Source organism: Carlito syrichta, unplaced genomic scaffold (assembly GCF_000164805.1).
Source record: "Carlito syrichta isolate Samal-C Ts95f unplaced genomic scaffold, Tarsius_syrichta-2.0.1 Scaffold214639, whole genome shotgun sequence".
Taxonomy (NCBI): Eukaryota; Metazoa; Chordata; class Mammalia; order Primates; family Tarsiidae; genus Carlito; species Carlito syrichta.
The window spans coordinates 317,774-389,862 of NW_007158735.1; the positions used below are offsets into that span (position 1 = coordinate 317,774).

Genomic DNA, 72,089 nt, shown 5'->3' on the forward strand with positions numbered 1-72,089 from the left:
TAGATAAGAATGATAAGAATAGTATTTTAAGTACTTGGTGAATATTGAACTATTCAATCTATAGACATTTTATAGACAATAATATTAAGACACAGAGAAACACCTCGCCCCAAATCACACAGATAGTAATAGATAAATCTGGAATTGGACCCCAAGAAGTTGATGTTCAAAGTACAGGCACCTCATCACTATGCGGCACAACTGCCCACAAAGATGGGCGACAAGGATAAAGTAACTACCATTTTGTTGCATGCTTAAACTATAGGCTAACCAATGTGTTAAGCTTCTAGCATGTCATATAATTTAATACTTAGAACTACCCAGGCAGGTAGTCAGGATTCTTGGTTATAAGTATTATACTTAAGTAAGAATAGGAATTTAACACAAGTAGCTTATAAAAGCAAAGGAAATAGGATGGATTCTGGGACCACAGTGCCACAGTGACTAGAATAAAAAAACATAAACATTGTCCTCTCTGTCTCTCTCTCTCTCTCTCTCTCTCTCTCTCTCTCTCTCTCTCGTGCGCGCGCGCGCGCGCGCGCACACACACACACACACACACACACACACACACACCACACACACACACATCCTTTCTCCTTTAGTTTCTATCTTTCATTTCTTCTTTCTCTCCTCTCTCTCTCCCTCTCTCGTCTCCACCTCCACACCAGCTTTACTGCCTCACCATTTTCTACTATATACCAGCTTTTTTCACATGGGAGAGACAAAGAAGTCTTACACCTTCTGACTCATATACTCACATCTTTTCCTTCGGGGTAAGAGGTTTTTTCCCTAGTTATAAGAAATGTCTTAGTAAAGACACCGGCTTCCTAGTCTTCTATCAAGTACCTATCCTAAAACTAAACACTATGAACAGCAAAGGAAGGTTATAAGAAGATTGCTATTCCTACTGAGACCACATGTTGGACTGGGAAATGTGAGAGGTGAGTGTTTTCCCAAAATAAGTGAGGAGAGAGCAGATGGCCACTGAGAGAATCATTAATAACTTAACAAACAGTCTAAGATATGCATGTTAAGTGTAGATTTGTTGATATCCTTTTTTACAGATGAGAAATTGAGATTGAGAGAGGTTAAACAACTTGCTCAAAGCATCATCATCAAATTGCTGAACTTTAAAAGAGATCTAAACATGGCAGAATATATATAAGCAGGTTCTATGTGATGTGGCTTAAGCTCTAAGCCATACTGGCATGTCGTCAGGGGTTGAACTATTTACTAATTTTCAAGGAGGATAGTGCTCACACTGCTTATTGAAAAAACAAAGTGGAATTGGGGAGAGTCAGAGAAGAAATTATTCCAGAAAAAGCCAACAGGAAGCTGAAGAGAGTTAGGCTGACATGAAAAAGACTGAGGGGGAGGCCAGTCTCAATGGAATAGAGTGTTTTATTCCTGTGTCAGAATAACGGGGCTGCTGGTTGAGTCCCTTCACAGAGACTCATGTGGGACAATGCATTCTTTATACCCAATGTGCAAATGTGGCCTTATGGTTGGCACCAAGGAGATTTGCAGAGATTTGTCTGTGAAGCTCATGCTTGTGGCTGAATGCTCAAAAGAGCAGCATTTATCTTGAGACTAGGCCACCATCACCCCACTGGGGAATTAGGGTTACTCTTATTGTTATCTAAACCTGGAGATCAGAGCCTCAACTCACACTTTCTGCCATGTCTGAGGTTTTCATAGTTTGGAAATGAGAAAAGCCAGCATGCCCAGGTGAACCATGCCTCACAGAGTCTAAGACAAAGGCCTGTATCTGCAATTAGGCACAAGGCTGCTTTGAAACTGAAACCTCCCCAAAACCCTGGGTTAGTGGTTTTCTTTTCCGGAATCTATGATCATATCTGCTTCACATCATTCTTTCTAGGCCCTGCCTGAGTCACTTTCTCTCAAAAACTTTGCTTTAGTCACAGCTGACTTTTTCTTCTCTCCTTTTCTAGACTTCTGACAGTCTTTATTAAGTGGTGCTTCTGATTTTTTTTGTTTTCATTCATTTCATTCTATCTTCCTTCTCATATTCAGAACCTTTTATTTCTTTTTTCTGTCCTCTGAAGTCATGTCTCCATTCAGGCTTCCTAGCTTTTGCTCCTTCTTTTTGGGAGCCATCTCATCCTTTATTGCCAGAAGACATCTTCCAGTTCTTTGTCCAACAGGGCGGGAGTTTTAGGAATGTTCCCAGTTTCTTTTTAAAATTAAACCTTAATGGCAAAATCACTAAGACCTTTCAAAGAATGTCCAAAAATCAATCATGGGTCATTTTGCTGCCTCCACTCTAGAGCACAAGTACCATTTGCTTTTTGAGAAGTTCTGGATTTGTACCCCTGCTTTGCCTTCAGTCGAGGGCACCTCAGCATAATCATCACTACAGGGGACCTTTTAAATGATACCATAGAATCTGTTATATCCATACAATCTTGTTGTAGCAAAGAGAGGGGTTGTCCTCCAAGCATGAAAGAGATAAATCAGAAATCAAAACCTGGTACAAATCCAGAAGGATGCCAGTTCTGAAGCTTGCACCTTTATTTCCTATGCCCTCTCACCTCTAGAGCACAAACTGAATATATTTCCAGGCTCCACATGGGTCAGTCTCAGTGCTCTATTGTTTTCCAAGATCTTAAAACTATTTGGAACTTTCTAAAATTTTTATTCATACTTCAAAGGGGATAGTGCTTCTTAATAATCCCCTCTGTCTCATTGTCTTTTTTCCTGGTATTTATTATGCCCTCAACTTGACCCTTCTGATCTACTTCTTAAAAAGCTTTCTTTCTTTTTCTTTTTCTTTTTTTTTTTGCCTTTTCCCATTCACCAGATTTGTATAATCAAGTAAAGTAGATAACATATACTGACCCAGCAAGACAAATTATTCTCTATGGTGTGTGTGTTCATGTGTGTATCCGTGAAGGTATATGTATCAATGCTTTCTTGATTGCTTTCCCTGTTATAGAAGTTTACCTGGGTCTTTTTACAAAGTCATCAATTGAGTTGCTACAGAACTTTGACACCCAGGAGAAACTTACAGGTTGCAATCTGGTTTTGAGAGACTACTCTATGTTAGAAGTGTATTTGCACATTTTGACTCAACAGGCATACAATTCTTAAAGAAATTCCCAGCTTGATTTCCCAGCAAAATAGATTTTGGTGCTTCTGAGCTCTAGGGGTGGGGTGCCCTGGCTTTCATCTGAGTTTTTCAAGTCACTTGGAAAATATTTCACTAAAATCTCCTGCCAGGGAGAAAGACATTCCTCTAGTAATTCATAATTTTGTTGAAAGTTGCCTCTCTGTAGATCCTAAGTTATCCAGAGTAGGATAAATATAGCTGACAAAATTTTCTACCCTCAAGAAGCTTGGCCTTTAGGGGCAGTCTTTTTCTTACTCTCTATTGTGCATATATATATATGTATATATATGTATTCATACAATATCAAAACTTTTAAATCCACATGTAAGCAGCTAAAAAATATAATTCAAATTGAGGACTATATACATTTTAAAAAGTGTATTGGGAGATTTATTAAGATTTCCTGGATAAGAAGCTAAGTAAAAATATATTTTCATGTGTACATTTTACAGATATTTGTTTTCTCAACTTGAATTATTTATTTCTTGTATCATTATGGAATGTCAAATTATCAAAATCAAATATGTAAGTTTCCTCTCAAATTTGTAGTCCAGACAATCCTTTTTGATTCAGTCACATCTTAGATATTTATTAATCCCTGACTTTGTATCAGCTGAGAGCTCAGAGTAAAGAGATACGGAGCCATGACCCTTTTCCTCATGAGCCCTAACTTTATGGAAGCAACCACTATGGAAGCAGCATCTCACATGCATGAAGTAAGTCTAACAATGGAAGCTGCTCAGTGAATTACAGCATCCTAGAGTATGGACACACACATTGGGAAAGGGGATGACTGAAGAGGAGTTTTGAAGAGAGTGAAGCCTCAGATGCATCTACCAGGGCCTGTGGAAGTTAGCCAGGAAAAGGACAGGTAGAAAGGACATTGCAGTAGAAGTCACAGAGAAGCAAAGGCATAGGACTGAGACATGAACAGCTACGCCTGCGTTTGAGTTAGGGGTGAGGTGATTGGTCTCAAGTTGTTGAGTGCTCTTGAAGCATAAATTCCAAAGGCAGGCATGTTGATAGATGGGAGTGAACAGATAGGTAAAGGTCAGTCATGGAGGTGTTATGAGCCATGGGTAGGATCTTGGATTTTCCCTGTAGATATTGGGGATTGGGGTGGCTGTTGATTTTAGTCCGGGAGTAGTCTTCAGATATTTATTTGACATAACTCATTCTGCCAAGGTTGGATTTGGGAACAATTAGCAGACTGAGGATCAGTGAGAGATAAATTGCAGTAATCTGGGTGAGAAACAGTGGGTAGATAAATTAGGAAAGTAATACCAGGAATGAAAGAAAAGGAATCTAAAAATCCCTAAGAGATCAAATTAGCAGGGCTTGGTAAGTGATTTTTAATTGCAAACCATGTCAGCAAATGTCAACTCTGTTCATCCACTTGATCAGCCCAAAGACCCTCAGAATCACCCCTGTCTCATTTTCTCCCCAGTTCTTCAGCATATCCTTCATGATTCAGTCCTTCCACTGACTGGACTGTGGATCTCGCCACTAATGCTTCTCAAAGGGAATAACGCAGTGGCCTCCTAATGAGTCTCACTGCTTCTCCCTTCATCCCCCTTCAGTTTATCCTCCAGAAAGCAGAGAGATCCTATCAAAACATGCCTGGTCAAACTCTCCATAACTTTCCACTCACTCAGCAGAGGTCAAAGGCCTCAAAATGCCCTTCCAACACTGCATGATCTACAGCACTTCTCTTCCACAACCTTTTTGGCCAGACATGTTCCTGTGCCGGGTCTGGGTGCTTGCCATTTGCTGGTGCTGGGTGCTCCTCCCTTGCTGAGCATGTGGCTCACTTCCTGCAGGTCTGCCTTCAAATGTCAGCTCACCAAGGCCTTCCCAGGATACCCATGAAAGCACTACAATGTCCCTCACACATTCTCTCTTCCCACTTCAGGCCCATCCTTTGCCCGTCTCACAACCTAACATCTGACATGTTGGTTGTCTTTCTTATTGTCTCTCTGCACCAGCATTACCTGTTCTGCTCCCAGCTGTATCTCTAGTGCATAGAATATGCCATATAGTGAGTATTCAATAAACTTCTGTTATTGAATGAATGCTGACAGAAAAAAAATTATTTGATGGAGAGGTAATACAGGGGGAAGTGTGAATATCTGTGTGGACAAAGTATGACATAGGGCTAGGAGGGAAAAGGAGGGGTGATGATGAGGTCTGCAATATGATGTGCACTTTGGATATTTTTCAGCTAAAGTCAATGAATCACAGGAATGTCCATAGAGGATTCTATAGGACAATATGTTTATGAAAGCTAGAGTTAACTGACTAGTATAACAAATTGAGAAACAAATGCAGACATCCCCACCCTATGTTATATCAGGACTCAGTGCATCCCAGGAGCATGAGTGAGGGATTTCAGCAAGATTTTGGAAAAATGGACAGCCTTGCTTGTTTTCCCACCATGAAAAAAGAAAAGATGTTCAGTTCAGCTCAGATGACTGTTCTCAGAGCCCAGGTCCACTGTCTAGTAGGCACGACAAGCAGGGTGTCCCAACCCCATGACTTGCAGTGCTTCTGCTCACCTCCAGGACAGACTTACTCAGGCTCCTGGTACTTATCTGTGTGCAAACACCAAGCAGATGCTTATAGAGACAGTGTGTGATCTGTGGTTTTTAACGTGAGCTTATGCTATGCAAACAGCTTTATTGTCAGCAGCTTGCATGGAAAAGACCCACAACAAATAGATGCCCAGTCGCCTCTTGCTAGGGTCCCTGTGAGGCATTTGGAGCACCAGATATTAATGTTCCCACCCACAATAAGTGCATTTCATGCCTCATATTCACTTCCCAAACCCTACTTAATGTAACGCTGCACAGTGCAGAGACCCCCTTCTTAATTCTTTCCAGTCATTCTCCTGGCTGAGCGTTTGTGTGTGTGTGTGTGTGGGGGGGGGGGTGTGTGTGTTTAAGTATTGATAAGGCTAAGGACATACTACCCCACAGTATGGCACCTCAGCATTTGAGAAAGCTGGAAGATCACCTTATCCTTTTCACCTAAAGTTGGTCAGAAGACTCTCATTCCATAGGTACCCTCCCTACACTCAGAGTAAAGGAGCATCCTTATCTCTGAAGACACCTGGACAAAGAAGAATTTGAACAGGCCTTGTTAAGCCCCCCCCTGCAGTTTATTACCATTAGATCTTACCCTTTTGTCAAGTCTTATACTTCCCCACAACTCTCCACCTTTCATCAAACCGAAGCATAAAAATACACAGGTTGCCCCGTTTCTATGGGTCTTCATTTCTGAATGTTTCTATGTCACAAAAAATTTATGTTAAATACATTTGTGTGCTTTTCTCTTGTCAATTTGTCTTTCAATATAGTGTTCTCTGCCTTGAACCTACGATGACAAAAAATATTTCTTTCCCCTACATATATATGTATGTTTTTTTGTATAATATGTATGTGCATATATGTATATATACATACATATATGTATTACATAAATTTCCTGTGTCAACTCTCTAGTATCTGATATGTGTGTGTCTATATAAAATGTGTGTATCTAAAAGGCATATGTGTGTGTGTATATATATATATATATATATGTATACACACATTATCAGATACTAGATAGTTGACAAGAGAGGAAAGTTGTATAATATAATGATTAAGAGTATGTACTGCTGAGTCTTCAGATCTGGGTCAGTCCCCAGCTCTGCCATTTACTAACTTGATTTTAAGTAGAGTATGTAATGTCTGTAAGCCTTCCTGCTCACCTGTAAAATGAGAATAATAATAATATATGCTCTTCAGAGTTTGAAAAGCATTCATGAGATAAAGTAAGATAGTGTGAGGTTGAATGTTAGCTGTTATTATTAAAGGTATAATAATAGCACTGGACTCTTAGCAGAATAAAAGTGTTAAGAAACCCAAACAAAGCAGAGGAGGGGAATAAGATGTTTCAATATGGGGGAATGTTGGCATTTTGAACCTGGGAAAGCCTCGCTGAGAAAGTAATGCATGAGTTAAGACCTAAGGAAGAGAAGAAAAAAAAAACTGGAAAGAAAAAAAGATTTTGAAGGAGATATGCAAGTGGGTTTATTGTGTATTTATTTCTCTGACAAAACACTTGAGGGGTATCACCCAGGTCCTTGAGTCCTCCAGCAAGGGTATTCCTCTCAGCCTTTGTGTTGAGAACATTTGTGATGGTCCAGCCAACAGAGCATTGGCACTCAGCATTGGCACTCAGGCTCCACAGATCTGGAGAAGCGAATCCCATGACCATCTCCCAGATAGCGTCAGTCGGATATGTGGGGTCAGCAGAGTTCCAGAGTGGTCTTGTCCTCAGGGGTTCACATGTGATGGAACCATGTTCTAATAGACTCAATGGGGTTACCTCTTGTTTAAAAACATTTGCTTTCCACCCATCCTCTTGCCACCTCTTCACAAAGGATGCCAAGGATCGAAGGCAAGGCGAAAGGAGGCGCAGAGTTCAGGGAGCCTCTGCTCAGGTGCAGAGTCTGGTGGACCAGGAGGTAGAGAACAAGCAAGATCACCGGTCTCTACTTTCCTCAGAGTCTCTGGTGGAAAGTAAATGGATTCAGCTCTCAGGGACTCTTAAGCCATCCTCCCCGGAAACCAGTTCTACTAAAAAATGTTTAATTAACATGCTCCCACCTTCCTAAAAATAGGAAAGAAAAATCAATAAGCACTAAATGGTTACAATCCTTGGATCAAAGTGGTTTTAAATTAGGTTGTCTTAGCTTTAGCCCCTCTCTCACTCGACAACTGCAAGCAAAAGATGTGAAGTAGGTCCTCAGGAAGGGGGCAGTGTTGTGTCCTGAATGTGTCCTGCAAAGGGTGTGCAGGCAATAATGGACTCGCCTGTTCCTTGTGGAGATTGACAGTAGGATTTGGAATCAAGTAAGGACATTTCACAATCTACTTCCAAACCCTTGCTCCTTCATCCCTGGTGCCAGTGTGTTTGCTAAAAGTAACCATTTGAGATGAGGAGGAAGTGCAGATCCATTAGCACAATTAATTCCGACAGTCCAAGGCCTTGGGGTCTTCCCGTGACTTCCCTCGGCCTGATTCACGTCTGCAGTGCTCACCCCCTCAGTTCCTTAGGTCTTAACTCATACATTACTTTTTCAGTAAGGTTTTCCTGGTCCAAAATGCCGATGTTCCCCCATATTAAAACATCTTGTTCCCCTCCTCTGCTTTGTTTGGGTTTCTTAGTACTGACCACTTTTGAACCGGCAGACATTTTACTGATCGGACTTGTTTATTGTCTGTCTCTCAAGGATGTGAAGAAGAGATTGTTGTCTGCCTGGAGCTCAAATCTATTCCAGATCCTCAGAATAGTGCCCAGCATTTAGAGGGAACTCAGTCACTATTGGGTAGAGAAGAGCCAGTGGTTAACAACTGGCTTTACAGGAGTCCCTGAGGCTCAAATCCCAGCTCCTCCACTCAACAACTGTTCCCCTTGGGCAGTACTTTTCTTTGCCTCTCTCTACCTTGGTCTTTCATCTGTAAAATGGGAATGATAGTAATGATACCTACTTCACAGAGCTGCTGTAAAGATTAAGTGTGTCGATATATAAAACATTTAGAACAGAGCTTGATGTGCTTGGAAAGGGTTTTTATGACTGTTATTATTACCAATGACATTCAACCATTACTAAGTACTTACTATGTGCTAAGGAACATTTCATGAACATATAACATGCTTAGAATAGTAATTGGCACATATTAGGTACATAATAAATATTAGCTATCATTTTGTTTTATCTTTTAATTCACAAAAACCACACATTGCGGTAAATACTATTATTATTATTCTGATTATGCTTGGCTTAGTTACTTTATTGTTCAGATCCAGCCTGCTGGTAAGCCTCAAATCCACAGAGCTACTCCTAAATGCCCTACAACAATGTGTTTGGTTTGGAACTACTGACCTGCCTCAGTTCTATTTCCAAGGTGCGGTTGTTGTTCGCTTACAGGCTGGTCTTTTTGGTCAAGTTGTTGGTTTCGATGACTGCAAGAGGAAATAAACTCTGAGGCTCCTTAGATCATCCCTCCCCCCTACCCCACAAAGCTCAAATTCAATCTGAGTCTATTCTCTCCTTTATAGGATACGTTATATACAATTTATCATATGGCTTCTGTTGATTGAAATTGTTTAAATTGGCTCAGCACAGACACTATAAATCCAGAGCACAAATCTTCTGAACCGACCTGGTTTAGGAACTGAGGTTGTGGCTCTTCCCTCAGGGCTTTCTGTATATTTGCTGCCCTATAAAACCAAATTCCCTCCTGTTCCTTCCTGCAACGACTGCTACATGGCAGAGTCACAGTGTCTTCCCTCAGAGCTTTGGCTGACTGGATTGGTGAAGAAGCCTGCATGGCCATGACTGTAGTGGGAACAAGCAGAAGCAAATGCTCACACTTTATTACGATCTTAGAGTAAAGATGAGTTTTCAGAACTAAGAGAAGAGTGGGAAGCGTCAGCAGGAGAGCTGGAAAGGCACAGTTTTGAGCGGCAGCACTGCCCCTCTCGGGATATAAACAGCACACACTATAAGATTTAGGTTTGTTTCTGAATCATGGCCTAAAATCCCCTTTTGCCCTAGCAAGGGCAGGTGGGCACTGCCAAAGGGCCTTAATACCATTAAGGAAACAGTTTCCTGGACCTGTAACCCCCAGCTCCAGGAGGATATTTGGGAATGAGTTGCAGGAGAGCCTTTAGTGTGGAGGCAAGCTAATGATTAAGTGCTGCACTGCCTCAGCAACAAACAAAGCTGGGTAGGAGATGCTCAAATGGGGCACCTGGAGAAGTCACCAAATGTAGGATCAGGGAAGGGGAGATAGAAAGGAGAGAGTTCGTTCATATAGCACTGGAAGAAAAAGACCGGTATGTCACTCTACGGGCCTCTGTTAATAGAAGGAGTAAGAGACGAACACAGCCAAGCAACACAACCTGTGCAGGGGATGAGAGAAAGACAAGAGATGAAGGGAGAATGACCTGTGAGGGAAGATGAGACATCAAAGGAAAGGGGGAAGAAGGAAGAGGCCTGTTAGCCAATGAAAATGGGTACTATTGCACAGGAGGCTTTCCTTACCAGGAGCGCACATGTTGGCCACAGATAAAGCCTCAGCTCTTTTCATTGCTGCCCCATACATCAGAAGCAAGACTGAGAGCATGCCAGTGAGAGCACCCTGAGCAAAGGGGAGGCAAATGGCATGGACAACTTCAGGAGTCCTGGAAGGCCCTTTCTGCCCCCACATAAACTCCATAGTCCACTTGCCCTTTCTTTCTTTTATTTTTGACTTACATGTTCAAATTTGGTATCACTCTTCTGGGGTAAACAACAAACTGGTCTTTGGAAGGGATCCACTTGAATAGCAGATATTACAAAGCAAAAGTGATGAATCTAAGTACCTGTTCTTACAAGTGCATTAGAGCCCTGCATAACTGTCCCATTGGAGGATACATGAAAAGCCAAGCTTCTGGGGCAGGAGAGGCAGTTGGTGCCCCTCCTCCTGGGAAACAGTAGGTACGACCCAGAATCCTGGGAGATGGGAGCAGGCAGGGCATCCTAATGGTACCCCGGGAAAAATGAGCCTAGGGAGAGAGAGTGTGTGTGTGTGTTGGGCCGAGGGCGTGCTAGGGAGAGCTGGGAGAGAATGCTGCCACACCTTGGAAATGAAATATAGTGGCCCACAGCGGTCTCCAACTCTCACTCTGTTGTTGTTTCCCATCACAAATCAGGAACCCAGTCTTCTCATCCCCATTTCTCTCCCATCTCCATTTTCCTCTCTGCACAAGATGGAATCTCTGCACTCTCAAATAATTTTTTTTAAGTGAGGAAGCAGTTAGCTATATTGCCAAATTTCTTGGAGCACAATAATAAAATATTGGCAAAAAGTAGAACAGCCTCATATAGATTTTTCTCAGTTCATTTTGCTCCAAAATGTGTATTATAAAACTAAAAAAGTCAAAAATACTTTATTATGCAGTACACACCTGAGTTACGTGACACTGTTGTGACACTTCAACTCCTCAGCTTTCCCTTTATTCTTTCTTTTGTTTATTGGCGTGAGAAAGAAGAGAGCAAGGGTGGTGCATAGAGCAGGTGGCGAGAGGGGCAGAGGGACTAAAACAGGGCAAAGAGAGAAGAGGAAGACAGAAGAAAGAGGGAGGAGAGAAATGGTATTAGGTGGCAGTCAGTATTCAGGCAAAAACCTTCCATCAATTAAAATGTTGAAAATATAACTTCTGGTCAATATCTTTTGAAATGATTTTTTTTTCGATAGAGAGGAGAAATGCTGTGAAGGTGGCAAGGAATGGAGTTGAAGACAAATTGGGTTTTACTCATTAGATTAAGAAAGTTTTCTGTTTTTGGCTAATCAGATTCTGCTTTGAAAGTAGAGAGGATGGTGGAGTGGGAGGTTTTATGTATTCTTTAAACAGAATAGAAAGAGAATCCCAGAATTAGAAAATATGGAAGAATCAGATTCTGTTTAACGCCGTTCCTTGCATCCGAGGGATTACACCTAAGCCACTTAAGTTGAAGTCTCAAGGGCTGCAGTTGGTCCCATTTCTATTAAAATCTCACGTCACAGGAGGGCATGGGACTTTTTTTCAAGAGGAAAGAGAAAAAAGCTGATGATGATACTAGTCTAAATCTAAATGATACTAGTTCTTCTAATCACTCAACGATGCAGTATGTTTGCCATCTAATTTCATTCAAAACACCCTAAACTGAAAATAAAGTGCTGCTTAATAGGCATGCAAAGATGTCATTTCATTTTGCTGAATGTTCTTGTAGCAACTACTAATTATTTCAATGTATTTTTTTTCTGTAATTATTTGAAACAGACTATTCAGAGCTCCCCTATTAACTTCAGAAATATTTCGGTATCCTACAGAAATTCAGTAGTATACATTTAAATAGCTTTTCCCCTCTTTTCTTCAATGTGCTGGGAATACAGCTGGATGAGGTTGAGGGAGGAAACATGTCTTGTGCAAACAGAAACAATCAAAGAGTAAGAAAGAATGAAATCCCATCCCTAAGACCTCTCCTTACACTTTTGGCATCCTTTCTTGCCACATTCAATTTCCTTCTGGTTCTTGTGAGCAGGTTGAACTGATGTTGAACTGATCCTACAGACACCTCTAGGACTTGAGAGTTTAGGTTGCCAACAAAGGCATGGCAGACACTGGAAGCTAATGGATCCATGTTCTCTCTTCATCTCAAGTGGCTAAGCTTAGTAAGCACATCCTGGAACCAGGGATGACACAGGCTCAGTGCAGACACTACATTGCCGCAGAGAAGGATTCTATCACATTCCTTGGCAGTTTTCCAGTCAGGCTTCCCCACATCCAAACCCTGACTCCTACTGATATCATTTAGAACGACAAACATGTACCCAGACTTGCTGAGTTCGTCCCCAGCAGCCTGAGGAACTGGATTGCTAGGCTGGGATAATCCTGACAGGGGTTCCAATGTCCCTTTGAAAAGAGGGCAATGTCTTATCCCTTCCTCTTCAAATGGAGCTCTCTACTCTGATGGCCACCTCACAGCCACTTCAACACCACAGGAATATGAAGGACTGAGTTTCAGCATGTATTAATGGTACACCATGTATCACATCCAAGGAATGACAGGACTGAGAGAATCTCATGAATAGCCTTGCTTCTTCATTAGACCATCCTGTAGCATAAACCTTAAAAGCAAGAGGAAGAAATAATAACAGCAGGTAAGCTCACCCACTGGTGTTTGGGTTTCTGCTATGAGTGTATTCATTGTTCATGAGTCCACAGTTCTTTATTAAAACCTTGTCATACATAGCAAGCACTACCTAGAGAGCTTGTCACTTTATAATGCCCCTTCACCTATACTCACCCATGTGAGAATGATTAGCAGGGGTGAGAATAGAGAAGCCCAGTTCCCTGCTGGCGCAGCTCTGAGGAATAACTCACCTAGATCTTGCTACAGCTGGCCACTGAGGTCACCTCCTCACATGGCTTTCTCCTCTGGCCTGTCCTGTCTCTCCACCTTTGATGGGTCCAACTGGAAGTTTCTTCTTTAATGAATCACTTGCACATGATGGAAATAAAAATAAATATAACATGTTTCTATATATCATGCTGCCTAATATCTAGCTTTGTGGCAGAGATTAAGAAATGAGAGTGAAAAGAGTGGAAGAAGTTAAAACATAATCTATGTTTTCTATTACTGAAAAGTCCTCTCTTTCATGTGCACATATTCTATTTTCCCATTTTATCTTCTTAAGAATACCTATGAGGAAAACTCAGATAAACACAAATTACTCAAATAATGTTTTTTGAAAATGAAAAGCTGCCGAAGGAATGATCAGTTGATGAGGGAAGACCTCCAAGAAAAGGTAAGTTCTACCTGGACAGTATAGAAAGCCAAGAGTCCATGGTTGGGTAGCATTTTGATCCGTAGTACTTACAGAAGGACCAGGATACTGAGCAGCTATGGAGAGACTCCCATGCAGACTGTAGCATGGTTTCTGCCTACCCACATCTACGGAACTTCCAACCTTAAAATGCCATCATCCTTGGCTCACGTATCTCATTTTTACTGATTGAGAGAGTCGATAAGTAAAATGTGACACTCACTTATAAGTTAATGGTGTTCAAAATCCTTGAATGTCTATTAAACCTTTGATCTCAGTACTTACATGTATCTGTCACTTAATGAATGGGGAAGTGGGCTTAGAGATAGAATGCAATGTTCCCAAGCTCTCCTGAGCTCTCAGGGGGATAAATAGAGAGTTCTCTTGGTTTTGACTGCCTGACATCTCCTTCAATTTCTTGACAAATACCTTACCCTAGATATCCCACGTGTACATTATAAGTCTCATGTTTGTTGCCATTTCTATAAAATTGTTTATTCTTCTGAACGTATCCCTCCTCCTTGATTGCCTATAATTGGTAATGAAACTAAAAACATGGAAGTCAGCCTCGGGTTTTTCCTCTCCTTATTGCCCATGACCACCCAATCTTTAGTTCTCACTTTTACAATCATTTTTAGCTTTTCTCCATCTTACTAAACACATGTCTCCTACTTACATTCATGTCTGTCATGTTTGTCCCTTCAAATCTACCCTCCAGACAGAGCAATCTCTGTGGATTCAGCATCTGGATAGCTCCATTCCCACTTTAAACTGTTCATAGACTTCATCATAGTGTGTTTGGGAGTCTAGGATTCAAACCATGCACTCCATTGTCTCCTGACAGTCCCTGCCAGAGGGACAAGTCTACACAGCCTTGGGGCTCCAAAACACACCATCTGAAAGTCACAGACTTATAGAGTAAACTCTTGCCATGGCAGTGCAGGCCCTCCAAGATCAGGCCTCAACATCTTTCCAATTTTATTCTTTGTTACTTACTGTCTTCCAGTTCATATTATACACACACTAGAAAGAAAACCATTATTTTTCTATATTAATATTCCATATGAGACAAGCGAGTTATGGCATGATTATATAGCATGCTCAAGGAGACACAGTAAGCATGAGTATGAGACAACTTGAACCTGAAGTCCACATGGCTCTGTCAGACGCCTTTTTGGATGAATATTCCTGAGCAGAATCTAGGATGCATTCTGTTTAGAAAAAAAAGAAAGCAGAATATTTAATCTTGGCCCTCAGAGAATCCAAATAGGAACTCTTAAGTACACTTAAATGCACTCAAATAAAAAGTGCAATTAATACAGCTCTGAAAAGGATGGGTTACTGATCTATAAAATATTGACCTTACAAGGTTGTGAGGATTAAATACAATAATGTATATGGAAGACTTCTGCACTCTTGGAAGCAGAGAACAGCACAGGTAACATAAATTAGTTTAGCTATCCAGGTGGGGCCAGGTAAATATCAGTGAGTACCTGCTGGATTTAAAGAGGCAGCAGCTGCTCATCTCTAAAGACCTTTATCTAAGATTTGGAAAGTTCCTGACGTTGCTAACACTTTTGAATTTTCAAAATAATTATTCTTTTTTTTCTTTTTTTTTTGAGATAGGGTCTTGCTCTGTTGCTCTGGCTGGAGTGTAGTGGCACAATCAGCTCACTGCAGCCTCAAACTCCTGAGCTCAAGCACTCCTCCTGCCTCAGCCTCCCTAGTAGTTGAAACTACAGGCACATGCCACCACACCCAGCTAATTTTTGTGTTTTTTGTAGAGCCGATGTCTCAATATGCTGCTAGACTAGTCTCAAACTCGTAGTCTCAAATGATCCTCTGCCTCAGACTCCCAAAGTGTTAGGATCACAGGCATAAGCCACTACACCCAGCCTGAAATCTTCCTATTTTTAAATGCTGCCTTAAAAAAAAACTACTGTGTGGATAAAACAAAGCATTTGGAAGATCAGCAAAGGATTTGCCATGAGGCTGCCAGTCTGCAACCTCTACCTTGTAAAGAACTTCAGGGATGCTGGCGTGGCTGCTGGAGCTGTGTGAATCCTTGCAGAGCAAACCACCTAAAAGCAAAGGAATTTGGAGTCTGGCAAGGTGTCCTCCCAAGATGGTGCAATTTCAGTAGTGTTCAGAGGAAGGAGAATAATGATCCTCTGTAGACAGGAAGCAAACATGATGGGTGAGAATCATCAAGCAGGCAGAAAATTAGAAGAGTCTGAATCAATCTGCTCTTTACAGTCAAAGGACTCAATCAAGGTGGAAAACAATAAAGAGAAAACTAAAATCAATAAATTCCAAATGGTTTGTTTTGAACCCTGACTCCAAAAGGGAGTCACATAAAATGCTGCTAATACCTTCCCTGGGCACTTTAGTCTGTTCACTCCCCCTGCTCCCTCCCCCCCAAAAAACAGAGGAAAACAAAACAAAATGCTATTCCTCTGCATTGAGTTTTCTGAAGAATTAATAAATTGAATCCAGTTACTCTACTGCTTGGAATCTTTTATGACTTTCCATACTACATTCAAGGAGATAAAAGCTAGACTAAGCATTTCAGAAACTATAACAACTTTTCAAAAGGTTGAAATAGGAATCAAAACATTAAAAAATAACAAATCTTTCCTTCAAGACTTGTTTGTCCAGTTTTTTGGTGTTTTTTTTTTCATGGCAATTGATGGTTATTCTGTCTTGCTAGTCCCTCAGGCCAAAAAACCTGGAGTCGATGCTGATGCCTTTCTCTCTCTCTCTCTCTCTCTCTCTCTCTCTCTCTCTCTCTCTCTCTCTCTCTCTCTCATGTCAAAAAACCTGGAGTCAAAGCTGATGTCTCTCTCTCTTTCTCTCCCCTTCACCCCACATCCAGTTGGTGAGGAATCTCTCTTGGCTCTAACTCCAAAACATATCCACAATCTAACCACTTCTACCCTCTTCACTGCTCACATCCTTATTCAGCCAGCATCATCTCTCACTTAGAACTACTGCAGTGTCTCCCATTGGTTCTCCTGCTTCTCCCTTTACCCCTACATCAGTAGGAAGAGGCTATATTATGCTGCAGAAATAAATAACACCAACTTCTAGGTGACTCAGTCAACAGAGTTAGTGCTCACACTCTCACATTTGATATAGGTTGGTAGAGAGACTCTCATCTTAGTCTGCAGGGCCCAGATTGACAAAGCAGTCCTTGTTGCCAGCTACAGGGTAGAGGCAAAGTTGCCCACTGGTCATTATACCTTCCACCTGGAAACAAAACTTATCACTTCTGTCAACATTACATTGACTAAGTCAGACCTATGGCCATACCTAACTTCTAGTGGACAGGAAAGTACAGCCCATCCATGTCCCAGGAGAACCAGAAATAATTTGTGGATAGCACTAATGACTATCACACCTCCCTAGAATCTATTCTCAACTCAATAGATAAAGTCGTCTTTTAAGAATCATAAGTAAGATGGTGCCACTCTTCTGATCTCCTTTTCCCCCGGAGGCAAATTCTGAGCACCTGGGATTGCTACAAGGTGCTGATCTACTGCCCCGTTACCTTTCTGGTCCATGCACCCTACTTCCCTCCCCTTTGCTCTTTTTATTGCAGTGCTATTGGCCTCCTTCCTATTCCTCAAACAAGCCAGGTATACTCCCATCTTTGGACTGGCCATTCCCTCTGCCTAGAATACTCTTTCCCAAATTTATGCATGAATGTCTCCCTCACATTCTTCAAGGTTTTGCTCACATGTCATCTTATTTTAAATTGCATTCACACATCCCTGTGTTTGACTAGAGGATCCACAGCTTCTAAGCTGCATTCTATTGAGAAATTTGCTTAATCCCTTAAAACTTCAATATCCTCCCTTGTAAGATTAGAATGATAGTACTCACCTTGCTAGGTTATTATGAATATTGAATAAAAAAATAAACACATGGCACTATACTTCTAGCTGTCATTCAGCATAAGGCTGGCCCCTGCTGCCCATCCCCAAGTATAAAACACCACAATGGCCATTTTATGGCCTTTTACAGAATCCCATAATTTTGTGGGTTGGGAGTGATTTTTAAGATCGTCTAGTTTAGTTTTTCCAAAGCATCTTCCAATCTTGGCTGATACTAACCAAAAAAAGAAAAAAGAAAAGAAAACAAAGCAGTAAAAATAAAACAAAACCCACACAAAACTCCTAAATTCTATGGCCGGAGAGGTTTGGGGAAAAGTTTCTTCTATTTATAATCACCTCTTGGATATTCAGAACTGACATTAGCATGCTGAAAGCTCTGAGAATTCTTGCAGTAAAGAAACCTGTTCAACTTTGTTGAATTCAGTATCCCCCAAACTTAATTGACCACGGAACTCTTTTTTTTTTTCTCTTCACATTAATGCTTATTAACATCCTGTAGAACTAATGTTCTGTTACACAACCTAGGAAATGCTGAGCCAGCCTAAACTTCACATTTAATTGAAGACTAAATTGTAGATCAGAGAAGTTAAGTGCTCTGTTCATTGTGACCCAGAGGCAGGGTGAGATTGGAAACTGACTGACATAATTGTGTCAGGTTTTTTTTTTATTTCTCACCCCCTTTATGATAAAAAAAAGTCATCAAACATGACACAAAACAAAACATATTCTCTCTCCATTTACTGACATCATTAGACTCCCACTTCCTACCCTGGTTTGGGACTCAGAGCTTTCTTGGCTTGTTTTCGCCCTCCCCAACCCCTACCTTGTTCTTGCAGAAGGGATAGTTTTCCTTTCACCCCTAAGCTCCCCCATTCAGTTTTGATTTCAGGGCACAGAAAAAAAAGTAAAACTTTAAGAACAAATGTCTACCCAGAACTGTTAGGTATTATTTATCTGTGTTTAGGTGTCTTACTAGACTCTAGGTCTAAATGAGAGAGAAAATTGCTCTATAAATAACAGCAATAATCAACCCATGGCTTTACCATGCAGGAAAGCTCACAGACAGAGGGCTACAGACAAATGATCTGCCATTCTCTAGACCCCCTTCCTGCCCTTCAAGCCCCCTGCACCATGAGCGACCTACCACATGCTCATGCATTCTTTATCATGATCTTGTATTCTGTACAATGTGATGTGACAGGTGGACCTTTTCTGGGGATAAAAGTTTTCAGATGAGATGGATGGGCTGGAACCAGGGGTTAGACGTATACAATTGGAAAACACAGCTCCTGGCCTAGGCATATACTTTCTTCCCCTGTGTACCCAGAGTTAAACAACAATATATAGGAGTTATTCCAGGAGGGATATTTAGATCTACATTGTTATTTATATCAATGAAGATTATGTATTTCAATCGTGTATTTATTCACACTGTGATATTAGATGCCAAAAAATGCCTCTGACTGACATGTGGTTGTGTGTAACACATCCATTCTCTGATCATTATTTAATCTTGGGCCTTGTTAGCTTATTTATACCTCACAATTACTCTATGATATGGGCAGGGATGATATGAAAACCTTTTTTTGTATGTGAGGAAATTGAGGCACAGATCAGATTTTAGAAATTTGAAGATCCTGGACTTGAACATTTATTATTAGACTCTGAGTCCTGGACTGTCTTCAAAGTTATGACTTGCGACCTGGTAAAGCCTGCTTTAAATGCCCCTACTCTTTTGGCCTTGTTCCTGAATCGGATCCCTGCTTGGTGACTGGGAAATCACACATGGTGGAATGAATCTAAGGTAAAAAGTAACAGAGATGTCCATGCTTTCCAGTGAGAAGCACGTTGCCATCATGCAGTCCATAACTGAACAGACTGACTATTCTTGATCTGTCTCCTCACTCAGACTAATCTTAATAAGGAGAAGACGTTATATAATCACATTGCTAGTATTTTTTATTTTTTGTGTAATGCATCTCTATGCCTTAGTCAAAAAGAAATATGCTTAAGTATTAAGATGTATAATTTCTCCCCCAATAAAAATAGCTTTAATGTTTTTGCTTCCCTGTTTTAAAAAGCTACATGTTTATTGTAAACAATTCAGAAAACAGAGAAACATGTAAAGAATGCAAATATAGCCCTCTTTCCACTTCTGAAAGGCAACCAATGTGGATGTGTTGGTGGGTGCTGCTAGGCACAGTTCTTGCTCGGACCCCACTTGGCCTGCACTGGCCTCTCTAGCTCAGCTTTTCAGAGCTGGATCTTCAGCACCAACCATAAAACAAGCAAATTTAATCAGTCCTGGCAGGTAGCAATGGAAAAAGAAGAAAATCCTGTCTGGTGTGACCCTAAGGCCCCCATTCCTAACTTTTATGAGACCACAGACCTCTAAGACTTTGGTGAAAGACATAGATACTTTTCAGAGAAAAAAGCTTCTACCTACATACATAAAACACTTTACATACAACTTTAAGAAATGTATTGACTCCCATAAGCCCATCTAAAATTCCCTTGAGTGCTTGAGGTTAAAAAGACTCCTGTTGTAGGAGAAAATAGAAGTGTCCATAACACACAGCACAATATGTATTCATATATTTACTTGTTTACTTATTTAATAATTCGCTCCCCCAATAGATTGTGAGTTCCAAAATATCAGGTACAGTTTTTTATTAAAAAATGTATACCCAGTGACTTGTAAGCTAATCTATTTCTCAGTTATCAACAAAATAGGTTGACAAATAAATTGATGAGTGCTTATTGGTATTCCTTCTGTCATCAGAAGCAATTTATGCATTATGTCAACAGGTGGGCAGGGCTAGGAGGGTTAGGAAGGGAGGTGTTTTAATTTATCATTTTTATATGTGTATTAAAAATGTTAGGGTGGTAGCCATTTAGGGGAGAGATAATATTTATTGTTTGGTGAGAGTGGAGGTGAGTAAACCATACTTCATTCAGGCAGAGAGATAATACTTGTGGTCCTGGTCCTTGAAAATTCTGCCCAATGGCCTACCATGGGATGTCTTTTCTATCTACTTGGTACAAGTTGCCTGCCCCCGACCCAGGATGGCGAGGCATGACCCAGTCTTGCACTGCATTTTTCCAGGCCCTTCTTCCAAAATTCTTACTTTTTCCTGAATTCAAGAGCAGCATGCTCAGGATCCAGACACTCTCTCCCCCATTCTACGTGCCTGGGAGATCATATCATATTGTCCACATCCATTGAATTTCTTATCAGTTACATTTCAATGAAAAACAATGTTCTTCGCTCCACATCATTGGTGCTGCTTATTGCCAGGTCTGGGCTCTTTCTTCAGACCGTCTGTGGTTCCAGCTTGAATCCGTAATGCAGCCAGACTTCAGGAGCAGGAGAGAAGCACCTCATTCTCCTGAGGCGTTAAGCAATGCACAGAGACAGGGTGTCATCTCTTGGCCTTTGCTGCATGTCATTACCTTGTTCAGTGTACTCAGCACTAATCGCACAATAAACACAAATGTGCTTGGTGAGCTGAGCAATGCAAAGCAATAAACTGGATGGGAAGATTAGATCACAGGCATGCTACTGGGGTGAGAGGCACAGGCGGGGGTGGCCAGAACAAGTGAGGACGAGTGGAGTGGCACTGAGTTTGCCTCCTGGGAGGTGAGTGTTGCTCTTCAAGGCAGGACTACAGGAATGGGCTCATTCCCTGTCTCTTCATTCCCCTTGATCTCACTGGCCTGTGGGACTTTCTAGCTTTTAACCAAGACTTGTTAGAGTGATAATGTCAGCCATCTAGTAGGTAATCAATAAACACATGCTGATTGCAACTGAGAGAATGATTTGATTCAATTATTCAAATATTTATTGAATTTCTCTCTTCCAGGTATTGTGCTAGGTGCATGAGATGAGATGATGTTTCTCTCTAGTTCCAGTCTAGAGAGGAAAATTCATCTACAAACAAAAAAGTACAATGTTATAAGAGTAGACTAGTCTCATGACATTATTCTATGAAAGTACAAAGAAAGAAGCGACTCTCCCAGCTCATATCAGGAGAGCGCATAAGAACTGATCTGTGAGCATGCATTTACTCAAACCACATCTATTGAGCATGGGGAGTAAAATGATGCAGAATCATTTTGACTCTAAAGAAACTTAAATTTTAGTGGGAGAGACAGATGAATGATAAGGTATTTAAGTCTAAGTGTCTGGGGTAGATTGTAATAGTGTTTACAATCACTGGTTTTCTTCTCTGTAGGACTGCACATTCCCATGTTCACTCTGTTTCCCTAAGAGAGGAGTATGCTTTTCTACCTCATTGATGTTGGGTTTGGCCATGTAACTTGCTCTGGTCAATCGAATGTGATTATATACTACCCGCACATGCCCTGTCAGGAATATTACATTCCCTTGCATTGTTCAACTCAACCTCTTGTTCCTGTGTCATTTGCTGTGAGAAAGGCATATCTCAGAAGGGAGCCACATAAACTTGGATCTTAGGAGAGAGGATACATGGAGTAGTCCTGAACTTGACCCATATCCTGAAGTAAAGATGCACTAATCTGCAAACATGCAACATGAGGAACAAATAATACTATTTTTTGGTTTTGCCATAAACTACTGAGACTTTGGGGTTGTTGGATATGAAGTATAACCTGATGAAATTTTCCTAATACAGTGGCATGATAGAAGTAAGCAGAGAATATGGTGAGGAAACATTCAAGAAGTTCAAAAACCAGCCTTGAGCAATAGACAGCAAAGACTACCAGGAAGAAGAGATGCACGTAAGTTACATCCTCAGAAGAGAGAAGCCAGAAGAAGAGGAAATGGTCTAGGAAGTGGGAACACTCATGCAGAGGTTCAATATAATATAAACGCTAACATGGTATATTCAAGAGGACCTGAATAGTTGAAGCTCTCCATACAAGGGAGAGTGCGGAGGACAGGCTGGAGAATAGATTAATGAGAGACAAGAAGAAAAACCACTTTATGAAAGACTTCCAGTGCTAGGTCAACATTATAAACTTTGTCTTTTGGACTATATTCACTGGAGGGGTTTAGAAGAGCGAGTAAGGGGAATAACTTGGCATTTAAAACTGATCATACTAGCTGTATCGGGAGGATTAACTCAGAAGAGAGAGAAAGCCTGAGACAAGGCAGTTAAGAAGCAATTGCCATACAGGTGAGAGAAACAGGATGAGCAGAGAGAAAACGATAGAGTCTGGAGACAGTTAGGGGCCAGGATCAAGAAAACTTGGCAGTTGATGAGCGGCAAGGGAGAGAGGGAAAAGCAAGAGGACTTCTGGGTTTCTGGGAGGGCAATGAATAGAGGGTGATACTTTATCTCAACAAGGGAAATTGTACAAGGGCCAGGCTTAGGAGTGTGTGTTGGGGAAAGAGAGTGCATTCAGTTTGGGGCATGCAGAGTGTTAGGTGGCCCTGAGATACCTAAATGAAGATATCCTTTAAGTGTTGAATATATGAGTCTGGGGCTCAGAAGGGAGATCCGGTTGGAGATAGCAATTTGGGAGTTGTTAGGATAGAGATGGTAATTGAAGCCTTGGGGATGGAGTAGAGTGAAAGTTTGCAGAATGAGAAGAAATTAGTGTTGAACATGAAGTATGAATAGCGCAGGCACTGTTTCTTTCAGGAACCATGACTGTGAAACAAGAGACAAATAAGAGATGTAGCCCTAGGAGTATGTTAGGGTCTGTGGGTTGAATCGTGTCTTCTATAAATTCTTATCCCAGCACCTCCAAATGGGAACTTATTTGGAAATAGGACATCATAACTAATTGCACATGTAATTAGTTAAGATGGGGATGAGGTTATACTGGAGTAGGGTAGGCTGTAAACCTGTATGACTGGTATCATCATGAAAAGAAAAATTTGGACACAGAGACATACACACACAAGGAATACCATGTGAAGACTGGAGTTATGCTATCACAAGTCAAGAAACTACCAGAAGCCAGGAAAGAGACCTGGAGCAGATCCTTCATGAGCACCTTCAGAGGGAGCATGACCCTGCTGACACCTTGATTTTGGACTTCTGGCCTCCAGAACTGTGAGACAATAAATTCTATTGTTTAAACTACACACTTGGTGGTACTTTGTTAATGACAGTCCTAGAAAACCAATACAAAAGGTGCAAATAGGATTTTGTTTTGTAATTTTTAAAAAATGTGATGTGTTTAAATGGTAGTAGAAAAGGTCTGACAAAAAGAAGTTGAAGATAGAAGAAAGAGGAGATGCAATGGATGGAAGGAAATCTCTGAAGAGGAAGGAGGAAGGAAATGCGATCCTCCGGAGCATTGGGGAATGGCAGTGGAGGGAGACCCTGGCTCCCATTGTGTTGGGAGCAGAGTATGGGGGATTTGACACAGGTAAGTGTGGATGTAGAGATGTTCTTAGACAAGAAAGAAAAACACAAGAAATTTTCATGTTGATGTTCCTTTGCAGTTCCTACCCAGATAACACCTTACCAATGAAGCCTCTCTTTACTACCTGTTTAAAACATTGATTTGCTCCTTCTCTGACCCTTTTTTATTTTTCTCCACAATAACTTCACTATCAGTCATAGTCCATAGTAGTGAACTTATGTTTGCTGTCTGTCAGTTCCCAGTAGACTACAAGTCTCACAAGGGAAGGGATTTTTGTCTGCTATGTTTACTGCTATATCCCTAGTAATCTGAAGTATCCCTGGCTCATAGAAGGAAGTCAATAAATAATTGTTGAATGAATGACAACTTTTATTTTTTCTCCAGCAAAATAGGAGACAAGGACATCTGCTAAGGAGGGAGAAGAGAGTGTGACAATGAGGAAGAGAAGGTTAGAAGTATTGTCATGCAGCACTAAAGTTCTGGTGGAAGGTGGAAACCATGAAATAGTTTCTGAGTTGTAATTTTCTCCAAAGGTTCTTAACAGCTCCCATGTAGAAGGGGAGATGAAGTTGAATAGATTAGGGTTGAAGCTTTTCCTGAGTCGATATAATGGAAAGAAAGGGAGCAAGGGCATTTTGGGAATTTGGCAGGAGTATGGCTGACCGCACTCTGTGACCACAGAGTTTTACTTGAATAGGAAAGGAGAGAAAAAAAAAACCCCCAAAAAGAAGAGGGAACTGGCAGATTGGGAAGGAAGAAGAAAAAGTCCTCCTGATAAGAAATTGAGAATTTCAGGCACAGTGCATTGCATACCCTGATGAATGGAAGCACCAGAGGTATGCCCTGTGTGAGAAGGAGCTCAGGGAACTGACTAGACAGGTAGGCAGGAGGCATGGTTAGTTCCAGACAGGCAAGAATCTTACATACCATACTTATGAATGCTTCTTATGGAAGGGGGTCTGCATTTAGAATCAAGACCCAGGTGGAATTTGGACTCTGATATTTCCTGGTGTGTGATTTTGGGTGAATTATTCTCTCTAGGTCTCCATTTTCTTATTTTAAAACTAGGGATAATAATAACATCTTTCTCATGGAACATTCATGAGATTGAAGGAGATAAGATATGCAAATACAACTACTATATTTAAAAGAATACATTAGATGGCACAGACACTGTATATTGCCTGTATAGAGTAAGTGTTTAATAAATATTGGTATTTTATGGTGTTGTTTGTTTGCTCATTTGTTTTTTGTTTTGATAGAGTTTGATTTACACACACAGCTCTAGTGGTTGTGCAGAGACGCAGAAGTGGGAGAGACTTAGGAACACCTACAGAGAGACTGGGATCATAGTGGCCAAGATGCTGGTCTTGGCAGGAGACTCGGAAAAGAGAAAGTTTTATCTGACCTCTCCTTAACTTTTCTGTGTTCAGAAAATTGGAAATTAGAAAAGATACCTTGGATCCTTTATAGTTGATGTTTGAAAGACTAGTCTGATCCAAATCCCAACTCTTCCATGTATTGGGTATATGACCTGGATTAGTTACTTTCAGCTTCATTTCTCTCATATTCAAATTAGAGGAGAAAAGCTCACCTCTCAAGGCTAGTGTGAAGATAAAATGAGATTATGTATCTTAAGAGTATCTGATGGAGGTACCATTTGGCATAAAGTAAGTGCTCATTAAATGACTGTAGTGGTTATTGTTGATTTTGTCATTATTGGTTTCCATGGATCTCTGGGGTGGGGAAATCACTGAGTTTTTTCCAACACGTAGATGATCATGACCTCTGTAGATAGAAAATAATGTGTGGTTAATATATTATTTAGGATAAGTGCTAATCTCTGCAACATAGAGATTCTAAATTATAGTGCTCCAACAAAATATTTTCTTCCTTTCTCCCCTAACAGTCTTGAGGGCAGTGGCACAGAGTCAGTGGGGTCACTATATTGAACTCAACATACTGCTTCTGCCTCTGAGTCCAAGGCAGCTGCTCTAGCTTTCTACCCTCTAAAACTCGCAGGGAGTTCCATTACTATAAGAGGAAAATGGTTAATGGGTAGAAAGGAAAAGAGAACAGGGTGATCCTGGGCAAGAGAATTTGGGTAAGAAAATTGCAAAGACACATGCATTTTAGGCATTTGGATGACCTGGAAAATTATTAGCAAGACATGGTTGGCATCTTATCTGCTAAAGCTGAGTCACATATAGCCTATTCCATGTAGCTGAATTATAGAGAGTCTTAGAGCCAAGGATCCAGAATGGTGATTGCCTCATAGATAGAGAATCAGGTGGTCTCCAGGTCAGAACATTATCCCAGTTTTCCCAGGATTGCCTCCATTTTATCAGTGAAGTTTACCACTATCAATGATAGCTGGTTGCCCTATGTCCAGGGTTCATTTGAAAAAAAAATTATTTTTTCAGTTATGCTTCAGTTACTGCCAAGGAAGACAGCAATTCTTTCTCCTATCACCACAGCAGCCACACACACATGCACACACCCACGCACACATGCACACACCAGAACTTCTCTATTGGACTGAAATGCTGTGGTCAGTCTCTGGAAAGATAGGGCTTAAGGAAAAATATAATCCATTCATTTATTCAGCACTGTTATGTACTAATCATATACCAAGTACTAAGATAGGCATGCAATGAGCAAGGACAAATGAGACATAGAACTCGATTTAAAAATGTTCACAGTTAATCTGGGAAGCAAGATCAGAAAACTGCAATAAAATGTGTAAGTGGTACATGTCACAATGGGAAGAACCCAGGATCTGAAGCAAGGGGAATGCGCCCAACCTGAGGAAAGTAGAACAGGTTTCTTGGACATAGGGAACCTAAGTTCCAGCGTGAAGGATGGATATTAATTAGGCAGGCAAGGTTGTGGGAAGGAGGACAGCATGTAGGGGGGAGTAGGCTATGGAGGACTAAGGGGAAGAAAGCTATATTAAGCAAAGGGAACCACTGTACACCTGTATCATACAGGAAAGGGAAGACTTCAGAGTTGACACTTAAAGAAGAATCACATTGGTTAAGCAACAACCTAACTTCAAAAATCTTCCTACCCTCTCCTTTACCATCTAGGCCCAGATTGGGGTGAGCCATTTGTTAGAACTGCATGTGGATCCAATATAAATTACTGAGAAATGAACTGACTCCTTTTGAGGACTTCATCTCTAACAGGTGCTCTTTACCCTGGAAGAGTCAGTCGAGTGAAGACTCTTCAAGAAGAGTGAAGTCAATCTAGAAATCGTCCAGAAACCTGTGCCCATGTCCTCAGCATGTCCAGCAAGGAAGCATGTACATGCATGCCAAATAGTGTGAGCTTCCCAATACAAATGAAGCTCTCAGGAACTCATCCTTCTCCCAGAGGGGCCTAATGCCAGCTTCATGCTTCTTTCTATGGGCTCTGTTGAGCAATTCTAGGGTTCAGAGCAGCTATGAAGTTAGAGGGTCTTTCCATGTTTTCTGTGAATAATAAAGTATTGACTAAAATAAATTGTTAATAAAATTGCACGTTGTATGATTAAGCTTGCCCCAAACCCTATTTGATATTTATATTAGCATGTGCCAGAACTTATATTGAGTGAGATTCTCCTTCTGAAGCTGAGTCCTGTCCTAGTCCAGGTCTCACCTCATCAGTCTCCCTGTCCCACCTGCGTTATTAGGGACAACAAGAGGCAGTTGTGACAGAACCACCTGGAATGCATTTCTTGGCCCTAGTTATGAAGAAACCCTTTGGAAAGGGTTTTTTCTCCTCAGGTAAGTCTCTTGTACCAGCTGTCACAACATCAGACTCTTCACTGAATAAGGAAGCAAAGAGTAGGGCTTGTCCCTGTTCCTCAGTTAGCCAGGGAGAAACACCCATGCTAGGAGAGAGGGTTATCTGGATTTGCACTGATTTCTGTACCCTCAGCTGGGTTCCTCTCCACCTTTAATAAGATGAGTGATGGGAAGTACTCTTAAGAGGAAAAATTAAAATAACTTTAATAGCAGAAGAACACTGAAACTACATCTTAGGCAGGGCTTACAGTGTGTTTTGAAGACTAGGCAAGGTTACGTTTCCTGGAGGCAGAACGTCTTTGCTGGAAACATTTCTTCTCTCCTGGTCTGGGAGCAAATGGCAACCTGTGTCTCTAAGGCCTCCTGAGAGTCCTTTTAATCCGTAGAAACTAAAGCCCACCTTTTCTGCCCAGTTCCCCATCACTGAGCAACTCTCACTCCTCAGCCAGCAAGACACATTGACAGTGATGGATACACTCCAGTGGAGTTGGAGAGTGAGTGAGGGTGTGAGAAATGATGAAGAACACATCTGGAAGGTGCCCTGGAGTGAAGGCTGGAGGCATTCCCTTGCCTGCACTTATGAAGAATTCATGGGTATTCTTGCTGCAGCCATTTCATTTAACCGAGTCCCTCACAAAAGAGGCATGCAAACAAGCACCTCCTCTATGTGCAACGGGGCATGCCTGCATGCTTTCTGGTGCACACACACAGCTGTGCAGGACGTGCGCTCCGACACCATCTTCCCTGGCCACAGCATTGCTTTATATTTAGTGCCTCACATTTGACACACTATCCAGCAGCAAGTAGTTCTATCTAAGTAGGTAGGTGCTGGACAGTCACTGTGCAGTGGATGATATAGAGGAGATAGGCATCGTCTCCTGACTGGTAGGTCTAGACTCTAGATGGCTGTTTTCTAACTGCAAGTCATGCCTCACTGTTGGACACAAAATCAACTTATTGGGCCATGGTCAGCATTTTTTTTAAAGAATAAAAAATTTAGGGTATACACACACTCGCGCGCGCGCACACACACACAACATATCCTGATATAAAATGTGAACTGTAGGCCGGGCTCTGTGGCTCAGCCTGTAATCCTGCACTTTGGGAGGCCGAGGTGAGTGAATTGCCTGAGCCCGAGGGTTTGAGACCTGCCTGGGCAACTTGGCGAGACCTCATTTCTACAATAAATCAAAAAAATTAGCCAGATGTGGTAACACATGTCTGTAGTCCAGCTACTTGGAAGTCTGAGGTGAAAGAATCGCCAGAACCCAGCAGGTCGAGGCTGCGGTAGCCGGGAGTGGCCACTGCACTCCTGTCTGGGCAACAGAGTGAGACTCCAACTCAAAATAAATAGATAAAATGTGAACTGCGATACAAGCAATATGAAAGCCACTGGTGTATTTGCTCTTCAAATTTGAAATTTCCTGAGTCTGTGATGCTTCTACTTTGTGTTGCGCCCTGTGTGAGGCACTGGGGGCTACAAGCAGGCTTAAGATGTGTCCTTAGACTGGGACTCTACTCCAAGGAAGAAGAGGTCAGCTGACATGTCCAAGCCCCTCTCTTCTGCCAGGTGTGCTGCTCAACTCTTTCTTGTATGTTACTTCTTTTAATCTCACCAAAATTCCTGTGAGAGATGTATTTTTCTTTTCCTGTTTCACGTGAGGAAACGGGCTGAGAAAGGCTAAGTGACACTTTCTGGGTAGCAATGGTGATCATGGAGCATGAGCCTGCACATGAAAAACAACTGATATAATTTGGGATTATAACTTTACTCCTAAATGTTTGATACAGGCAATCATAGTCATAGAGGACCCATGGATGAAGCGATCAGCGTGAAATGGTCCATGTGAGAAAACTGGTTGTCACTGATAACCTTTGTGGAGAAGGTCATTTTTAGTTGGAAGAACAGAATAAAGTTCTGATCAATTCAAGAAAATACTGACTGCATTCCAGATCCTGTGTTAGCAACTGGAGCAGAACAACAAGTTTCAAATGCCCCTGCTCTCAAGGAGTTTCATGTCTAGAAGGAAGCACTGAAGTAGATATGGCTATCTTTTATGCTAAAAGCATTTTAGGAGGCTCAAGCAATTTCCTGATGCTTCGAATTTTGTAAGAAAGTGGCCCAAGTGAAAACTTTTGTATTTTCTACCAGGGTTTCAATGATTAGAGAAAGAGCTTTTTACTGAATTGCATAGAATGACTAGAGGATGGAGGTACTTTTTCGGAGTAGCCAAGAATACAGTCAGAGAGCTTCTCAGGCATGGGAAGGGCCTTATTCAGCAACCCTGAATAAAACCCAAGGCATATGCAATGGCCAGGGAATGGGTTTGGATAAGATTCATCCAGCATGCTTTATGTTCAGAGCTAGCCCAGGCATTGCTCCAAGGGTCCAATCATCTTTTGGGTGTCTCAGCTTTGCCTCTCAATCATACGTATCTTATTGTTCTGAATTGCCATGCCAGGGCTAAACTACCTCCCTAGTGGTTTGCTGGTACCCACCACCTGCTTCTCTCTAGCATTTTCTGATCTTCTATCAGAGGCAGCGCTTTTGCCCTGGATTTCCCTCTTTGTCCTGTTCTGTGTTCCTCTATCAGCTTTTTTGCTAAAAGCTCAGCAAAATGTCTCTTTGTCCATCTCCTCTTTTCTCCCACTCATGTCATTCCCAATTCATACCTCAAAGAGTGCCTGTAAGGCATCCTTTACACATGGAACACATGCCGACTTCCTCAAACACCTGCTGTCTCTCAAACTGAGCTCCTTTTAGGAAGTTTTCCCAGCCTCGAGATCAGAGAGATACCATCTCACCTCATAGAAACATCCCTTTTATAAAACTACTTCTCAATATAAATTCAGTGCAGCAGATACACAAGATCATTAAGAATAGCAGCTGCTATAGTTTTGCTATGTGGTCTTAGAGCTGGTGTTTCCGGTGAAGGAGCCCCTTGTCTTTCTGCTGCATAATTGAATAGTACCTGGCACATTGGAGAGTTCAGCCAACAGAGACTATATTGGGATAGACCAATCCGTTCATGCACAATTGATGCATTTCTTATATGCCGGGAATAACAAAGATGAAAACATAAACTCTGTCCTTTGGTATTTTACACTGAGTTGGAAAGGGGGACGTAGACATATTGGTAAAAAATTTCCAACAAAGAATAGAATCCTAAATGGAAGGACGGGCGTGATTCCAGATTACTCTATTCGATGCCTCTGTTGGTTTGTTCCTCTTCTCTCTCAGGTGCAACAGATTCACAATCTTTCTGGGAATGATCAGACAGCCTCTCACTTCTTTGCTTCCCTTGCTGCCTTGGTGCATCCCTGCCTTTCACCTGTCCTGCCTCCCCAGCAGTCAGGTGATGGCTCCCTGAGGATGCATAAGAGAAGTGGACTTCATCTACCATGCATTGTGCTCAGGGCTGGGGCGGTCTTCCTGATGAGATAGGAGCTGAGAGTGAGTATAGGAGGCAAAATCTTATAAAACTCAGTCATTAAAGCAAAATAACACAAATGAAAGCAAAATATTTTCAACCTATTTTTTCCACGCAAACTTCTCAGCTCTATACAGATACTACACGGTCACATTTTCAAACCAATAAATAAATATGGAAATATACAAAGTAAAATATGTCAGTTCCTCTTCAGTGTTGTCTGCCCACTGAATCGCCTCATTTCCCCTTTTAATATATATGTACATTTCTATCTATCTTTTATCAATAATGGGATACTATACTCATTGTTGTTTGATATTTTGTGTGTAATAATATGACTTAGGAACATTTCCATGTTAGGAAACATATTCTACAACATGTCACATATAGCTATAACCCATTCTTTTCAACAACTGTGCAGCATTCTATAAAAGAGAGGAATAAAAACGTACTTTAAAACATCTCACCATATAAACATATTGACTGGTCCTTGCTTTCATGATTACAGACAGGCTATAGTAAAAACATTGTAGATGGTTCTTTGGGTCTTTGTATATTTCTCCAAAGTAGAGAATCCAAGAGTAGAATTATTGGCTCAAAGGGAATGCACATTCAAAATGTTGATTGACACTGCTTAGCAGATTGTAAAAATTATCTTCTCTTTTATCCTCAACAACTCTTGATATTATCAATATTTTTACAAATATTACTAATCTTTGGCAGGAGGTAAAGTGGAGAATATTGTTTAAAACTGGAGACCTCTACTTACTTGTACGTCTTCTTGGATGTTTGTTTCTTTACTTGTTTGTCTTTTCTTTCTGTATATTTTCTTACTGGGGAGTTGGTGGGTACGAAGATGCACTGCCCAGCAAGGGGAGTACTGTCAGCCCCTCAGGGATCACCTTCCTTGTTGAGAGCCTCCTTGACCAAGGTCATGCCCTTCCCGGATATGACTACACCAACAACTGATTGAGATGAAGGTATGACGATCTGACTGTTTCAGCCTCATACATAGCCACTCAGATGGGAGAGTTGAGTTCCAGAACTCCCCATGGGGTCAACTTGGTGCTGTTGGCCCTGCTTGTCATTTAGACCTCTTCCCCTGGTCAAGCTTAGCTCTTTTACCCTTTCCTCAGGCATTAATACCTTAATAAGCATCATGCACGACAAGCTCCATCTCAGAGTTGGCTTCCTGGAGAGTCTGACCTGCAGCAGGCTGTCTGTCTTTAACCTCATGATGTGTAGGTGCACCTTTTGTATAGTGGATACCAAATGAATGCTGTCAGTATAATGGGTTCCAAATCACAGAAGCCAGAAGTGAAACTATTGATTTTCTCTAACTTAATATGATGTTCACCCTTTCCACTAGGTGGCAGAAGCTGAATCTCAGACTCAACCATCATCAGCCCTGCCCCAGGGTTGAGTCCAGATACCTGGGCCTGAGAGGATGAAGGCGTTGGTGGCAGGATGCAGCTGGTCTTCAGTTACTCTTTTGTCCACTCCAGCATTTCCTAAGGAATACCCTACTTCCTCTGGTTCCTGGTGCTCAAGTTAAAGCTGAATCATCCCTTGTCCCCATCAAGTTGACTTTACTTGCTACTTCAGTGCCATTATTGGGTGCTCTGGAATAACTTGGCTGTTTTTATGCATGCTGAGCATAAGGGAAATCTGTGAGACTGTGTCAAGCCCATCTTCCATGATATACTTCATGGGTATTTGCACTCGTCTCTCCAACACGGGCTGGGGGGAAGGAATGGGAACACAGGTCTGGAAAAGGACATGTCGGATTCTTTGTTTCTGAGTTTTCTGTCACTAACACCCCCTACCCCTACCCCTCCACGCACACACTGCCCCTGCAGAACAAGGCTCAGTACCTGGCAGAAGTCTGGGGCAGAATCTTTTTCTCATGCACCCGTTGACTTTTCAGCTCTCTCTACTTTCCGTTCAACTCCCCTTCTTCCCAAGCCAATAGAATCTTGATCGAGAGTAAAGACAATCAAATCTTGAGACTGCTGCAAACACATTTTTCCAGATAGTTTTTCTATGTGCTATCCTAGGTTTTGGAAATTTAAAAAACTGAGAATGGACTCCTTTGTTCTCCGTATTATGCTGTGTCATCTATTCTCTGATGAACATAGAATGTCTACCTGCTGCCAAAATGGGGAGGGGCTGTTGGTGAGGATGGGTCAGGTATAACAGGAAGCTAGGAAAAAATCAATTATATCAAAATATTATTCCACTGCACTGATCTTTCTTTCACTTGTCTTTTAACTTTGTTTATGGAGTCTTTTGTCATGCAGACATTTATAATTTTTGTACAGCAAAACCTGTCAATCTTTTCCTTTATAAATTCTAGGTTTTGTGTCTTTCTTAGGAAAGCCTCCCAATATATAAATTAAAAATAAGTTCTCTGATATTTTCTTTAAACCTTTTAGAATCTTTTTCTTTACCTTAAGCTTCTCAGTGCATCTTGAATTGCTTTTTTTACAAGACCAAGAAAAGAAGAGGCTCCTGTCTCTTTCCTCCTCTACCCTCACCCCATCCCTTTAGGATAGATAGTTATATTTTTTTTAACACCATTTATTTCTAGTCAATTATTTCTCCACTTATTTAAAATTTCATCTTTACCATAAACTAAATTCCTATAGGCATACAACATTTATTGTAAACTCTGTGTTTCAGAATATTCCAGATCATAGTAAGTATGAGATAAAAGTTGCATGTTGCTCCTTCAGTTGTCTTCACTCTTGTGTACATTTTGTAAAAACAAATGTGATTCTAATACTTAAAGATAATGTGTTTTCATGTAACATGGTTACTAAATTCAACAGGCTACTTCATTTTTGATCCACTCAAAATAAACCCAGTGAACATTTCCAATTCTGAAGAAAAAAAATTTGCTATTCTAGACTCCCAAGAAATTTTAAAAGATAATTTTGACTGAATGTGGTTATGTACATTAAGAAAGTCCATAGTATTCTTTTAATATACTAATGGATATATTTTTGAAAAGTATTTGTTGGTTATTTATTCAGAGTTTCTGCCAATTGAGCCAATTCTATATTCCTAAAAAATCTTATATTTCATCTAGTTTTTTTTTTTTTGAGTTGGAATCTCACTCTGTCACCCAGACTGGAGTGCAGTGGCTGCTCCCGGCCACTGCAGCCTCGACCTACTGGGCTCCAGCGATCCTTCCGCCTCAGCTTTCCAAGTAGTTGGAACTACAGGCCTGCGCTACCACACCCGGCTAATTTTTGATTTATTGTAGAGATGAGGTCTCACCAAGTTTCCCAGGTGAGTCTCAAACCCACAGGCTCAGGCAATCCACTCACCTCAGCCTCCCAAAGTGAGGGATTACAAGCTGAGCCACCGAGTCTGGCTTAGATTTTTTTTTTTTAAAGTATTGGTTTAAAGTTGTACCTCATGGGGCGGGAGCCATGGCAGGGCAAGCATTTGGAAAGTTTCTTCTGCTCTTTGACTGAGTATTGGTTGACAAGAGCACAGCTGAAACTGTAACCAAGGGAGGAATTATACTTCCAGAAAAATCTCAGGGAAAGGTATTGCAAGTGACAGTGGTGGCCGTTGGCTCAGGTGCCAAAGGAAAGGGTGGAGAGATTCAATCAGTTAGTGTGAAAGTTGGAGATAAAGTTCTTCTCCCAGAATATGGAGGCACCAAAGTAGTTCTAGACAACAAGGATTGTTTTTTATTTAGAGATGGTGACATTCTTGGAAAGTATGTGTACTGAAGCAAAATGCTGTTGAAATGGCATCAACATGAAACTGCCCATTCTACTGAAGTTGTGAAACCTTTCATCATGTAAATAATTTTCATGCCTTTCTTTTAGAATAAAATAATAATATCTAAACTAATGACATCCAGTGTCTCTAAAATTTGGTTTCGTTGTACTGATATAAACATTTTCAAATAAAAATATGAAAAAAATAATAAAAATAAAAAAGTTGTACCTAGCATTTTCCCAGTGTCTAAAATTTAATTCACATCTTCTTTCTTATTTCTAATGTTGCTTGGATAATATATTTCCTTTGATTACACTAGCCTGAGTTTTATCTATTTTATTGGGTCTTTTTTTCAAATAACCATTTTATTTTATTTTTATTGATTTTATTTTTATTGATCAAGTTTTCTGTTTTTTTCTTTTAGATCATTCTCTTTTTATGGTGATGACTTGCTTCCATTGACTTTACTATTCATTTTCAACTTTTCTTTGTAGCCATCATCGGTCATTTACTATAGTTCTGGCCAAAGAGAACTACTGTTTTGTTTTTTGTTTTGTTTTTTTTAGTGGGTGGAAACATTTGCTTTCCTAATAAAACGCGATGAATGCAAGCTGAAAAACCCTTTCATATTCTCCTTGTCCCTGTTTGCAATATGAATGTAATGTCTGGAGAACCAACCAACATTTTGAGAGATAAGGCAAAGACAAATACAATTGCAAAACCATTGGCCATGATATTGTTTAACCACTGAACCAATGCCAGTCTGCTCATCTTTATACATCTTTTTAAGTAAAGAAAAACAACTGGGTTCTCTTTGTTTAAGGCACTATGTTTCTTTTTTTGGATATATACTGTCTTCATTCTTTTATATATTTTTATAAATGTATTTAACCAATATTTCTCTCTTTTGAGTCAATTGTTTCCTGTTTTTCTGTTAATTTTAAAGTTTTTTGTAGTTCAATCTCAGGTTGGAGTCCATGTCATCTGATTGTTAAAATGTATTCAGATTTTTTCTTTACCTGAAGATGGTCTGTTTGTTTGTGAACATTCCATCGTGTTTGGAAAGGCTGAATATTTTTTATTTGTAAAATTTAAATTTCTCTGTCTTTCTGTATTTATTTATCCATCCACCCCATCTATTTTATTTATTTACTTATCTTCAGAATGTTTGTTTTATTAAATCTCTATAGATATTATAGTTAGATATAGATATAGATATAGATTTCCAATCTGCAAATCTCTATTTTAACAGAGAACTTATACTTTCATATTTATTGAGATCAGTAAAATATGAGAGTGTTTTCTAGTCAACTGCCGCTATGTATTTTACTTACCATTCTTCGAAGTTATTTATTTGGCTGTCTCAGATCTTTTGCTATCTTTTTTAAGTGGTCTGTACTTCTTTTTTCTCTTTTTTCCTTCATAATAGTTTAAAAGTTATTCATTATCTTTCAATTATTCATACCTCTTTAATACATGCAATAAAGTGTATTTTTCTAAAAATATTTAGAGTTAGTCATTATGCTTTTCCTTTCCTTGAGGACACAGAATCTTAGCTTGTTTTTTCTTCCTGCTTCCTTTTTTCACAACTATCCACTCATCAAAACCTTTGATCTCTCCTATGTTAAGAGTATTTGATATTTGTGTTTAAGATGTTGAGTATTATTTATTTTTACAAAACCATAGCATCAATAATGATGTAGATTGAACTATAAATAATACTGGTTTCTTTCTACTCTGGCTATTACTTGTGCCTGTGTCACTTTGGCACATGGAAAATGCTTCCTCGTCTCCTTCACTATTTTTTACAATAACCAGTATGTTCAGTAAAACTGTCCTGTTATTTGTCAGTGTCTAGTGAAAGTTGTCTTCCAGCGTGACACCCTACAGGAGGTATCTTTAGAATCCTACTTCTGTTTGCTACCTCACTGCTGTTGCTTTAGTTCAGGGTCTTCACACTTTTTGACTAAACTCTTTTTTGACCTCCTAACTGGTCTCTCTGCTCCCACATGGGGCTTAACACGAAAAATTGTCTTACAACACTGAAGTTCTATAATTTTGCATCAGTTAGCGTCACTTATCTTAATTAATTAAATAACCATTATATTGATAACCACTGGTCAATTTCCCACTTAAGCTATGAGTAACTTCAGGAAAAAAATTACTAATAGTTGTATCAATACTAATTATAAAGTGTCTGTTTTACAGTAGGTGCTAAATAATTACTGAACCACTAATCCAGTGAGTGAATAAAAAAATGGTGTTTTCCTGTGTGTCAGGGATGAATTGTTACTATATTTAGATAAAATACAAAGCCTATCACAATGCCTGGACATAGCTGAAGCTCACCTGGTAATAGTTTGATTTACTAATATGCATTTTTAAATCTAACTTGACAGAGAAACATAATAACGTACTATACTGTATTTCAAGGAAATAAAAACATTCAGCATTTTTGTAATATGACCAATGTTTTTCTAAAATAAGGGTGTCATCTTAAATCAATAATTACAGCAGTAATTGAGAGGTAGACCTCCTGAACTCCCCTTCTGCTTTGATTATACCATGATTCCTTGATCTCGGCTGCTTACTTTTTTCATCTGTATGATGGGAAAGAAAACTAAGGTGACTAAAAGATACTATAATAACCAATGAAAACAGAAAAATTCTAGTGGCATTTTCAGTACTTGCACATGTAATTTTGATTGAACTACGATTGTAAATGAAGAACACATAACTGGAAGAGGAGGAGGGACAGTGTGTGAGTGAGCACGTATGTGTGTGGCTGAACTTTCAGCTCTTATTAAGTATCACACTTTCTTGCCCCATGTAGGTGCCTTACTTGTGTGGTGACATTTCTGAAAACATATCATGTCTAATAACATCAAACACAAACATACTTGTTAAAGCTACTTTTCCCAACAGAAGCCATTGCAACGGCATGACAATATTTCTAGATTACTGTAGAAGGCATGAACCATGTCTGTGTGAGCACGGTTCTGTTGACAGTGATGGAAGTTGTGATTTCAGGACCCCAGAATCTCCTCTTCTCCCTTGAATAGAACCCCCTTTTGAATTAGATAGATGTGGGGAGCAATGTTCTACCTGAAATCACTTCTTCCATATTTTAGTAGCCAGTTTTAAAATATTTTGTCCTTGGTGGCTCAGCCTGTAATCCCGTGCCTTGGGAGGCTGAGGTGAATGGATTGCCTGAGCCTGCGGGATTGAGACCCGCCTGGGCAACTTGGTGAGACCTCATCTCCACAATAAATAAAAAAAATTAGCCGGGCGTGGTAACATGCGCCTGTAGTTCCAACTACTTGGAAGGCTGAGGCGGAAGGATCGCCAGAGCCCAGCAAGTCGAGGCTGCAGTGGCCGGGAGCAGCCACTGCATTCCAGTCTGGGCGACAGAGTGAGACTCCAACTCAAAAAAATAAAATAAAATAAAATAAAATATTTTGTCAATATATACTACCCCTAGAAAGTCTTTCTGAATTAAATGCAAAGAAGATATACTGAAGCCTAACTCATCTATTAAGTCAACAAACTGCTCTCAATTTTAAAAAACATAGAGTAAGTTAAAACCCAAAAAGTAAAAATTGAAGTGTAAAATGAATATTTTATTTCCCTAAAAAAGGAACTTTTCCCCAAAATAATATTTCTCTACCTAATTGAAAAAGCCCATGCTTCCCTGGTAGGAGACCTAATATGTGCTTTGAGCCTGTTAAGTGCTAATGAATTTAGTACATGGTATATTTAATCCTGGGAAGCTATTTTTCCTCCCCCATTCACTAATAGGGCAAGAAGCTCTGCCCCACTTCAATGACCATGCCATCTATTCTGCCTCTAGGTCTCTGATCTACCTGAATAGAGACTTTTCCCCTAAGGTTTGTTTTATTAGTGTTTTGCCATTGTCATTACATTATCTCTGTGTGTGTTTTTAATGCTCTGCTTTACATAAAGATGAATGATGCCTGACAAGTGAGAAGAGGGCAGGGTGTGAAAACACCTGAGTTCCAAACCCCCTTCACTGCTGCCTTGTCATTTTTGACTAGGAGTTTCTCTCTTCATGGGGAGTCAGGAAATTCGGCTCCTATTTTTAATCCTGTCACTTTTCTAAGATTGCTTCCAGATCCAGCATGCTATCATTTTCTGTGCCTCAGTCTCCCATCCTAAAACAAAAATGTCAATAATAAGCACTGCCGAAGAAATATTTTGTGAGAAAATTATGAAACAGAATGCATAAATGTGTTTTGAAAATAAAAACACAACTTAGGAAGAGATGTATATGAGTCCACAGATGACGGCCACAGAATACCTTGTTTGCCAAGGATCCCAACACTCACGTGTTTGATTTCCCTACCATTTCACCCTAATATCATCCTAATCTCAAGCCCATGCAGAATGGTGGGAGGACCTACTCAGTGGACAATGGATCACAATTCTTAATGAGTCAAAGGGCATAGTGTATGGCGGGTGGCTCAGAGCACCTGGGAATGATTCAGGTACTGTCTCTGTCTTTCTTCTTCTGGGCATAAATCAAGGGCTCTAGCTTTTTGGCTGCCAATTCAACACCTTTTATAGGCACTTAATTCACTCAGAAATTAAAAATATATACATACTCTTAGCAGAAAGTACCATTATTCTTCAGCATGACACATGATTTGATTTTAAGCCTTTATATGTCTCGTCTATATTCTTCTGTGGGTTAGAATCAGTCAAATGTCTATGATGAATAGCTATTGCTGCCTAGGCTAGTTACCTCCCACAGAGACTCCGTTGATCCCCTCTTCCAACAATCTTATCTTCCCCCAGCACTGCAAAAGTCATCAATGTAGTTTATGGTGGGGGAGGCACACGGACAAGTCAGATGTATGAGAGTATCACACCATGTCCTTCTGTCACTAGATCTCCTGTTTCCTCTCTCGAAAAACAACAGTCAGAATCAAAAAGTCAAGTCAGCAGTCACTGTTAGCAAACCCAGTCTCTTTGGTCTCCATCCTTGTCCTCTCCTCCCCTTTCCCAACTCCATATACTCACACTTTGCTCAGGGTCCCAGGGCTCTTCTGGCCTCACTATTGTCCCTTCTTTCATAACATGAGCTTTGTAAAGAAACTGAAATTCCTTCATCTTGAACTTTCAGTAACAGATAACTGCTTAATTTTCCCATCCCTTCCAAGTAAGTTGTGTTTTTAAAGACTTTGAACTTTCAACTACAAATAATATAATTTGGGGTAAAGAAAGCCAACGTGAATTTCTTGGGAGAGAAGGATTCACAAGGGGTCACCCAGTCAAAACTTAAACTAAGGCATCCGGACACCTTCTGGAATAAAATAAACAACATTGGACAAGGACCAGATGAGTTGATTTCATTGCCAGTTCTGCTCATATGAACCTAAGCATGTGATTGTCCTTCTATGGACACTACTTATCAGTGCAAAATGATAAGCGTGGGATACTGCTGGCAGGGTTCTGGAACTCTGTTTACTCCAGAGTCTTCCTCTAAATTCAGCTGAGAGAGTTCAGCATGTTTTGAGATAATATTAAGATAGTATGAGGCAAAATGTTTGAGAAATACATAAATCTTGCCCCAGACCAGACTACTCTGTCTTTAAATTCTTTAAAGTAGATATGTACATGGAGAGAAATGGCCAAAGGCAACAAAGTAACAATTTATTGTCAAATAGGCTGAGTCATTAACCTCAACATAGAAAAGTGGGTCTGCTCCATGTATCACAAGAATTCACTTTCCTTTAAATCTGAGCTCCATTTGCTCTGTTCAACAGCCTGGTGGGCAGCAGACTGCAGAGAAGTGGTTTCCAGAATCCATATGCACCAGAGTCATTTGTAAGTGTGACTTGCTAATAGGAAGTTGATGGGACTAAGCCACCATCCCACGATCTGCCCATCTAGACTAGGGGAAGCACAGGACAGGCAGTTGTCCAAGTCCAGAAGTCCAGGGGAGGATTTGCCAGGAGAAAGATGTGATTCAGTATGCATGCCACCATATTAACCTCCAAAAATCTTCATTTTTATCACTTTACTTTCTTGCTCGGAATAAACAGCAGTGATGCGTCTCAAATTCAATTCAAGCTTCTTAGGCATTCAAGACCCCCCAACTTTAGGCCAAACTTCATGAACTCTCAGTATTCTCTTGAACATGTAGCCTCAAATCTACCCAAGGTAGATCATGCTGATGTCCACAGAACTTCATGTTTACATCCAACTTTTGCCATGCCATTCTCCTGAGTGTGAGTGAATTCCCACCTTCTTTCATTCAAAGATGATCAAGTCTAATGTTCTGTTTGCTCTCACTGACCATGTAAGGTTTTCCCTTTAAGTTCCAGCTTTACTTAAAGTGTGGCCAAATATGGGAAAAGAGCAAGTTCTTAGGTGTTGAGAAGACCTGACCAAGTACTAACTGTACAACTGTGGGTAAGTTAACCTCTTTACTTGTGAATTTAGATTAGTAGTATTCACCTTCCGGAAACATTGTAAAGGTTAAATAAAAAAAGAGCACATGCAGAATGCTCATCCAGATGTTTATTAAATGGTGGTTAACTACAGTTTACTCCTTTCCCCATCTTCTTCTCCCAGCGATTAGAGAAGGGGGAATTTGGTCCATTGGGACTCCACCTGTGACTTTATTTTAATTCCAATTTTTCTTTTTTCTTTTCTTTTTTTTTAAGTAAAGGACTCCAGACACCTACATTTCTACTTAAGGCATTCTCTCTCCCACAAGCATCACATAATATCTGGATATTTGCAATATATCAGGGCAACTCATGTGGGAAGAGCAGGAAAGCAAGGACATTTTTATTCATGTCCCTCCACATGGACCCTTTTAATCCAGACCCTTTCAGCTGTGCAGGACAGAAACTCCGACTAACTTGAGCAAATAAGGAAACCAAAAGTTCTGAAAGGCGTGTGACTGGTTCCAGGCATGGCATGTCCTGCTTTCACTGATGGCCTTTCCTCTTGTTTCTCCTTTGCTCTTCGTCGATTCCATTTCTTTGCAGGTATTCTCCACAAGTTAGGAAAGATAGGCTCTGGCGGCAGTTGCTGTTTCCCAAAAGCACCTAGAAAACTCTCAAGGAAGAAACTGATTGGTCAGTCCAGGGTTCTGTGCTACTCCTATTCCAAGAGTGTAGCAGGTCTCCACAAGTCACAAGGAAGTGATTCCCAGTGTGTTATGCAGCCAAAAGTAGCAGCCTCCCAGTCTTCTAGAGACCCAGGAAACACTTGTGACAGTAAGCATCCTATAGGTAGCAGCTCTCCTGTGAAGCTCTGGTTGACTTCTTCAGCACACTGATTTGCTTTTTCAAGCAAGCTGATTATGAAGACCAGGAGCCAGCCAATCAATGTGTGTGTGTGTGTGTGTGTGTGTGTGTGTGTGTGTGTGTGTGTGTGCGTGTCTGTGTGTGTGTGCACATGTGTGTGTGCACGTGCGCACACACGCTGGTCACTGTACTAGGACACCTGTGGCCTATTTTGGTGAATCTACAACAACTCTGTGAAGTAGATGCTATTATTTCCACTTTAAGGATGAGACGGGATGAAATGAAATGAGAGCATTGAGCATCACAGGACTGCAATGGATAAATTGAATTAGACTCAAATCCAGATCTTCTGATTTAAAATCTTTCTTTCCATTATACTATCAGATCTTATTGCTTCTTTTTGAGATCATGATACAATTTATAGAAATCAAGGCCAGGTGACTGTGCCTATAATTTGGTTAAAATAAAATAAAACACTGAAAACTTGCCTTTTGTAGGGCTTTGGACTTGCATCTCTGTGTCCTTAATTTCCATGCTGTTAAGAATTATACTTTTATTTTACTATCAATTTAGGCAACTTACCAATAAATCAGAAGGTATACTGCCAAATTCTGCAGTCATATTCTCAAAATAGACCCGCATAATTCGGATGTTACCTGGACCCATTCCACTCACATCAGAAGTGACCATATACGGAGTCCCATCCAAGATGGCTGCAGGTGCCCCTTTCCAAGGAGAGTCCCTGTAAAGATAGGAGATTGCCTTCTTCCTGCCAAGGCGTTCGCCCTCCCTGAAGTGGCATCGAACCTCGCTCAACCCCAGGTGCGAGGGCAGGCCTGCTCCCTCCTCCCGGGGCAGGCGCCTCCAAGCATCTGGGCATGTGAGATCGCCCACCGCACGGAGCCTCAGCAGAGGCAGGACACAGCGGGCGGACGACGGAGCGGCAGAGCAGCGGCTTTTGTTAAGTCCTGAACATTATTTCAGCGCTGCTCTTTAGATTTAAGCTCCTGCAGTTCTTTCCATAATAGCTGAGAGAAATAAAAAACACTGCCTCCACACCCCTCCCTGCCTCCCCCACACGCACACACACCCACCTCCACCTCCTCCTCTCGGTGGCATTCTGTCTGCCAGTCCTCCGGCCTGGCCCACCGTGTGTGTGCGATTGTGCATCCCTCAGGCTAGGGCTGCTGTCAGGGTTCAGCTGGGATTTGGACAGCGGGGCAGCCAGGTCCCACAGTGACCTTACTGGACTTATTGTCTATCGTCAGGAAAGGTGACAGGTGTGCGTGGGGGCAGTTTACAGAGAATCAATCCCTATTTGTACTAACTCATCGCACACAGTGCAGAATCTTAAGCTACCCCATGACAAAAGGTTTATGAAATGCGGTCCTGACTATCCTGGCCAAAGAAGTTAAAGACCTTATCTGTTTCGCCTTCCTTATTTTTTACTTCTTATGCCCCCTCCTTATTTCTTACCTGCAAGTAGAAAAATCATTTCTATTGTAAAATTCTCTTAACTTCAAGGAGGTGGGTGGCAAGAGAATATCATTTTGCCTAGAATTTGAGGTCCCCTTCCTGACATTAATTTTGTCTTGGGGTATTCATCCTCCTCTGTAAAATAGCTGACCCATGAGGAATAAATGATTTACAACAGAAATCTGGCTAATGCAAGAGGCAAAATGAGTCCTGTAGACACCTGATGAGCAGTACTTGAGTTTTCTAACTCAGGGGAAGAACTCTGATTGCCGAGGAAGGAACTGTGGTTTCAAAGTGTCCCCTTCCAATCATAGCTTCCACCAATCATAGCTCCCCCCAAGTCAGATGTTCTTTCGTCCTTGTCTCACTTTGAGTCACAGAAATCCCTCACCATAGCCACAGGTCTCCCAGAACAGAAGGACCAGACTTCTCATTCTTGGGCAGTTGCAGCAATACAGATTCCCAGCTCTAAGCTACCCTGAAACACAGAAAGGAAGAACTCTGACTATGTTGATGTGACCTGTTTCATTAGGTACAAGATGGGTCTGGTTGAACAAAACCCTTCCAGGTGTAGCTCATGATCAGCTTTTCTATCTGAAATTATAGCAATGAGTTGCCTAATGGGCCAATAAGCCAGTATTGGTAACATTGTATTAAAACCCATGACAAAGGAGGGGGAAAGGTACCCTCCCTAGAACGAGGGTGCTGGTGTGCTTTTTCAAAATCTGAAGGCCATGGGGAAATTTTACTCCACGTGGCAAATTCAAGCATTGAAAGAGCTATGGCTCTCCAGACAGCTTAACATTTAGCAGCATTCAGAGCCCAAATTAGACTTCTGGTTCTGCAATCCCTGAGGATATATTTGCCTCAGTGAATGCACAAAGTACAATGTTGCAACTACTATGTCCAGGAGTCACAGTTCCCAAGCACAGATAGCTTCTCCCCGTGACACATGGTAGACCACATCCATTTCAATTTGGTGAAAACAGTAAAATAAATAATAATTAGTTGATGGTTATGATGTATGGTTATGGTGGGGTTGCAGGTGTAATGACTATTCCCAGATGAGTAGTTAAGGTGACTCAACCTAATTCCCACAGGGCTAGGGGGCAGAACTGGGATTTGGAACCCACAGATGCAGCCCTGAGTCTGTACTCTGGATCCACGAGCCACACCAATGACAGACCAGATATGGCTACCTTACTTGTGTGAAGAAAGTGGCTGTGATGCATCAGACATTATGCTAGGGGTTGTTTTTAAAACAATCTTTTCAGAATTGTATTGCAATTCTGGGTAAGATGGGGAGGTTCTCACAGTTTCTAGAACACCAAATCTGCCTGGTTTATTTCCAGCTCTAGTTTTTAACGGATGGTATCCTCTGCCAGCAATATTGTTTCCTCTGCCCCAGACCTAGTCTCAGAGATCTCACTCGCAAGATGTTCAGGACCCCTACCCATCTCCACAGGGCTTTACAAAACTGCCATAGAAAACAGCTGTCGATCATATGCTGGCTGATAAAATTAATTATTATGTACCAACCATCTGAAACCCAATTAATACCGAAAGCAGTCTATGGGGTTTCCCATATTTTTGTATCAACTTATGTATTATTTCATAATGATTATTAATTTGTAATATGATATGCTCTTGAAAATAGCAAAAATGTTGCTTGTGAGAATGGGTGATAGTTACACGCGTCCCTCACAGGATTCCGCATAAGATGCTATTTCTGAGGTTGGTATGAGACGCCAGTGCTTAGGTTTAAATTATTCCTTAACTGCTGTGTGTCTGTGAACAAGGTTTTGCTGCTCATCTATAAAATGGGCATGATGCTATTACGAGTTCATAGGTTGTGAGGATTTAATGAGAAAGATACCAACTATGATCATTCATTTCTTATTATTGCTACACACATGGAAGCTTAACAAAAAAATTGGTGAGTGTGTGGATTTATTGTCATTTAGGGTGAGAACATTTAGAAATGTTAGTGTCTCTATCTCTCTGGGTGGGGACTGAAGACCTATTAGTGCCCTGTGATCTTTGCATGGAGAGAAGTGAAATGGTGGTGAAAGGAAGCCACCTTCCTTCTGAACTGCACTGTTATCACTGGCCGCCACAGTTGCTCCAAAGCATTTAATTACACATGTCACTATGCTGAGCACTGCACAAAAAGACTCATCTACAGATAAAATTCTTGTCCACTGGGAGCTCACAATATCAAGGACATTTTGATAGACACATGAATTAGAACTTAATGGCAAAAAAAAAAAAAAAAAAACCAGTTAACATAAAACACCTTTAAAATGGGAAGGAACCTTAGTAATTATTCCAGTTTTGTAATTTTACAGACAAGAGGCCAAGGTTTTCAGAGGTAAAATTACCTACCCTGCCCCTCTGTGTGTGTCTCCAGGGCCCCTTCCTCTCAAGATCCCTGCGTCCCACACCCAGGGGGTGTTGTTCCCATTCATATGCAACACAAGGTGAGCTGCATCTCTTAGACTTGAGCACAGTGGCAGTCCTGTTTTATTTCACCTGTGTGCCCGTAAATATAAACAGACAGTGAGTATGTTTGTTCTATGCAGTATGAAAATATGTACATTAAAATTTTTATGGGGATTACAAGGAAGTATAATTAGCTATGAAGTTTTGAAAGAATGTTTTTTAAATGAGTGTTAAGGTATATAGTAGGGGGTATAAATATGTTAGAATCAGCTAGAGGAGGTTCTATGAAGGGCTATGTTTTCCAGAATTTTTGTGCACATTCTATAACTTGCCTCTCAGTAGAGGAAGCCAAAACTTATAATCAGCTTATTAGGCTTTAGAATTAGATCTCCATTCAATTATTTCTGTTTGTTTTTATTCTTACTATCGACAAGAAGATGAATGTCTACAACTCTGTGAGAATATTTTGTAACTACATACAAACTTTACACTAAGAAAGTCCCTCAGCATGTCTAGCTTAAATCTGTCTTGCTGCAGTTTAAACCACAGACACTTTTTCGTGTATATATATTGACTAAGGCATGTAGAATAATACCTTGCTGACTTTTAAAAAGGCTTCTCCATAATCAGACTGCAGATCTTCTCTTTTTCTCCAGATCCTAGATACACTTCACTTCTTTTAATGGTATCACATACACATGGATGAATTTTTAGGAAATCGATTTTTTTAAAGTGTATGAAAAATAGGAATAACATAGATATTCTGAAGCAGGAGTGACAGGAGGAGAAAATAGAAAGTTATTTACTATTTTCAAAGCAACTAAGTGGAAAGGTTGATGAGAGGGAAAGAAAAAAAAATCTGTCATTGAATGATATTTCCATCAGAGAGGAAAATAGGTACCAATAAATGAAATTTGACTCATCTTTGCAAGTTTCACTGAGCATGAAAATGTCCCTTTAAAATTTGCCGTAAGCGATAGCTGGCTATGGGATTTTTCCAGTGCAAAGGGAATCTGAGTTCAGGAGGCCAGGGAATGTCAGGGGAAAGGGATTTTCTGATGCTTGGGGCTCAGGGACTGTCAGTTTAAAAAATGAAAGTAATATAGAAGGGGCAAAGTGGCATTTATCATTCTATCTCTCCAGGCTCCTGTCTCTTTAATCAGCTAGCCTGATTTGCCCAGTAAATGATTCCTGTGAGAGAGAGAGAGAGAGAGGGGGAGAGAGAGAGAGAGAGAGAGAGAGAGAGAGAGAGAGAGAGAGAGAGTGTGTGTGTGTGTGTGTGTGTGTGTGCCCGCGCGCGAGTGTTGTAGCTCTGTCAATCCTTGGATTAGAACCAATGATTGCAGCTTGTAGGAGGGCTGTCCAGGGCCAGATTGTACAATGTGTCTCAGTGCCAGAGTATGAGTGGAGATAATTACGGAGAAGTCATACTCTCTCACACCCTCGGCTTTCTTGTTGTGTCCTTCAGCAACACAGTGGATTTAAATCTCCTTGCACGAGCTTGAGAGCAACACAACCTATCAGAAAAAAGAGAAAGAAAAAAACCGAACCTGACAAAAAAGAAGAAAAAGAAGAAGAAAAAAAAAATCATGAAAACCATCCAGGCAAAAATGCACAATTCTATCTCTTGGGCAATCTTCACGGGGCTGGCTGCTCTGTGTCTCTTCCAAGGTAAGAGCTTGCTATCGATTTGCCTATGGTAGACCCAGGAATTGTACAGTGTGCTTTATAGGATTCGCAGACTCCCCGAGTCGGCTCTGCTGCGCGGTTTGCAGGTGGAGGGGAGAGCGTTGAGACAGCATGGCTGGGACTTCATTCTCCCGACTAGGCTGTGAGAATATTGATTTGCTTCTGGCTGCTGCCGGAATGGGGGGATGCATATGCATAAGTAAAATGTGTCTGGTCCTCAGGTCTGTGGTTATGTGCTAGGCTTCCGGCTTCATGCACATTCTTGCACACATGCACAACACGGCACACATGTAAGCCGGGGGAATTACAGATGCGGAGGGCAGCGGGGTTGCTAATGTGTTGCTTATGCGACTGGGAAGAAATTACAAGAGGAAACTTTAAATATCGGCCAGTGAACTTGCAAAGCTTCTAAAAGGAGCAATGGGAAACACAGGCTTGGAAAGAATCAGGCGCCTCCTGAAAGGTCCTGGTCAGCTCTCCGGCTTCTGAAGGGACGGGTCAATTTGCAGCAGTGGGGGACAACTGTGCTAGTTTGGAATGTGTTTGCGGGTGTGTTTGTGGCAGGGGTGTGGGGGTGTGGATAACAATCATAAAGGGGAGGGGAGATAAGGCTCTGAAATTCTAAGCTTTTATAAGTTGAAGGGAGAGAGGCAAGGAGTCGAATGCTAATTTTCTGTTTATTTATCAGCTGAGCCCCAGCTCCGGGCTGCAGTTGAGTGCGCGCTTTGATGTTCTCTGTGCTGCCTTCATTCCATTCGGGTACATTGGGAATCTGCTCCACCTGGAGTCCATTTGCTGCACTGTGTGGCCCCCACAGCCTGTCCTGGATCTCACGTTCCTTCCAACAGCAGGATGATCTGCAAACCTGCTTATTCCCACCCACTCTTTCCTCTGGTGTATCTAGTTTGCCTCTTTCATATTGAAGATACCTGAACTCACAGGGGTTGAGGCAGGCTGAGAAACTTTCCCTGGGTGGTCCAGCAGGGTTCTCTGGGAGGAGCCCTCTCCAGGGGTGCTCAGTCTTACGCTGCTTTATTCCCAGAGGAAAGTTCCCTCTGCCACAGCGAAAGAGATGGGAGTCCCACCCCCTGTCTCTTCTCCCACTGCAGTATAGAGTTCTCATGGGCTAGGTCGGAGTCCCCAGCTCTTGTCCTGCTGACCCCTCTCTCTGAGATTAGACTTTGGGAACTGCCACTGTCCCCTTGACATAGGTTGCAATGGCTGCAGTGTGGATCCACATAAGGTGGGCAGGGAGACCAGGCTGGAAAGAATCAAATGAGTACACCTTCAGCTGGAGCTCAAGGAGGAAGGCACAGGGGACAGAAGGGACTTGTGTCACGTGACAAGAAAGTCCAGGGTGGTGGATCTTGCAGGGAGATTCACGATGTTGCCCACTGCACCCAACCCCAGGGGGTGTGGGCCTTGGGATCTCTCTCCTCTCCCCTAGGGGCACGGGTGGGTGTATGACTGAAGGGATTGAACTAGGAGGCATCCCTGATTGACTCCTCTTATATAATGTCGAGCAGCATCAGCATGTGTGCCTGCATGTGTGTGTGCGTGTACATTCCTGCTTGTTCTGGGTACACAGGTACGCAGTAGGGAAACTGAGTTCAGGACTCAGCACCTTCAAGGAAACAGTTTCTATCATGCTCACCACAGAAATGTAACTACCTACACAGGGGATGGAGTGAGGGGTCAGTGGTAGGGAGAGGGAAGGTCCCAAGCCCTCAATAATTTTCATCTGTACTGAGATCTGTGCCTCTTCTATCCGTAACATCAAACTGGAGACAATGACCAAACTTCCACCATCAACAGCTCCATTGGCTGCATGCCAGGAGCCCCAGGGCCATACTGAATTTACATATAAATTAGCATACGTGATTTTTTTTTTTCATCAGAATAAATGCAGGGAAGCAAAATATTTGCTCATACTTTGAATCGCCCCTGAATAGATGAGTAGAAAGTAGTGGTACAAATTTCTTGAGGGTGAAATCTGATTATATGGTCTTGTTTCTATCTTGGGGTGGGGGTGGAAATATCTCAGACCACATCCTGGATTTCCTAAGGAGAATGATGGCCTTATTTGCTCTACCCACCTTCAGTCAGCCCTGAAAAGGCTTCGATGTGTCATAATAGAACAAGGCTGCCCAATTTTAAGGCAAAATGACCCCCAAAGACCCCCATACCACATGGCAGTCGGATATGGCAAAGGTGATATCTGTTTTCTCTTTCAGGGGAAGGAAGCTGAAGTCTGCCAGCTATCTCTTATCAAACTTACAGAATTACTGAGGCAGCCCAGGTCTTGCCTGCAATAATCCACCCCTATTGCATTGACCCAGTGGGACTAGTTAGAATGCAGTACACATTCCAAGGCAATTTTTTCTTCTCTGTTTTTGTTTTAAGCCGGCTCTTTCTAGAGCTGCTACTTCCTGTGTCTCCTGCGTCCTGAAAAGGTGTCTGGTGCTAGTGGCAAGTTGTGGACCCCTCCCTGACCTTGTCCCACCCCCGCCCTACCCAACCAGCAACCGTGATCCAGCTTAGAGGGGGAGGGAATTCCGAGGGAATCAGCACTGATTAGTGACGCTGGTGGAAGGGGGTGATTAGCTCCCTGGGGCTCTGGCCCTAAGACACCAGGGTTGATTAACTAGAGGCACCTCTTTCCAGGGAGCAGGCCCTAGGGAGCTGGATTAGGCGCTGTCCCTTTCAGCACACCCGCCGCCCACCTTCTGCCACAGAGAGACTCTGAAAGGAATGGCTGGTGGTGCTGCAGCTTTTCTCTTTCTAGAAACCCGACCATTGCTCCTTCGAAGGATTATTGTTTCTTTTAACACCTTCCCATTAGCTTGGCTAGGTTCCTCTCTTACCTTTCTAATTTTCTCTCATCTCCTCACACCCCACATCAACTTGTCTGCTGGTGCAGGGTAAGGCACAGGGCAAAGTAGAAGGAAAAGGAGACTCAGCTAAGTTTATACTTCCCTCTGCTCAGTGTCAAGGACATGGGCACCATTCAGCTGGGCAGGCTAGTCAGGTTCCTGCCATGCACGGTGAAGACTTGGTACCAGCAGTCTGGGCTGGACAATGCTTCTGAGATCTGGGGGAGGCAGATGAGACCACAGCAATGTTTACCAGCAAAGCAGAAAAATCGGTTTGCGATAACAGAACCCTGGGCCTGACGTAGGCATTTGTAGGCACTTGGGCACTTGGAGCATGGCAATAAAAGGTAGAGGCTGGAGGGAAGTTTCACCAAGTGCAACTTGCCTTCCATGCTTGACGCTGCTAACTTGGGGCAAGTTACAGGCAAGGCAAGCACAGCACCTCAAATGAAGCTCACCTCCACCCTTCTTCCCCAGAGGCCACCCCACTAACAGTGATGGCCCCCTGAGCCTTTGCTCCAGAGGGCCTAGAGAGTGCCTGCTGTGCCCAGCAAGCCTTGGTGCATGAAGGTCATTCTTGGAATTGCAGCACAAAGTCTGGTCCTGGGGCTGATGCTCCCCCCACTTTTTTTGGTTACTTTAAAGCCACATAAAAGCCCAAGAATCCCTTCTTATCAGCTGCAACTTATAGTGCCTGCCTGCCTCCTGTTCTTTCTCGGTAAGCATCTCCTGTATTACTGGTATTAATTAAAAGTCTTGAACAGTGTCTTTAAGCATCCCTCTTGGTTGCCTGCTTGAGGTGCTCCAGTCTCCATGTCCTTCTAGCAATTCCCTGAACTCCTACCTGCACACAGTCTGGCAGTGCTGGTACTGGCTCTTTGCCCTGGATAGGCCAACAAACGTGTTGGCTTTAGCTACAGTTTATCTCTTGGGATGAAGTGAGCTCTCTCAATATGCCAAGAAGTGGCAGGATTTCTGAATCAATGTGGGACACGTAATTTTGGCGTGTGCAGAAAATGCATACTGGCAAAGTTTGCAATGTTCCTGCTGCCCAGTCACAGTGGAAGCACACTTTGGATAGGATGAGCAGGTCTGGGATTTGGCATTTTTCCAAGTTTTTTGGCTTGGAGATTATGGCTGACTTTTGCCCATATTAAAGATGAAAAACAAAACCTACCTTGCTTTCTCTCTGGCCTCAGTCGAGGTTTTCCAAACTCCATGTGCATGGCCTCCAGGTTTCAAGTCAGTTCTAGTGGCCTGAGCACAGTTCCATGGGAAACGTGTACATCTGAGCTCAAACTTCTCTATGTTTTCTGTAGGGAAAAATCTTTCCCTCTGCAAGCATGTCTCCCCACCTGCCCGCCAGGCCGGGGAGCGACTCCCCTGGGTGTTGTAAGGACTCATTAATGCTTGTAAGACTCCAAACATGTGGTGCTAAGTGGAACTCCATGCTGAGACTGTATTTATGCAGTTTACTTCCTTTCTGCTCTATTGTCTTGTTACATGCTTACTTTATGTCTATAGTCATTTGAAATTCAATAAAACAAATTATACATAAAAAATGAAAGCACACAAAAATAAGGGAGTCAACAGCATGTAGGCTGGATGGGGTTGGAGGGTGTCATCTCAGCGTTCCTCCCAGGTCTCTTCCGCCCTGGTGGAGGATGTGTCATTTCACTGGAGAGCACACTTTGGAAGGCTCTAGAAGACACTTGCAGGGAGCATGCCTCCCACCCATTTGTAAAAGGAGCCTTCTGCCTGAGGGTGCCATGCCAGCAGTGTGAATGGTAGTGAGGGGGAAGCTGGGAGGATGTCAGCTGGAAGTTGGAGTTTCTGTGAGAAAAAGCTGCTCTCATCTGGGTTGGCAAATAAAGAGAGCCCTAGCCTCTTCTTTGACTATGGTTTTGGTCAGTAACCTCTGAAGCTTTATATTTTCTTTCATGAATGTATTATGCAACCTTCTGGATTAAGCCTGTTCTTCCTATCTCTGCTTATGTGAAAGATACAGAAGTACATTTATTTTCCCTCCCATTCTCTCTCCCCCTCCTTTTCTCTCTCTCTCTCTCATTCTACCCTCTTCCCCCTTTCTCTGTTCTCCACTTTCTCTTTTTCTCTTTCCCTTTTTCTGTTTTTCCTTTCATTTTTCCCTCTCCTCTATGGAAAAAGTAATTGATCAGTTGACAGATCTAGGTCAAGCTGGCAGGGGTTGCTGTGCTTCGTGCAGTCTTGCCCAGGAGAAGGAGGGGAGAGTCTGTCTTCCAGTTCACAAGGAGCCCAAATGACATGGTGGAATCAGGGGAGGGAGACCACTACCACTGGAGAGTTCAGCCCTCCCCAAAAGGGTCTCTGGAATTCCATTGATTACAGAGTCTTCAGCTATTTGGCATCCCCGACACTCTAATTTTCCATATCCAATCTATCTTTGCCTCTTTCCTGGTTTTTTCCCTCAGCTTCTATACTCTGCTTGTATAAGTCTTTCTCTTTCTTCTTTCTACCTGTCCCTACTTTTCTCCTCCTTCCAAAATCATGACAGGAGATCACAGAATCTCCCCCACTTAAGTCTTATTAGAGAAATGGCCTTTTGTTTATTTGCAAGAGGAAAAAACAGAAACCCTGCCAGAAGAGCTCTGTAAGTCATTTGCAAACTGCAAAACAAACCAACAAAGATTCACATTTTCATTGCTGAGGAGAGAGTATTTCAAGAGAGACTGTCAAGCTAAGAAATCAAATATTGGAAAACACATTCTTCAGCTCTGTTACTAAGGACATCTTGGGTTACTAAATTTGATTTTTTTCTAGCTTCTGTGAGAGTATTGCCCTTTGCAGTAATAAAAGACTGATCAAAAGATTGCTGGTTTTGGCTTTACTTGCACATACAAATTCACTGTCTAGTGGTACTTCCTTTACTCATCTTGGAAGTGTCACCAAACTAACCCCAACAGAAAATCCATTTACGTTTTTTCCCCCAGTGGTTCATTCACATGCAAATGTTTGTTTATTGAGTGCCTACTATGTTATGTGCATTGTTTTAGGTGCTGGGAATACAATGACTAGAGACAACTAAAGGAAAAGACCAAAGACCTAGTTGCATCTCCCAGATTTGACTGGGTTTGCCACTCTTTGTAATAAAAGTAAAGCACCACAAGAGTACCAGAAGCAAGGGTAAGAACTCCATGATACAGCCTTTGGTCTCATGTACAAATGGTGGCAGATGGCAAGAAAGTGGCTAGTGCTTGAAGCTTGTTTTCAGATTGGAAGCATCAGGGAAGGATGCACTCACTTTGGCTCTATGTTGTAATAAATCAGAAGTGCTGCCTTTGCTACTCCACATTGCCCCTTGCCAAGAAGAGCTCACAGATGCCTAATGTGCCTTCAGTTATGTGTAGGATGGAGAAAGCTGATGTGACTTAATGGGCCTTGTGGCCACTGTCTTGTGTCATCCGAGTTATTGGTTGATTCTTAACGCCACTGCCACCTGTCTGGCCTAACCACCTCCCTTACGCCTGTCTTGCCTTCTGCACAGAACCAGAGGGCCAATAAGATAAAGGGAAAACATTTCAGATAAGGCCAGGGAAGAATTCACCTCACACAGCTATTCTGGATGAGGTAAATGCTGGTCCTCCGACCTCAAGTTTCAGGGTAGATCTAAGATAAACTTTTCTATGAGAACCCCTTTTATTTGCTACCCACTCGTCACATGCTGCTTTAGGGCTCGCAGAACAACATAAATGCATCATTATCTGAACGAATGTATTTGTTCTCCTCTGATACGATACAATGGTTGGGAGGTCACACTATATTTGTTCTTCGATAAACCCATCTTCTTTTAATCTATCGACTTGCGTTTTCAGCTATATGTGCCCAGAGGAAACACGTTCTCTTACGCTCACCCTGTGTGCTGTAGCAGCACCTTGAATGCTTTAGGTGGGCTGTGTCTATCTGCATTGCTGTGGTGGTGGTGGTGGTGATTATTCTTACCTTTTCTCATGAACAAGAACAGGTAATTACCTTTCTCATGGATCCATGATTCTTCCAAGTCCAGCAGCCTAGAGCAATTACACATCTCCTGAGCCCATCTCAGAAGTCAGAAAGGTCCTCAGGGGGTAGGTGCAATCTGCGTTTATTTGCGATACTCTGTCTCCAAGCCAATGGTTTGCAAACTTGCTGTACCATGGAATTGCCTGGGGAGCATTATAAAAATACCAATGTCTGGATCCTATCAGAGACCAATTAAATCAGAATCTCTTTGGATGGTGCCCTACACTGATATTTTTAAGAGCTCTCCAAGGAGGCCTAATCTGAAGCCAGGTTGAAAATTATGCCTCTAAAGCCATCTGAAAATGCTCTACAACTTTGGGTAAGACACATCCCCTATATGGGCCTCAGTTTTCTCACTCTAAAATAAAGCAGTTGAACGAAAAGATTTTCAGGTTTCTTTCCAAGTTCAACATTTGGCAATTCTGCAAATAGTCTTTTTGAGTATAGTTATTGATAGGTAGTGTTGCTAAAAGAAAATACTCAGCACCAGCCTCTGCCTGCAGAAAGCTAAGAATATAAACAGCATCACAGACAAATGAACAGAGTCACAACATGTAAGTGGTGTACATGTGCACAAACACTATATGTTGTCTCATGTATTTATTACAGTGTCCATGCATGCATTGATTTTTCTATAAGACATACATAGGATGGAAGGTAAGGATGAACTAGTCACAGCGTCTCAGGTAGGAGGAATAAGGACTTATAATCATTCTTAACAGATCAATCCCTAAGGCTTCTCGAATTGAGGGTCAAGACAGAGTGTGTTTGGGTTGGATTAGAGCATGCCAGGCAATGGTGAGCCTTAGAAGAAGCAACAGCCTTAAGTGTGAGAATTGCATCTTTCTCTTCTACCCAGCCTCCAGCTCATTTTCATGAATCAATCATCCAGTCAAGTTGTTTCCATTGTTCTTCTTCTCATGGAAAATAAAAACTCTTGCTCATGGCAACGCTACAGCTTCATGTGTTAGGCAGAAGTGATGCCGACCCCACTCTCCCAGTCAGGTCAACTCCTACAGTGCATGCAGGAGTGTTTTCTGATGGAGTCAGCAGATCTAAGAGGCACAGGGGAACAGAGCTACTGTGCAGATTTATGCCAAGTTTAGTCTCTGGGTAACCCACATACCCACCTGGCTCCTCAGAGTGTCCACACAGCTGTGTCAGACAACCCCCAAATCACAGCCAGCTCAGGCTCTGAGGCACTTTCAAGATGCCTTATTTCGATCCCTCTCTTTGAACTCTGACACCTGGACAATGCAGCTATGGTGGTCCCCTTACCTCCATTTCCAATGATGAGGAACTTGTATCTCTCTAGATAGTTCATTGTATCTGACTGTCAGTTTTCAGGAAAGTAGGAAGAAATGAAAGGGGAAGAGTTAGGAGAGGGAGAAGTTTCTGCATTCTTATAGATTACACCTATTTGCTCTGAATCTGGAGAATATAATGGCTCCAGGCCAGATTGTCTCAGTCCAAATCCTGGCTTGCCACTTCATAGTTTGAGACCTATGGCAAATAAACGTACCTCTGTGTGATTCAGTTCCTCGTCAATAAAACAGAGATCATTATAAGACATGCCTTGTAAGGCTGTTACGAGGATTAAATAAGTTAATGCAAATAAAGTGCTTGGGTACTGGTTGGCACATAGTAAGCTCTCAATAAATATTACTTTTGAGTGTTATGATTGCTGCTAATTAATTTTCCTACCCACTGGACAGGTCTAATTTTTCTGCAACATGACTGTTTTTCAAATATTTGAAACTCTGATTTTCTCCCTAAATCTTCTTTTTACTAGGTTATATGATTTAAGACTTTCCTCTTATATTCTATATAATTATCCATAGAAAAGATGTCAGTTGCTCTTCTCTAAAGCTATTCTGGTTACTCTGTATCGTTCTCGTAGTCTTCTTCTCCCAGCGTGTATGTAACCCAGCACATTACAGGATAGGACCTCTTCTGATTCCAAATCCAGGTAGACTCTAAGTCTTGGCTCTTTGTGCCAAATCCTAGGTCAGCCCCAGTTTGCCTCTCTCTCCTAGCCCTCTGTGCTCCCTGCTCCACAGACTCTGGGTTTTCCTGTCACTCCCTCCTTAGAGCATGTGTGCCCACTGTTCCTTCTGCTTTTGCTCAGGCTTCACCTTGCTCCTGTCTGCCTCAAAAGTGCTTTTGATAACTTAAGACAAAATTCAAGGCTAGGCACCCCTGCAAACCCCTTTCTCCTTCCCTTAAGCTTCCATTGCAATTGTTCTTACGTTTATTCTTTTCTTCTACAACACGTTAATGTGGTGACCTGTTTACATGCCTATCTCCCCTCACCAGACTGTGGGCTCCAGGAGGCCTGGAACCAGCTTATTTATCTTTATATTCCTAGCACACTTAGCAGAGTACCTGGGGCAAATATGACACTCAGTGTTTATGGAGGGAAGGAAGGGAGAGAAATAGGAAGGGAGGAAGGCCTAGGTTCCATTGGATATTTCAGAGGACATATAACTCTGCCAACTTACCATGAGCTATTGTGACTTCAGCCCTCCCTTATCCTATGCCCCTGTCCTTTCACTGTGTGTGCAAGAGCCTGACCTCAGAACTTACCCTTTCTAAATCATCTTGTTAGAGTCAACTCATCTCTTCTTTCTGATAAGACTTTTTTGGGGACCTTAAATTTGTCCTCCCACATATAATTACTCTCCTTGATATAATCAATAACAAACCATATGCTATGGTTGCCTAGGTAGTAGTATTTGTGGAACAACATTTCAGGCTAAACTGACCAGCAAACAGAAAATGGTCTCTAATGGTGAAATGATCAGCTCAGTAGGGGATGGGAAAAACATCTGCATTCTACATCTGGGTGAGGTGCTGGCATCAGATTAAGTAATGGAGACAAGGGAAGGTTGGAGCTAAGAAAATAGGGAAGTGACTAGATAAATTTATTTTGTTGGAGAAGATGAAGTGGTTGAGTGTTTCTTATCTGTTTCTCCAAATCTACTCTTTTTCTTCCACAAACCTTTCTTCTAGGACATCTGACTCTCCTCCTGAACAGTCAAGAGGAAACTGGCCCAGACATGGAATTCCAAGATTGACAGCTTTTTCCCCCATGTAATTGCTGATGCACAAATAGCCATAGCTGAATAAACCATTTTGCTAATTCTGAAAACAAATGAGAATTGACTAATTGTTCTATATTTCTCCTTCCTTTTCCTTGAAAACTTCTTAATACAAAGATTTAAATACCTTGTCACTATTTTTTTCATCACTTTCGTATACTTTTAAAGCCTTGTCCAAGGTCAAGTAATTTAGTCATCAAATCCACAAGCTTTGTCATAAACTAGAGTTGTGAGATACTGTGGAATTTCACTTGCTCAGTCTCCCTCTTAAAGAAACAATCCCACCTGAATGATGCTCACTAATTTTTGCCTGGCAATTGCAAAGATTTTCAGTGACCATACACTCATTACATGAGTTGTGGTTCCCAGTTCTGTCTTCTTATCAGAATCACCTCTGGAGATCGTTATAAGCAGATGCTCAAGTCTAACTCTCAACAGGTCTCCTTGAATAGGTCAGAGTAGGGCAAGGTCGTTTCTATTGTGAAAGAACAAGAGATGATACTACTGTGCAGATACAGTTAGGATAACTGATGTTAACAGTCTTTTTCATGACTGATAAACTTCATGAGAAAACACTTTGCTCTTCTGGCAGGCACTTTTGATACCTCCTCAATATCAATTCTGCTCTTTCCTTTTACAAAAGGGTATCTAAATTTTTTTCATGGAAGCAGCATGCCCACTTAAAACACTCACCTTCCAGTTTCCTTTGTGGCTGGCTACAGTCATATAATACAGAAGACCAACAGAATGTAAGCACAAGATTACTGGGTGGGGTTTAAGGATTACACACCAACAGCCTGTGCTTTTTGGCCCTTATCATTTTCCCTTCTTGACTGGGAGGCTGGGACCCTTCTTGGAGGTCCAGCATCCCACTTACAAACAGGAGGATAAATAACATACATTAAGAATTGTAGAGACAGAAGCCTATAGGTCAACCCACATGGACCTGCTGTTTTGGTAAATAAAAAATATTTGAGTACAGGCAATTTCATATAGCTCAATCTAATTCAAGATGATATAGCAGCTAGACAAGCACTAGAATACGTATTTCTCAACTTACTATCACTTGTGAAAAAAAATCCATTTAATTAGGTTTATTTTACTTTATCTGAATACAATTCTAATGAATCTATGTAGAACAAAAATGTGCCTCTCCTTAACTTTTTCCCTTTAAAGCTATTGGAATATAAGTAATATTGTGTGATCTACTTTCTAAGAGATGACTATCATAGGCCATACTTATCTTATCTTGACATTCTTAGTTCCTTCTTGTGATCATCATATGGCATCATTTCTAGAGCACTAATCATCCTGATCATTATCTTCTGAATATGACCAGTTTGATAATGATCAACTTAAAAGGTATTACCAGAGTAGACTCTTCCAGATGTAATCTGATTGGCAAAGTAAAAAGTGAACTATAGAAGATTTTGGACTTTATAGTTATATAGTTCCACTCAATTATTGTGTTAGTTACATTCTTATTTTTCAGACATATCACACCATGGGTTCATGTTTGTACTCATTCTTCTCACAAAATAAACTATTATACAAGACTGCTCCTATTCTTGGTTACAGTTGATTTTCACTAAATGTTCCTTTAAATGTTTGAAGTTTTACCACAGCTTGTGTCCATTATTAAATCCACTGAGATTATTTTTGGATCCTAATGAGCTGTCTTCATTAGCTTGTATCATTTCCAAATGATAGAGACATGTCATCTCCACATCATGAAAATTAATGATTTTAAAAAGCATCATAATAGATGTGAATGCATGGTCAAGTTCTTTCTTACATTCATACTTCATTCATTTCAGGATTATTTATTCAGACTCTACTATGTACTAGACATAAACAACAACAAGGCAGTCACAGTTCTTATACTCAGTAAAATAAACAATATATTACAACATCAAAAGTGCTGGGATAAAAGAAAGCCAGCTTTGCTGTGGCAGCATTTGGGAGATATTTCAGGTCAGGAGCATTTTCTGGAAGGAAGGTATGTCAAACCTGAGAGGATAAAGGTGAATAGATTTAACCAAGTGAGAGGAGAAATGAGTATAACTAGTAGAAGAAACTACATATGCCAAAGTCTACAGCATAGTAGGAATTCAGGATTCCAAAATCAAATCAGGTTAGATTGTTTATGTGGGATGAGGGGAAGAGGGATGTGGGAGGAAAGATAAGAGGTATAAGGAGAGAGGTCAGCTGAGGTCATCCTTGATGGTTCTTATCAAAGATTTTAAATTGAGGGAAGAGAGTACATTGAAAAATTGTATGCCAGATTGGAACAGGATCACATTTGCAGTTACAATGGTCAAATAACATTATTTGGTTTAGTCAAAAATATTAAATGTTACTGTAGTTACAGTGTGGGTAATGAATTGAAATGAGGTAAAACTAGAAGAAGAGGCTGGGCTCAACCTGTAATCCCAGCACTTTAGGAGGCCGAGGCGAGTGGATTGCCTGAGCCTGCAGGTTTGAGAATGGCCCGGGCAACTTGGCGAGACCTCATCTCTACAATAAATCAAAAATTAACCGGGTGTGGCAGCGCATGCCCTGGCTACTTGGAAGGCTGAGGATCGCCGGAGCCTAGCAGGTCGAGGCTGCGGTGGCCAGGAGCGTGCCACCACACTTCAGTCTGGGCAACAGAGTGAGACTCCAACTCAAAAAACAACACTAGAAGAATGGAGCCTCTTAGGGAATGTCACAACCAATTTGGCATAAGGTCACCAGGATAAGAGTTAGAGAGAGAGAGCCACGAAGGTATTCAAGAGTTGTGAAGATAGAAGGGTTAAAACTTAGAGACGGAGAGAGAAGAGGATGACAAGTGATAAAGAAAAGTGTAAGAGGACTTCTGGTTTCTGGGCAAATGGCTCTGGGATGGGTTTGGAGAGATGGTAATTAGTGCAATTTGGGCCAGAAGGAGTTTACCAGGGGCTCTCCAACATGAAGTTAACTAGATGAATTTGGAACTCTGGAGAGAGAGGTGGGCTTGAATAAAGATAATCTTCAACATATTTTAAATTGATTACCCAGGGAGAAAGCAGAGAGTACATGAAAAAAAATGAGGGCAGATCACTTGTACTTACCTGTTGGGAGGAGAAAAGATGTGGGAAAGCAGAGTGGCAAGGGGTGGCTGAGCACGTGTGAGGAAAATCAGGAGAGTGTGATGTCATCGAGGTCAAAGGACAGAAGTTTGGGAAAAGTAGGGGTATTAGCAGTGTCAAATGCTTCTAAAGGATCATAGAAAATTACACTTAGTTGCAAGAATATCTTTTATCCCCTTGGGAGAGCAGTTTTGTGGGGTGAAGACATAGGGCAGGAGACAGAAGTGGGATGAGGAAATGGAATAAAAAATATGCATAATTATTTCAAAAGGTTTTCTGTTAGAGAAAAAGAAAATGTAGGGAGATAAAGAAGGATTACAGTTTGAGAGGATGTTGCTGCTGCTTTTGTAAGATGGGAAAGATTTTTTTGAATGCTAATAGATAGGGGCCAGTGAAGGGACAGGACAGGAGGGCGTGGTATGAGTGGCCAAGCGAGACACTCAGGGAATATGAGCAGGTAGATGGGAAGGCTGGTGGATTCTCAGCACAGATAGAGAAATGAGTCTTGAAAAGAAGAAGGAAGAATGATTTTATTACTCGTTAAAGCAGGGGAAAAGAACAGTATTTGAGAATAGCCATATGACTGGATTCAGCTGCAAATAAGATAAACTATGTAATTAGAGCTGCTTAAATCACATAGAAGTATATCCCTCTGGTTATAGAAAACTCTATTTTGTTTTTTAGATGAGATAGTCCCTGATCTCAGAGACCCAGTCCTTTTTGTCATTTGGACCTGTTGCACATGGTCTTGACTCCATGGTCTAAATGGCAGCATCTGTGTGCCAGGCAGTAGGATGGGGAAGATATGAAGAAGAAGGGGCAGAATGACCTGTGCAATGCCTCCTGGAGATACCTGGCACATGGCAACATTGCTCACCTCCCCTTGGCCAGAACTTAGTCACATCACTACATCTAGATACAAGGAAATGTGAGAAACACATTTTCCATGTTAAATGACTACATACCCAGACAAATTCAAGGGTCACCATGGAAAGGGGCAGAGAATGAATGTTAAGAGGTCACTGGTGTGTTCTATGAAAAGAGGGAAGATTAGTACTCCCCTGATAAAGATGGAAAGTTCTTGGGGCCATAGGGCACACATATGATTAAGGCATTGCCACTTACTTTGTGGCATATAATCATGATGTTTCAACATCACTAGCCATAGGTAACCACAAGTGAAAACCCTTGTGCATTGCTGGTGGAAATGTAAAGTGATAAAACCACTATGGAAACAGGTTGGTAGTTCTTCAAAAAGCTAAACATAGAATAGAATTACAATATGACCTAGCAAGTCTACTCATGGGAATATATCCAATAGAATTGAAAACAAATACTCAAACAGGTATTTATAAACCAATGTTTATAGAAGCATTATTGACAACAACCAAGGTAGAAACAACCTAAGTGTCCATCAGCAATAAATAGATAAATAAAATGTGGCATATGCATACAATGGATATTATTTGGCCTAAAAAGGAAGGAAATTTTGGCACATGCTGGATGGATGAACCTTGAAAACATTATGCTAAATAAAATAAACTAGCTGGGCACAATGGTTTGCACCTGTAATCCCAGCAATTTGGGAGGCAGAGGTAAGAGTATTGCCTGAGCCCAGGAGTTCAAGACCACCTTGAGCAGCTTGGAGAGACCTCACCTTTACAATAAATCAAAAAATTAGGCAGCTTGTTGGTGCATGCCTGTAGTCCTAGTTACTTGGAAGGCTGAGGAGGAAGGATTGCCTGAGCCCAACAGGTAGAGGCTGTGGTGGCCATGAACGTGCCACTGCACTCCAGCCTGGGTGACAGAGTGAGATTCTGCCATAAACAAACAAACAAACAAACAAACAAACTAAATCAGACACAAAAGGGCAAATACTGTAAGATTCTATTCATTTAAAATATCTAGAGTTGGTACATTCATAGAGAGATTGTTGGGGGTCTGTGGGAGGAGGGAAAAGGGGAGGTTTTGTTGTTGTTTGTGTTTTTTGAGGTGGAGTCTCACTCTGTTGCCCAGGCTGGAGTGCATTGGCACACTCATGGCTACCACAGAGTCGACCTGCCGGCGATCCTTCTGCCTCAGCCTTCCAAGTAGCCGAAACTACAGACATGCGCTACCACGATCGGCTAATTTTTGATTTATTGTAGAGACGAAGTCTCTCCAAGTTGCCTGGGCTGAACTCGAACCCACAGGCTCAGAGAATCCACTCACCCCGGCCTCCCAAAGTGCTAGGATTACAGGCTGAGTCACGGAGCCCAGCTAGGGAGTGTTTTAATGGGTACAGAGTACTTGTTTGGGATGATGAGAAGGTTCTAGAAATGGATGGCAGTGATAGTTACACAACATTGTAAACATACTCAATGTCACTAAATTGTAAATGGTTAAAATGATAAATTTTATGTTATGCATATCTTACTACAATAAAGAAAAAGGAAAAAGAGATAATTGGCTCTCATTGGCACAGGATATATGCAGGTGAATTTTTAAGTTTGGTAGCAGGAAGTTAAAGGATTTTGCATTTACTGGCTTTTATGTACCCTGAGCATAATGCAGGGAAAACAGTGTGTGTTTGCACATATGAGTGTTCAGGTCCACATGTGTGTGCTGCTATACCTGAAGACTGGTCTTTCAAGAAAGCAAAAAAGGACAGAACTAGTAGTTGCTTGTGTACTAGAAGAGAGCTGACCAGTGAATTGGAAGGAGCCCATGCAGTGATGCAGTGTTAATCACCGTTTTTCATGCCGTTCTTTTATCTCTGAATTTTTTTTTTTTTTGAGTAGGAGTCTCACTCTGTCATCCAAGTTGGAGTGCAGTGGTACATGCATGGCCACAGCTGCCTTGACCTTTCGCCTCAGCCTTCCAAGTAGCTGGAACCACAGGTGCATACCACCATGCCTGGCTAATTTTTTGATTTATTGTAGAGATGATGTCTCACCTAGTTGCCCAGGCTGGTCTCGAGCCCCTGGACTCAGGTAATCCTCTCGCCTCTGCCTCCCAAAGTACAGGGATTACAGGTGTGAGCCACCACGCCCAGCCATAAATTTTTAAAATATAGTATGATCTACCCCTGCTTTCTCTCCTCATCTCTTTTTCTGGTTTTTATTCTGCCATTTAGGACCATCTCCCACACATGTTCAGAGCTCATTGCCTATTCCTTTCTCGCATTGACTTTTTAAGGAATTACAAAGTTATATTTGTAACTTTTCAGTTTATGGAGCATATCTATATCAAATGTTTCCCGATCTTCACATCAATCAGGATATCCTTTTCTCATCCTAGTCCTATCATTAACTCTAACTTTAGAAATTGAGGTTTTTATTCAGCCTGTAATCCTGCACCTTTGCGAGGCTGAGATGAGTGGATTGCCTGAGCCCGCGGGTTCAAGACCCACCCGGACACACTCATTGGCACCCGGACAACTTGGTGAGACCTCATCTCTACAATAAATCAAAAATTAGCCGGGCATGGTAGCGCACGCCTGTAGTTCCAGCTACTCCACAGGCTGAGGCAGAAGGATTGCTGGAGCCCAGCAGATCGAGGCTGCGGTGACTGGGAGCGGCCACTGCACTCCAGTCTGGGTGACAGAGTGAGACGCCAACTCAAAAAAAAAGAAATTGAGTTTTTCCCTCAAGCCTTTATTTTCCTCATCTGTAAAATGGGATATTTAAATTCCCCTGGAATGTAGTTTTCAAGTTTAACTGAATTATGTTTATGAAAACTTCTGTAACTCAACATATACTGGAAAATTTAAAGCCCATGTTTTTTGAGGTTTGCTGGCAGGGCAGGTGCCAGTGACCGGACTTCCGTATCAGAGTCTTCCACATCCCTGTCTTGGCCCAGCCTCTCTCTCACTCTCTTGCTCTGTCTCCAGCATTCCCCTCCTCACTTTGCTCTTTAGCCCACCAAACACTGAATGCTGACACCCTCCCATAGCTCTGTGCCTTTACACAAGCTGCTCTGCACAGAAACTTTCTTCCTGCAAGATCAGCTCAGTGAACACTATAGTCCTCATTTTAATGTTGAGAGTGATGAAAGAAATAACTCCAGGAAAATCATTTAAAAGGCTGAAAAAAAGAGAACAAGAATAGCAGAATAGGGCAATTATAGTTAACAACAATGTATTGTATATTTCAAAATAGCTAGAGGAGAGGACTTGAAATGTTTCCAACACAAAGAAATGATACTGGCTTGGGGTGATGGATACCCCAAATACCCTGACTTGATCATTACACATTCAATGCCTGTAACAAAATATCATAGGTACACCATGAATATGTACAGATATTTATGCATCAACTAAAACATTTTTTAAGAAAAGAAAAAAAACCTGAAATCCATTCAAAAAAATAAATAAATAAAAACCACAGGAGAACAGAAGTTTTTCAGACCTACTCCAGCTCACCATTTTATGTTTACCTTTCACAGGAACCCCTTTTTCTAATCCGCCCTAGGAAAATAGGAAGGGGTATGTAACACATAGCATCATTAGACCACAGCTCTCCGAGCATGGTCTCTGAATCAGAAAGTATGGGATCAGACACCAGCGATTTGTGTTCCAAGAAGTTCTTCAGGCAATTCATCCCACATTTTGAGAACCGCTGACTTGTGGAGTTGTGAAGTGTCAGTGGAGGGAGCCCTGGCTGGATGGTCCACTCCCAGGGCTAGGCACTGAGGTCAAGAGTGGCCCTGCCTAATGGGAAGGGTCTCAGTGGCTCTCAGATATACCCACCTTAGAAAGAATTCACCAGAGCACTGGACAAGGGAAGCTTGGTGGTATGTAAGCAATATAAATATGTAAATACATTTACTTATCTATGTAAGTAAATACATATTCCCTTTTGCTAGGGTTACCAGATTTAGCAAATAAAAATCCAGGACACCGGGCAAATTTACATTCCAGATAAACAAGTGGTTTTTTATTATGTACAGCACATACTAATACTAAAAAAAATTGTTCTTTTTAAAATTCAAATGTAATTGGGCTTCCTGTTTTTGTTTTTATCAGGCATCCTATCTTTTGCCCACAACTATTAGCTACATACAGGACATATCCTTATCAGAATCAGTGTCCAAAAGGTTGATGTGAGTTTTAGTGGACTATTTTATTTATCTTTTAATTGGAATGTATATAAAGGAAGAAAAAAAATGCTGCTCTTTCTGGCTCATTGGATTATTGTAAGATCTATATTTGGAGAGAGAAGGAGAAAGAGGGAAAGAGAAAGGGAGGGAGAAAGGGAGGTAGGGAGAGAGAAAGAGTAAGAGGGAGATAGGGAGGGGGAGAGAGGGAGGGAGAGAGAAAGAGGAGAGAGGGAAGGAGGGAAAGAGGTGTGGGGGGAGAGAGAGAGAGACAGAGAGAGAGAGAGAGAATAGGAAATAAGAAATAAGATGGTGATTTAAAGTAGCCCACGTGCCAGAAAGATCCTCCCATCAGTTCAAATAACTGAGCACCTATTATGGACCAGGCTCTGACCACATCCCTCTCAAGAAAATAAGCAACCTTCTGAAGACTGGGCTCCCTCATTGAGGCCTGGCTCCTAGATAGGTTTCCTGCAGCTACTCCTTACCTGTCCCAGGTGACAGAATGCCACCTCAGAGGATAGGACCAGTCACATGGTGCTGTGACTGGGAATGAATGACAAGCTTCCTAACAAGATGCAGCTGAGGGAGAGGCTTGCTGACAGAACAATTTGCTGGTGCTCAGAATATCTGCCCAACATCGGCAAAGCAGCAGCCGGGGAGTCAGGAAAAATTCCAGGATTTATCATTTGCCTTGGTGTCAGGTTTTCTGTGAGCGGGACTACTTCCCAGTGTGCGTTTTTTTAGACATGCAGCCTCGATGGGCTATTCACCCCAGGCTTCCAGAGCCCCAGGAATAACATGCAAAATTGTTTTCTACTTTTTCCCCCTCCTGGTCTGCTTGTGTTTATTAAATGACTGGAAAAGCAGTTTCCAGCTTATTTCCACAGCTTAAGGACTTCATGAGAAGCTTATTATTGAAAACTCAGAAACTGAAAACAACTTCTTAGACAATGAATTAGCAGCTCAGCGACTGTGTGTGTGAGGCAGAGTGTACTCTAACTGGCTGCGTTACAAATAGGAACTCCCCTGGGATTCAGTAATCAAACACGTGGCAACAGGTTGTCTGTTTCAACAGAGAGTGAGTAATCAAAGGAGATTTGCAGTTAATCCAAATATAACAGAGAATCATCCAAGGGAAGCCTAGGAAAAGGAGAGACTAGGATGAGGGGCAGATCAGTGCAGAGCTTTCTGATTTGGGGTTCCAGGTGCCACTTGAGAGAGTTGAGAGAGGGACACAAAGTTGACCCATCTGAGCACTGGAGGAGCCAGTCACATAAAAGGAGGGGAAACTGAGGCTCTGCTACACACTGAAGCAAACCAGAGAAGTAACCTCAGCACTCGCTTCCTATGTTTGGCAAGTGATGTAAAATTTGGGAGGGAATTAACTAGCATTCCGTAATTTGCTTCAAAATCCTGAATCCTACACTGGATTGAGGTTAGGGATGGGGAAGGACTTGTTCTGTCTGGGAGGCTAAAAGAATGACACAAGCCTAGGAGATGGTGGAACTCATCAGCATTTCAAGAAGACTTTCATTTGTGTGTCTCTGCTGTGCTCACAGTGTGGCCCCTGGCCAACAGCATCACTGTCCCCTGGACACTTTTCAGCAATGTCAGTTTCTGAGCCCCACCACAGTCCTCTGACTCTGAACATCCAGTGTGAGGCTTAGCATTCTGTGGATTAGGAAACCCTCCAGGGCCAGGTGCAGTGACTCATGCCTATAATCCCAGCATTGGGAGGCTGAAGTGAGAGGATTGCCTGAGCCCATGGGTTCGAGACCAGCCTGGGCAACTTAGCAAGACCTCATCTCTACAATAAATCAAAAAACTAGCCGGACATAGTGGTGCGTGCTTGTAGTTCCAGCTACTTGGAAGGCTGAGGCAAAAGGACGGCCTGAGCCCAGCAGGTCGAGCCTACAGTGGCCGTGAGTGTGCCACTGCACTCCAGCCTGGGCGACAGAGTGAGATTCCAACTCAGAAAAAAAAAAAAAAAGAAAGAAGTCCTCCAGGTGGTTCTGATGGTTTGAGTTCTCAAACTCAAACTTGAGAACCACTGGCTTATCCAATGACCTGGGTGCCGTAGATCCCAGGTAACACTCTCTCAGGGTTCTCATGTGGATCTGTGTGTGAGTCACACACAGCCGGTCCCAGTGGAGATTCCGGAGCAATTCTGTGCTGACCCACCCTGTCCTGCTCTTCCTAACCACAGGGCTGTGGGGAAAGACATTTTAACATTTATTACACATGTACTAGTACTATGTGCCAGGCACTGGTAAATGTTTTATATGTGATATTTTATTTAATCTTTTGACAACCTTGTGAGGTAGGTGTTGTAGATATTATTTTATTGCTGAAAAAAATTTGACTCAGGAAGGCCAAATTGCCCAGGTCTGTGCGTTTTCTGAGCCTATATTCTTGAACAGTTCCACATGGCCTCTCTGCCACTTGCGCTTCTGTCCCCAGATGCTTTGGGTGCCACCTACACAAAGCAACTGCCAGCCTGGCAGGGCCCCAGCTCTCTACTGCCAGCCTGGGCCCTCCCCGCCCCACTCCTTGCCTCATGTTAATTTCCCACCTGAGTACTGAGTACTTTATAAATAGCAAATCTAAAATGAATTTTCTACCAGCGATCATTAGCTCCCTTGACATCCATTAAACATTCTCGCAAGCAGAGTGGAGTGACAAAAGGGATTGATTTTTACAGTATGCTTAATAGGGGAAAAGAAAGAAAGGTGTTGACAAGTCCTTTTTTTTTTTTCTGTCCTGATATCATGAGGAATTTGAGATCAGTCAAATGACTTTTATCTGAAAAAAAGAAGGCTAGGATTGGGGGTGGGAGGAGAGGGTCGGGAGACAGAAGCAGGTTCCTCAGCGCCCCGCTCAGCTCATTTCTGCATCTGTGACAGGTAAACATAAAGTTAGTTACCTAGTGCCAGCCACCAAGATGAATATGTCAGATTTAATGCTTCAAAATATATAGGGTCCAAGTCAGGGAGGGAGTAGGGGGACTTGGAGGAGAGAGGGCTGTATTAGGGAAGAGGAAAAATAACCAACCTTCTGCTGAAACTGTTGGAAGAATAAATGTGTTGATGCAATAGTTGAAGTCAGAGAAGGCTGGCATATGAGGCACTGTAGCTGAAAATTTAACTTTGATTTCAATTTTCATATTTGTCAGCAATAATTAGATTCAAGAAATGTTTTGCCACTGTTCTAAAATACTAATAAGTAGGGGCCTTTGTAGTGTGGTTAATGGAGTCTTTTTTTCCTAGTGGTCTAGGAAAATTCCATTAAAGCAAAAAGTCATACTATATTACAGTGCTTCAACATACATTGACTCTGCTGCCATGGTGCTATCATCCTGGAGACTGGAGCACTTGGTGTAACCACAGAGCCCCTCGCTGGTAGGGAGTCTGGGCTTCCTATGCCTCTGCTGTCTATCATTTCTCACCTGCACAGACCTCCTTAGCTCACGGGTGGGGGCGGGGGAAAGGGAGAAGCAAATTCAATAAAGCCTAGCCTCTTGAAGTATGTGGCTTTATGAGTGTCGCTTCCTGGAGCAGGTTGAAGAGAAAGCAGGAAAAGCTGATGAGCTCTCGCGTGGAGGGTTGAAGGGGAGTTGCTCCCTTCCCTCACCAGACCCCACACCTGTTGCCTGTTCTTTTAAGGGTGAAGCTCCACCCAGTGGCAGAAACTTCATGCCCTCCTCCTCCATGCCCTGTCCTGCTCTGAAAGGCTGGAAGGCTGAGTCTGCTTGAGATAAGAATTTGATTAAGAAGCCCAAGGTCTATTATTTTGAAGCAACTTTCCCCCTGGGTTCCTACTTCTCTCTGATACCCCAGGAAACTCCCTGGATTTCATCTATTTTAATGAAGGGGTAAACAAATATGGTTGAAGGTAGCATACCCACACACTCCAGAGGGCAGGACAGATATGTGTGCATGAGGGAAGGCCTGGGGCACCCTCACCTCCCTTCTACTCTACTTTCAGCACCACTCCCCTGCAGTTGGGGATTAGTGGTCACGTGCTGGGCCTGTTCAGGTGGGCTGGGATCTCTTTCTCTGACACCCTCTCCTAGGCTGACTGCTGCTGCAGAGACAGGCACCTGGAATCCAGTGAGCTGGAGGACCCTGCTCTTAATTTGTGCCCGAAACTCTGAAGAGGACCCCCCAAACTGTCATGTCAGTCCATGCCAGAAGAAAGCCCCATGGGCCTAAGTGATCTCCCTCACCACCCCACACAAGGTCTTCATGCATATAATGCTTTGCTTGGTATAGGAATAGAGGAACTTGGAATGTACTAATCCTGAACTGCAATTGGGAAGTATGGAGGAATGGGTAGATGGAAGGGAGGGGTCCAACTGGGATCACCACCTAGTCCTGGATAAAGGATGATCTGCAGAAGCCACTCACAGGCTAGAGTGAGATCACATCCATTCCATTAGCTCAGGGTGATCCCCTCTCTCCCCTTCCTCTGCGCATCCTGGGTCCTACTTTCCTGGTTCTTTGCCCCCTGTGCTACCCTCCCACCCTCACCTCCCAGAGTGAGCAGAGAACAAGGGCCTATGCTTTTTCCTCTGGCTCAGCCCCTCTCCACCCTCCTTCCTTCCTCTTCCCCACCAATCGCTGTTACGCTGCAGCTTCACTTTTCCCTCGTGGCATGTGCCAGATCTTATCCCCGAGCAGCACTTGAGGATGAAAGAAGGAAGGGGATATTAAATCCACCAGTGATACGCGTGGCAATTGGGAGAGGCTTTTGTTGTGTCATTTCCTACCTCCTTCAGCCTATTAAGCAAACAAAAGTGCTTGTGGAATGAGAAATGTAAATGGCCAACGCAAGCCGATTAATCCTAGATGTACAATTCCATTAATAAGGCCGCTTTTTAATAGGCGGCTCTGGCAGCAACAGCAGGCAGGCCAGGAATTGATGTATTCTCTGTAATTGTATTGCAACTAATAGGATATGAAGAAAATTGTACCGGAGAAGCAGGTCTTTCAACACGATTTTCCAATCAGCTGAAATAATGACTTACAGTGGAAAGTCTTGAAAAGGAATGACACAAAAAATACAACATCATCCAGGAGTATCCATTATTCGCAATCCTGGCTTGGGACTTCTTTCTTTCCTTCCTTCTCCCTGACCACTCTCATTTCTCTCCCTACCTACCCTCCTTCTTCATCTCTTCTTTCCTGCAAGTAACAGCCAAGACCCAAAGAACCCTGGCCACCCGTAGAGGGTCTCTCAGGGAGAGCTGCCCATACCTGGTCCCCAGTCTTTCACTTGACAGAAGGCCCCATTCTCTGGCTGAGGTTGCTTGGCTCACCTGTTGGGAAGTGAAAGGGAGAAGGAGAGAGGCCGTATGTAAAGTGGAGAGAAGACTAGAAGGGACTCAGGCTTGATTCTTCAACTAATTGTTGGTTGAGTGACTTTGGAGCCATTCCTTCATCTCTCTGGGTTCTCATGTGAAGAAGACTTTCCGGCTCTGACATGCAGTGAATCTGAGGTTGTTTTCAAAGAGCAGGCTAGGAAAAAAGCCAGCATCCTATCACTCCAGGGCCGATGCGTTTTGTCTAGGAAGAAGGGGTGTGTTCATCAACTGAATGCCCGTCTTCTGAGAGACTCTGCTAAACACAGGTGTCTCTACATAAACCTCAGGTTCTGAAATGAGGCCTGTATGTACTCTTAATCATGGATAAATTGGTCCCTTCACTCATTCATTCAACAAATATTTCAGGATGTCAACACAAGGCACTGTTCTAGATTCTGGGACTGAAGCAGTGACTAAAACAAGCCAAAAAAAAATCTTTTTTTTTTTCTTTTCCCTCATGGCCCATGTAGTCTATTGAATCAGCAGAGGTTTTGTTGAGCCCTCACAGCTACGGTGTTAGGCACCGGACCTTTCTTTGAGGCCATCCTAGGGTGGGAAACAAAATCCCCCTACTGTGGTTTACTTTGCCAAGATGGCAGTGGGAGCTGTGGGCCCCCTCCACATGGCCCCCGCCAGCACCTCTCACTCCCCCCGCCACCTCTTCTGGTCACTGGGTCTCTGTCCTGCCCATTTGTATGCGGACTCTGACCCTTCCTTGGTCACAGGCTGGAGAGTAAATATAAAAAGAAAAGGCAAAGCACATTTCAATTGAAATCCCCAAGGAAACTGATGTGATTGCTGAACAGAAATGGTTCCAATAAGGGCAGAGAGGAATATTGCTTTTATAGCTTTTGGGACATAAAACATTTAGAAAATGTGATTGACTGGCA

At 41.9% G+C, this 72,089-nt stretch overlaps 1 pseudogene; it reads left to right on the forward strand.

Annotated features, from left to right (window-relative positions):
- Positions 1-34,448: 34,448 nt before the first annotated feature.
- LOC103253251 lies at positions 34,449-34,970 on the forward strand (annotated as a pseudogene).
- The last annotated feature ends 37,119 nt before the right edge of the window (positions 34,971-72,089 follow it).